Source organism: Mus caroli, unplaced genomic scaffold (genome assembly GCF_978045245.1).
Source record: "Mus caroli unplaced genomic scaffold, Mus_caroli_1 scaffold_9, whole genome shotgun sequence".
Lineage (NCBI taxonomy): Eukaryota > Metazoa > Chordata > Mammalia > Rodentia > Muridae > Mus > Mus caroli.
In genome coordinates this window covers 128,778,082-128,850,170 of record NW_028227264.1, presented here as the reverse complement: position 1 = coordinate 128,850,170, position 72,089 = coordinate 128,778,082, and the positions used below count along the sequence as shown (strand labels likewise).

The following is a 72,089-nucleotide window of genomic DNA, read 5'->3' as shown; positions in this document are numbered from 1 at the left end:
TGGAACCATAGATATGAGCATCAGCAACAGAATACAAGAGATGGAAGAGAGAATCTCACGTGCAGAAGATTCCATAGAGAACATCGGCACAACAATCAAGGAAAATGTAAAATGCAAAAAGATCCTAACTCAAAACATCCAAGAAATACAGGACACAATGAGAAGACCAAACCTACGGATAATAGGAGTGGATGAGAATGAAGATTTTCAACTCAAAGGACCAGCAAACATCTTCAACAAAATTATAGAAGAAAACTTCCCAAATCTAAAGAAAGAGATGCCCATGAACATACAAGAAGCCTACAGAACTCCAAATAGACTGGACCAGAAAAGAAATACCTCCCGACACATAATAATCAGAACAACAAATGCTCTAAATAAAGATAGAATACTAAAAGCAGTAAGAGAAAAAGGCCAAGTAACATATAAAAGCAAGCCTATCAGAATTACACCAGATTTTTCACCAGAGACTATGAAAGCCAGAAGATCCTGGACAGATGTTATACAGACACTAAAAGAACACAAATTCCAGCCCAGGCTACTATACCCAGCCAAACTCTCAATTAACATTGATGGAGAAACCAAAGTATTCCACGACAAAACCAAATTCACACATTATCTCTCCACGAATCCAGCCCTTCAAAGGATAATAAGAGAAAAAAACCAATACAAGGACAGGAACCACGCCCTAGAAACAACAAGAAGGTAATCCCTCAACAAACCTAAAAGAAGACAGCCACAAGAACAGAATGCCAACTTTAACAACAAAAATAACAGGAAACAACAATTACTATTCCTTAATATCTCTTAATATCAATGGACTCAACTCCCCGATAAAAAGACATAGACTAACAAACTGGCTACACAAACAAGACCCAACATTTTGCTGCTTACAGGAAACTCATCTCAGAGAAAAAGATAGACACGATCTCAGAATGAAAGGCTGGAAAACAATTTTCCAAGCAAATGGTATGAAGAAACAAGCTGGAGTAGCCATTCTAATATCTGATAAGATTGACTTCCAACCCAAAGTCATTAAAAAAGACAGGGAGGGACACTTCATATTCATCAAAGGTAAAATCCTCCAAGAGGAACTATGAATCCTGAATATCTATGCTCCAAATACAAAGGCAGCCACATTCATTAAAGAAACTTTAGTAAATCTCAAAGCACACATTGCATCTCATACAATAATAGTGGGAGACTTCAACACACCACTTTCACCAATGGACAGATCATGGAAACAGAAACTAAACAGGGACACAGTGAAACTAACAGAAATTATGAATCAAATGGATCTGGCAGATATCTACAGAACATTCTATCCTAAAACAAAAGGATATACCTTCTTCTCAGCACTTCATGGTACCTTCTCCAAAATTGACCACATAATTGGTCACAAAACAAGCCTCAACAGATACAAAAATATTGAAATTGTCCCATGCATCCTATCAGATCACCATGGACTAAGGCTGATCTTCAATAACAAAATAAAAAATAGAAAGCCAACCTTCACGTGGAAACTGAACAACACTCTTCTCAATGATACCTTGGTCGAGGAAGGAATAAAGAAAGAAATTAAGGACTTTTTAGAGTTCAATGAAAATGAAGCCACAACATACCCAAACTTATGGGACGCAATGAAAGCATTTCTAAGAGGAAAACTCATAGCTCTGAGTGCCTACAAAAGGAAACTAGAGAGAGCACACATTAGCAGCTTGACAACATACCTAAAAGCACTAGAACAAAAGGAAGCAAATTCACCCAAGAGGAGTAGACAGCAGGAAATAATCAAACTCAGGGGCGAAATCAACCAAGTGGAAACAAGAAGAACTATTCAAAGAATCAACCAATCAAGGAGCTGGTTCTTTGAGAAAACCAACAAGATAGATAAACCCTTAGCCAGACTCACTAGAGGGCACAGGGAAAGCATCCTAATTAACAAAATCAGAAATGAAAAAGGAGACATAACAACAGATCCTGAAGACATCCAAAACACCATCAGATCCTTCTACCAAAGGCTATACTCAACAAAACTGGAGAACCTGGATGAAATGGAGGAGTTCCTAGACAGATACCAGGTACCAAAGTTGAATCAAGATCAGGTTAATGATCTAAACAGCCCTATATCCCCCAAAGAAATAGAAGCAGTCATTAATAGTCTCCCAACCAAAAAAAGCCCAGGACCAGATGGGTTTAGTGCAGAGTTCTATCAGACCTTCAAAGAAGATCTAATCCCAGTTCTTCACAAACTATTCCACAAAATAGAAACAGAAGGTACTCTACCCAACTCATTCTATGAAGCCACAATTACTCTGATACCTAAACCACAAAAAGACCCAACAAAGATAGAAAACTTCAGACCAATATCCCTTATGAATATTGATGCAAAAATCCTCAATAAAGTTCTTGCTAACCGAATCCAAGAACACATCAAAACATTCATCCATCCTGACTAAGTAGGTTTCATCCCAGGGATGCAGGGATGGTTCAATATACGGAAATCCATCAACGTCATCCAGTATATAAACAAACTCAAAGACAAAAACCACATGGTCATCTCGTTAGATGCGGAAAAAGCATTTGACAAGATCCAACACCCATTCATGATAAAAGTCTTGGAAAGATCAGGAATTCAAGGCCCATACCTAAACATGATAAAAGCAATCTACAGCAAACCAGTAGCCAACATCAAAGTAAATGGTGAGAAGCTTGAAGCAATCCCTCTAAAATCAGGGACTAGACAAGGCTGTCCACTTTCTCCATACCTATTCAACATTGTACTTGAAGTCCTAGCCAGAGCAATTCGACAACAAAAGGAGATCAAAGGGATACAAATTGGAAAAGATGAAGTCAAAATATCACTTTTTGCAGATGATATGATAGTATATATAGGTGACCCTAAAAATTCCACCAGAGAACACCTAAACCTGATAAACAGCTTCGGTGAAGTAGCTGGATATAAAATTAACTCAAACAAATCAATGGCCTTTCTCTACACAAAGAATAAACAGGCTGAGAAAGAAATTAGGGAAACAACACCCTTCTCAATAGTCACAAATAATATAAAATATCTTGTCGTGACTCTAACTAAGGAAGTGAAAGATCTGTATAATAAAAACTTCAAGTCTCTGAAGAAAGAAATTATAGAAGATCTCAGAAGATGGAAAGATCTCCCATGCTCATGGATTGGCAGGATCAACATTGTAAAAATGGCTATCTTGCCAAAAGCAATCTACAGATTCAATGCAATCCCCATCAAAATTCCAAATCAATTCTTCAACGAATTAGAAAGTGCAATCTGCAAATTCATCTGGAATAACAAAAAACCTAGGATAGCAAAAACTCTTCTCAAGGATAAAAGAACCTCTGGTGGAATCACCATGCCGGACCTAAAGCTTTACTACAGAGCAATTGTGATAAAAACTGCATGGTACTGGTATAGTGACAGACAATAGACCAATGGAATAGAATTGAAGACCCAGAAATGAACCCACACACCTACAGTCACTTGATCTTCGACAAGGGAGCTAAAAACATCCAGTGGAAGAAAGACAGCATTTTCAACAAATGGTGCTGGCACAACTGGTTGTTAACATGTAGAAGAATGCGAACCGATCCATTCCTATCTCCTTGTACTAAGGTCAAGTCTAAGTGGATCAAGGAACTTCACATAAAACCAGAGACACTGAAACTTATAGAGGAGAAAGTGTGGAAAAGCCTTGAAGATATGGGCACAGGGGAAAAATTCTTGAATAGAATAGTAATGGCTTGTGCTGTAAGATCGAGAATTGACAAGTGGGACCTCATGAAACTGCAAAGCTTCTGCAAGGCTAAAGACACCATCAATAAGACAAAAAAACCACCAACAGATTGGGAAAGGATCTTCACCTATCCTAAATCAGATAAGGGACTAATATCCAATATATATAAAGAACTCAAGAAGGTGGACTCCAGAAAGTCAAATAACCCCATTAAAAAATGGGGCTCAGAACTGAACAAAGAATTCTCACCTGAGGAATACCGAATGGCAGAGAAGCACCTGAAAAAATGTTCAACATCCTTAATCATCAGGGAAATGCAGATCAAAACAACCCTGAGATTCCACCTCACACCAGTCAGAATGGCTAAGATCAAAAATTCAGGTGACAGCAGATGCTGGCGAGGATGTGGAGAAAGAGGAACACTCCTCCATTGTTGGTGGGATTGCAAGCTTGTACAACCACTCTGGAAATCAGTCTGGCGGTTCCTCAGAAAATTGGACATAGTACTACCGGAGGATCCAGCAATACCTCTCCTGGGCATATATCCAGAAGATGTCCCAACCGGTAAAAAGGACACATGCTCCACTATGTTCATAGCAGCCCTATTTATAATAGCCAGAAGCTGGAAAGAACCCAGATGTCCCTCAACAGAGGAATGGATACAGAAATTATGGTACATTTACACAATGGAGTACTACTCAGCTATTAAAAAGAATGAATTCATGAAATTCCTAGCCAAATGGATGGACCTGGAGGGCATCATATTGAGTGAAGTAACACAATCACAAAAGAACTCACACAATATGTGTTCACTGATAAGTCGATATTAGCCCAAAACTTAGGATACCCAAGATATAAGATACAATTTGCTAAACACATGAAACTCAAGAAGAATGAAGACCAAAGTGTGGACACTGTGCCCCTTCTTAGAATTGGGAACAAAACACCCAGGGAAGGAGTTACAGAGACAAAGTTCGTAGCTGTGATGAAAGGATGGACCATTTAGAGACTGCCGTATCCAGGGATCCATCCCATAATCAGCTTCTAAATGCTGACACCATTGCATACACTAGCAAGATTTTGCTGAAAGGACCCAAATATAGCTGTCTCTTGTGAGACGATGCCGGGGCCTAGCAAACACAGGAGTGGATGTTCACAGTCAGCTATTGGATGGATCACAGGGCTCCCAATGGAGAAGCTAGAGAAAGTACCCAAGGAGCTAAAGGGATCTGCAACTCTATTGTTGGAACAACATGATGTACTAACCAGAACCCCGGAGCTCTTGTCTCTAGCTGCATATGTATCAAAAGATGACCTAGTCGGCCATCACTGGAAAGAGAGGCCCGTTGGACTTGCAAACTTTATATGCCCCAATATAGGGGAATGCCAGGGCCAAAAGAATGGGAATGGGTGGGTAGGGAAGTGGGGGGCGCTATGGGGGACTTTTGGGATAGCATTGGAAATGTAATTGAGGAAAATATGTAATAAAAATATTAAAAATTTAAAAAAAAACAAAAAAACAATTTTAACCTATCTTTTATTATTTAAAATGATGGTATGCAATAGGTCAATTATTAATATTCTGTAATAACCAAATTAATTGCTGTTTGGAACAAGGAACAGACACTTAGTCAGGTTTTTAAGACACAATTTTTGTTATAGTTATCCCAAACTATATGAATTTATCTTATAATTCTTTGTTAGCACCACAGCGGCCTTAATAGGATGTTGAAACTGTGCTTTGAGGTGAACAACACCTTGGCCTTGCCCACCCTCGGCCTTCCTCTCAGATGGAAGAGGCTGAAGGCTGCCTAATCTGTTGTAGGCCAGAAAGCTCAAGCAAGGGCGGCAGAGCACTCTGAGTCTTAGCAGGGAAAAATACCCCAGCGGGGACAAGTGGAAGCTCATGGGGGCAATGGTGAGTGCTGCCCTCCCCTGAGTTTGCTACAAAGGTGCCTGCTTTCTAGTGGCTCTCATGCCACCACCACTCAGGGAAAGCTGAGTGACCCAAGACCCCGCCCCACAGCAGCCAGCAACCAGCAGCCAGCAGCCAGCAGCCAGCTGGCTCCACCGTGGGCCAACAATAGGCCAGGAGGATAAGAAAAATGACTTTACAATAATGCTTTCTCTTGCCGAAAATACAGAAAATAAAGGTGGTAGGAAGTCACCGCAGGCAAAGTACATTTATGTTACCTGACGTGAAACAAAGGAATGACTTCAAAAGGACTTACAGGAACCAGATAAATGTTTACAGTAAAGATAAAGCAGCTCTGCTTAGGGTCAGCTTAATGACAGCTAAGGATTTCACACCCTAGTCACAATTAGTGCTCCCTCTGTGAGCCTTGTGAAAGCTAGCACCAGGGGGTTTTGCTCTAGCAAACCTTGTGACTAATAATGCAATACCACAATCTCCCTCTTTCCTAGGCCTTGAAAAATTCCTGTATGAGTATAACTTTTAAGTATCTGTGGAGAATCTCCATTGTCAGAAGAATTCACCAACTTGCTTCTGATATGCAATGCAGCCTGCTAAAGAAATGCTGTGGGCACATTTAATAACAATTAACTAAAATGGGCAGCTAATATTTGATTACCATAGATTATAATTGATAACAATTATAAAAGCTTTCTTATTTTCTGCAAAGCCTTTTATAGTATAACTAAAGCCCTAAGTATTAAAAAGATATTGTCTCTGAATCTTTTCTAGAGCAACAGCTACTCCCCAGAACTTAAAAGTTCCTTGTGTGAGAGCAAGGATTTAAAGTAAACTTACCTTGAGAGGCATTATCTAATAAAATAATTTCCACTTAGAAAACCATATACACTGAAAGATTCAAACTCTTAGTTTCTTGTATTGAAGGAGAGACCATCAGAATTTTTCTACATGAGGTAAAGCTATTTAAGCCACACCTAGAAGCAAAATTTTCCAGTGATGACAAGCTCACTAGAAGCAAACCCATTACAATTTATCCAGATGCAAAAGAAAAAACAAACTTTTAAATCTATAATAACTTTATATAAAGTAGGCAAGTCAAATCACAATGTCCTGATAAATTCTACAGCCTTGGGAAAGCAATACCCAATTTCAATGTAATGTATCACCTTAGAATCAACATTAAAATTTCACTACCACATTGCGAGATTTGGCTGCCAATTTATACCCATGAATGCATGACAGTGCAAGCTTTAATGCTTCATTAAAGAGACATTGCTTTAAATCTAATCTTAATTCTACTTTCTAGGATAAAAATCACATTAAATATTATCTCAGCTAGAAGTATCTTAGGAGGCCCAGTTTTTTGGCCTACTTATGCCACATGTTTGAAAAGACTCCTGGGTTGCCAATTTAAGGCTAGCCTTCTGTTATCAATGTTACAATTATTTAATCCTAACCAATAACTTATGAGCTGATTGATACTCTTGTGAAGACACGCAGAGCACATTAGCAGTAAAAAAAAACAAATGAAGCGGCTACACATAGACCAATCAGAGAATTTTAATTTTTCTAGCTATAATTATGAAATACAAAGCACTTTTTCATTAGCTAAACACAATAATCACGATTGGAGAGAATTTTCTTAGGAAAAAAAAATCTATCAGCTTTTTCACCCCAAAACCAAGAGGCTGCAGGCTCCCTTTTTTTTTCAAATTGTTAACTTTATTTAAATTGAAAAATATTTCTTAAAACTGCATTTAGCGTCAAGATCGTTGATGAAAATCACCAGTATTTGTAAGGCAGAAACGTTCATGTTAACAAAACTAGTTTTTACTTTGGAGCTTATTCTTTAAGCAAATTGTGGAGAATGGAGAGAAAAGAAAGTAGGTTATTTACAGCAGATATCTACATATTTTTTCCGGGATTTCCTCTTTTATTTATTTATTTATTTTTGTTTTGTTTTATATATTCTTTTTTTTAATTGGGTATTTATTTCATTTACATTTCCAATGCTATCCCAAAAGTCCCCTACAAGCTCCCCCAACCACTCCCAATTCTTGGTCCTGTGGTTCCCCTGTACTGAGGCATATAAAGTTTGCACTAACAATGGGCCTCTCTTTCAACTGATGGCCGACTAGGCCATCTTCTGAATCACATGAAGCTAGAGACATGAGCTACGGGGTTGGGGGCGTGGGGGGCTACTGGTTAGTTCATATTGTTGTTGCACCTATAGGATTGCAGATCCCTTTAGCTCCTTAGGTACTTTCTCTGGCTCCTACATTGGGGGCCGTGGGATCAATCCAATAGCTGACTGTGAGCATCCACTTCTGTGTTTGCTAGGTCACGGCATAGTCTCACAAGAGACAGCTATATCTGGATCCTTTCAGCAAAATCTTGCTACTGTATGCAATGATGTCAGCGTTGGGAAGCTGATTATGGGATGGATCCCTGGATATGGCAGTCTCTAGATGGTCCATCCTTTTGTCACAGCTACAAACTTTGTCTCTGTAACTCCTTCCATGGGTGTTTGTTCCCAATTCTAAGAAGGGGCACAGTGTCCACACTTTGGACTTCGTTCTTCTTGAGTTTCCTGTGTTTCGCAATTTGTATGTCATATCTTGGGTATTCTAAGTTTCTGGGCTAATATCCACTTATCAGTGAGTAAATATCATGTGAGTTCTTTTGTGATTGGGTTACCTCACTCAGGATGATGCCCTCCACGTACAACCATTTGCCTAGGAATTTCATAAATTCATTCTTTTTAATAACTGAGTAGTACTCCATTGTGTAAATGTACCACATTTTCTGTATCCATTCCTCTGTTGAGGGGCATCTGGGTTCTTTCCAGATTCTGGCTATTATAAATAAGGCTGCAATGAACATAGTGTAGCATGTGTCCTTCTAACCAGTTGGAACATCTTCTGGATATATGCCCAGGAGAGGTAGTGAGGGATCCTCGGGTAGTACTATGATCAATTTTCTGAGGAACTGCCAGACTGATTTCCAGAGTGGTTGCATAAATTTGCAATCCCACCAACAATGGAGGAGTGTTTCTCTTTCTCCACATCCAAGCCAGCATCTGCTGGCACCTGAATTTTTGATCTTAGCCATTCTGACTGGTGTGAGATGGAATCTCAGGGTTGTTTTATTTTGCATTTCCCTGATGATTAAGGATGCTAAACATTTTTTCAGGTGCTTCTCAGCCATTGGTATTCCTCAGATGAGAAGTCTTTGTTTAGCTCTGAGCCCCATTTTTAATGGGGTTATTTGATTTTCTGGAGTCCACCTTCTTGAGTTCTTTATATATATTGAATATTAGTCCCATATCTGATTTAGGATAGGTAAAGATCCTTTCCCAATCTGTTAGTGGTCTTTTTGTCTTATTGAAGGTGTCTTTTGTCTTTCAGAAGTTTTGCAATTTTATGAGGTCCCATTTGTCAATTCTCAGTCTTACAGCACAAGCCATTGGTGTTCTATTCAGGAATTTTTCCCCTGTACCCATATCTTCGAGGCTTATCGCTACTTTCTCCTCTATAAGTTTCAGTGTCTCTGGTTTTATGTGGAGTTCCTTAATCCACTTAGATTTGTCCTTAGTACAAAGAGATAGGAATGAATCAATTCACATTCTTCTACATGATAACCACCAGTTGTGCCAGCACCATTTGTTGAAAATGCTGTCTTTTTTCCACTGGATGGTTTTAGCTCCCTTGTCAAAGATCAAGTGACCATAGGTGTGTGGGTTCATTTCTGGGTCTTCAATTCTATTCCATTGGTCTACTTGTCTGTCGCTATACCAGTACCATGCAGATTTTATCACAATTGCTCTGTAGTACAGCTTTAGGTCAGGCATGGTGATTCCACCAGAGGTTCTTTTATCTTTGAGAAGAGTTTTTGCTATCCTAGGTTTTTTGTTATTCCAGATGAATCTGCTGATTGCCCTTTCTAATTCGTTGAAGAATTGAGTTGGAATTTTGATGGAGATTGCATTGAATCTGTAGATTTCTTTTGGTAAGATAGCCATTTTTACAATGTTGATCCTGCCAATCCATGAGCATGGGAGATCTTTCCATCTCCTGAGATCTTCTTTAATTTCTTTCTTCAGAGACTTGAAGTTCTTATCATACAGACCTTTCACTTACTTAGTTAGAGTCATGCCAAGGTATTTTATATTATTTATGACTATTGAGAAGGGTGTTTTTTCCCTAATTTCTTTCTCAGCCTGTCTATCCTTTGTGTACAGAAAAGCCATTGACTTATTTGAGTTAATTTTATATCCAGCTACTTCATTGAAGCTGATTATCAGGCTTAGGAGTTCTCTGGTGGAATTTTTAGGGTCACTTATATATACTATCATATCATCTGCAAAAAGTGATATTTTGACTTCTTCCTTTCCAATTTGTATCCCCTTGATCTCCTTTTGTTGTTGAATTGCTCTGGCTAGGACTTCAAGTACAATGTTGAATAGGTAGGAAGAAAGTGGGCCGCCTTGTCTAGTCCCTGATTTTAGTGGGATTGCTTCCAGCTTCTCACCATTTACTTTGATGTTGGATATGGGTTTGCTGTAGATTGCTTTTATCATATTTAGGTATGGGCCTTGAATTCCTGATCTTTCCAAGACTTTTATCATGAATGGGTGTTGGATTTTGTCAAAAGTTTTCTCCTTCTCTAAGGAGATGGTCATGTGGTTTTTGTCTTTGAGTTTGTTTATATAATGGAATATGTTGTTGTACTTCCGTATATTCAACCATCCCTGCATCCCTGGAATAAAACCTACTTTCTCAGGATGGATGGTTGCTTTAATGTGTTCTCGGATTCGGTTAGTGAGAATTTTATTGAGTATTTTTGCATCAATATTCATAAGGGAAATTGATCTGAAGTTCTCTATATTTGTTGGATCTCTCTGTGGTTTAGGTATCAGAGTAATTGTGGATTCATAGAATGAGTTGGGTAGAATACCTTCTACTTCTATTTTGTGGAATAGTTTGTGCAGAACTGGAATTAGATATTCTTTGAAGGTCTGATAGAACTCTGCACTAAACCCATCTGGTCCTGGGTTTTTTTTTTTTTTTTTTTTTGGTTGAGAGACTATTAATGACTGCTTCTATTTCTTTAGGGGATATGGGACTGTTTAGATCGTTAACTTGATCCTGATTCAGCTTTGGTACCTGGCATCTGTCTAGAAATTTGTCCATTTCATCCAGGTTCTCCAGTTTTGTTTAGTATAGCCTTTTGTAGAAGGAATTGAAGGTGTTTTGGATTTCTTCAGTATCTGTTGTTATGTCTCCCTTTTCATTTCTAATTTTGGTAATTAGGATGCTGTCCCTGTGCCCGCTAGTGAGTCTGGCTAAGTGTTTATCTATCTTGTTGATTTTCTCAAAGAACCAGCTCCTCCTTTGTTTGATTCTTTGAATAGTTCTTCTTATTTCCACTTGGTTGATTTCAGCCCTGAGTTTGATTATTTCCTGCCTTCTACTCCTCTTGGGTGAATTTGCTTCCTTTTGTTCTAGAGCTTTTAGGTGTGTTGTCAAGCTGCTAATGTGTGCTCTCTCTAGTTTCTTTTTGGAGGCACTCAGAGCTATGAGTTTTCCTCTTAGAAATGCTTTCATTGTGTCCTATAAGTTTGCGTATTTTATGTCTTCATTTTCATTAAACCTTAAAAAGTCTTTAATTTCTTTCTTTATTCCTTCCTTGACCAAGGTATCATTGAGAATAGTTTTGTTCATTTTCCGCGTGAATGTTGGCTTTCCATTATTTATGTTGTTTTGAAGATCAGCCTTAGTCCATGGTGGTCTGATAGGATGCATGGGACAATTTCAATGTTTTTGTATCTGTTGAGGCCTGTTTTGTGACCAATTATATGGTCAATTTTGGAGAAGGTACCATGAGGTGCTGAAGGAAGGTATATCCTTTTGTTTTAGGATAAAATATTCTGTAGATATCTGTTAAGTCCATTTGTTTCATACCTTCTGTTAGTTTCACTATGTCCCTGTTTAATTTCTGTTTCCATGATCTGCCCATTGATGAAAGTGGTGTGTTGAAGTCTCCCACTATTATTGTGTGAGGTGCAATGTGTGCTTTGAGCTTTACTAAAGTTTCTTTAATGAATGTGGCTGCCCTTGCATTTGCAGCATAGATATTCAGAATTGAGAGTTCCTCTTGGAGGATTTTAACTTTGATGAGTATGAAGTGCCCCTCCTTGTCTTTTTTGATACTTTGGGTTGGAAGTCGATTTTATTCGATATTAGACTGGCTACTCCAGCTTGTTTCTTGAGACCATTTGCTTGGAAAATTGTTTTCCAGCCTTTCACTCTGAGGTAGTGCTGTCTTTTTCCCTGAGATGGATTTCCTGTAAGCAGCAAAATGTTGGGTCCTTTTTGTGTAGCCAGTCTGTTAGTCTATGTCTTTTTATTGGGGAATTGAGTCCATTGATATTAAGAGATATTAAGGAAAAGTAATTGTTGCTTCCTATTATTTTTGTTGTTAGATTTGGCATTCTTTTCAGACTCAGGAGATTTGTGTGTTTGTGTGTGTGCGTTTGTGTGTGTACATACATCTATACATATATAAAACTAGTCAAAGAAAAAGAGGCTATCTACTTCAGTGGGACACAGAAGAGGTCCCATTGAAGGTATCTGGGATGGGCTAGAGGAAGAAAGGAAAGGGGAAATTATAGCATTCTATTTCAATTTATATCGTATCAAAATATTTTGCGACAAAAAATTAATTAACAATAAACAGAGTGTAAAATACAATGGAATTACATTAGGTTTTTTTTTTCAATCACATCAATCAATATTTTTCCCCTTTGATGGAATGGGTTTTGAACTTTGTGTGATTTTGAATGTAGAGAACTGCATTAGTGGGGAAGACACAGTTTGCAATTCTAGTTAAAATATGTAAAAGTAAATCTGGAATATGTGTTGTTTCAGTGGTGTTATACCAACCACCTTTGGAAGTGAAATTCCTGCGTAACTGTACAACTGCAGTTCTACTTCCTCTTTAATGATTTATCTGGTTCAGTAGCTCTGTATTAGGGAAATCAGGATGGGATCCTTGCTGTAGTTTCCTCCTGATTTTGGCAGGGAACCTTGAGAGCAAGGCTGTCTCAGCCCTCAGATTCATATTTCAGTCCCCTCACTCTCTCCCCTAATTATATATGGCCATTGGTTCTGCCCAGCTTTGAGCTCTGCAGAACCTCTCTTCCTATGGTATTCAACTGTGCAAGATGTTGTGGGGGCGAGGATGGGGACCCTTCTTGAGCATTACTGCCAACCTCACCCATCATACTAATGAGAGAACTTACCACCACCTCCCAATTTCATACATAAATCCCCTTTGTATCTGTCAATGAAGGTTTACAGAGCTATTGGTCCAGTAGCTCAAGACTCTGCTTTAGCTGTTCTTAGTGTTGGCATGAATGGGGAAGAGAAGGTATAAGCCCATGTCAGACAGTTCCTAATGTTTTGCTTCAGTCTTCAATTCCCAGGTATCCCCACCAACTATGTGTCTAGTCCTTAGTCATCCAGCTAATTATTAAGGCAGGATATTCCTGTAGTTTGGTCTAACCTATTCCAAGCCACTGATGGCAGCTGGACACTGTCCACAGCCTCTCCCATCTGTTTTCACTAAATAAAAAAAAATTTTTAGCTGGTATTGATAAATTCATTTACAACTATTACTTCTTTAAGGAATAAAATTAGCTGTGTTTCAACCATCCTTCCTGTTTTCTTTCATCAAGTCAAATGAATGAGGCTGCTAAATGCTTTTTTACCCAGAAGTCTTTCAGTGTTTTCAAGCAGTACTTAAAAGCATTTTGATATGACTGTAGAACAAGCCACTACAATAAAAGCAGCAATTTAATTATGTGATTTTAGGTATGTTCTACATTTTCCTTAACTCATTAAAATTTCTCAAATATAATAGATGATATTCATATATCAAGCTTTAAATAAGAAATGTGGTTTTTATTAGATCTCCCCCCGGGTTTTGTTTCAGTTTGTGTATTGTGTACTTACATGTTATGTCTAAGCCTGGAGATTAGTGTATAATCAGATGCTTCTGCAGTGTTGATGAACTCTATCTAATGCGCTGTCCTTCTGTCTCCAAAGACACAGTCTCTAAAGAAGCACAAGGCAGCATACTTTTTAAAACCTGAAATTAGGTTACTCAGAAGATTCATTAGTGAGCGTATATCACCAGGGATTATGTTTATTTAGTTAGTTGCATTTTTACCAAATAAGCACATGTTAAGCTAGAAGAAGCAGATACTCATCGCTCTGATAAGTCGGAGTGACAAGTATCATAACTGGACATGATTCTTCACTTCCTGCAGCCTTCATATCAGTGATTTCTTGGTTTGTTTTTACAGGAAGAAGGCTAAAACACCATAATAGTGAAGTCCAAGAAACTGGATAAAGATGGATTCTACCGAGGTATCAATGAATCCTCAAGCAGTTGTGAGCTTGACAGTGGCAAAAGTGACTAGGAGTTGACATGAGAATATTCATCTCAATTATCATTTTATTGGTGGAACTTTAAGACTTCAAATTTCAACAACCAGTAATATCTATCATCAGCACTTACAATGGTAACCATAATCAATTTTCTTGTCTTTAATATGTTTACTTTGATTGACCTCAATTTTTTATACCCTGAAAAAAATTAACTCTTAAAATGGGAAATAAATACAAATGATAAGTTCTGTATTTTATAAAGCATCCTGTTCATTTAAACAACATACTTTCTTTGCATATATAAATGTAATCTGGGGATATTTTGATATCTAACAATATGTTTGCATTTAAGTGTTGAACTCAGCTCATGGCACATGCCTATAATCTCAGCACTTGAAAGGTTCACAGAATAAATAAATAAATGTCACATTCTGATAGCTGTTGAGAAATCTATCACCTTTATTAAGAGCCTCAAATTAAATGATAACAATAATAATGAAAATCTCTGTACATATAACTAGGTAAATACCCTCCACTCAAACAATAACAAATTGGTGAACAGTGAATTACCTCCTTAGAAATCTCTCTTCTTTGAAAATAGAATGAACAAAAGTCAGCTAGTTACATTGATAGCACTGGCTCCTAAGCACTAACAGTAACAATGCTAATCTTTTACTCAGTGGCATGATCTCTGTCACCTCTGAGACTAGAGGTATACTAGGAAGAAGGAATTTTTTAAAGCATCCAAGAAAAAGAAGACAATTCCTATGTTGTGACCTATGCAGATAAACAGAGCAAACTGTTGGTCTCTTTAAGAACCAAAGTAGTCATTTGTGGTGTAGCATGTGTGTAATCCCGACTGGAGACCTTAGACTGGAAGTTTGGGGGTTAGAAACCATCCTGGATTATACATATCAAGATCCTGTCTGAAAACAGTTTTAACTAAAAAATATAACCAAAAGTTATATTCAGCCATCAGTTCAACTTCATACAAAATGTAAATAAAAAAAAAATCAGTATGAAAATGCTTTGTGTTAGAAGCCCAAATAGAAAGGAAAATATCTTTGTAGATATCTGGTTGGAGAACATGCAATAGAGCAATACATTTAGAAGCATTTTTTAGGCAACCAATTGTGTGTGAGATTGTCTGAGAGTTGCCAAGTAGTATAATAAAAAAGGGGGTCCACATTCTAAGACTGGATTCCAGAATGGGTCTCCTTCTCTGTGTATTAATAACAGGTAATATTTCTTAGGGTTGCAGAGGTGGGAGTTTCCAGTACCACAAATGTCAGACTTGCAGGAAACTCTCTGGAAGATTTTAAACTAGAGTTGGAAAAATGAAAATCAATCAGGTAAGTTGAAAATAGAGCACTCTTGCTCTGTTGGAAGCAGTGGCTAAAACCTCTGTCACTGGGGATGTGGTCCATATTGTAGCATATTACATTTATTTAAAAGGGCGTACTACAGGGATGTATTGTATCTGAAATACATTCAAATTAATATGTCAGGATACAATTGCAAATAGAAAGAGCCATGGAAAAATAAAGATATGGGAATAATAGAGAGCACCTGAATAATGATAATTTAGCATATATGAACAGATGAAAATGCCATAATGTTTTTAAGTAAAAAAAGGATTAAAAAACCACAAATTTTGATACTCTTGTCATTGGTCTAAAACAAACAAAAAACTCAAATTGACACTCACAACTTCATAATTTATAGAAAAGCCATTGTTTCTAACTAGATATGCAAATGTCCATTCCAAGTTAATTAATATCATTTACTTAGGCAAATGTCCTCATCTGTGTCATGATATTTTCACTTAAATTGGATCAGTCATTTTCTTTATTCTATTATTCCATGTTTGATCTTGAAGTCAAATCTACTCTGCATAGGCAAAGTAAAATAATCGTGATTTGATGGGGTACAGAGTCATCACAGACAGCAGTTTGAAATTTATTTTCAAAGTATTTTTTGAGACAATGTGTGTTCTCTGCATAATTATATCATGCTTTAAAGCCTTCTCTGCTATGAACCACCCTGAATTGTTAAGTGATCACTAAGGGAGAGAGAAACCCAATAAAGAGTTAGTGTCATGGGAGCAACTACAGAAGTGTGTGTGTGTGTGTGTGTGTGTGTGTGTGTGTGTGTGTGTGTGTGTGGTGTTTTCAGGTATGTGGTACACATAGCTGAGTTCATATATGTGCATACACTGTATATTCATGAATGTTAACTCTGGAAGTCTTCAGGGTAAAAACACAAATTGCAGTAAACAAAATTTAAACGTTTCTGAGTACAGAGTTCCAACAGAGACCAGAAGTAACCTTATTGTGTATAGTTCTGTCACATATTCTGGCCTGTTTCAGCACTTCACAAAGGAACAACACACTTGGAGAATGTATCATAAAATTTTAGGCAATTTTGATAATTCTTGAGCCAAAGGTATTTTTATTTCACATAGAATAATAGAACCACATGAGTTAGAAATCCTTACAAAGTAGACACTTGAAAGGGTAATGTTTTTAAAAGTATAATGCATAAGAAAAACCTGGCAAATTTAAAATTGAAACTATATTAAAAAGCCTCTGAGTGTTCCATGCAGATCTAAAAGAAACCAGAAATCAGTGATGAGGAACCACACTGTCACAACTTTCATCTTACTGGGACTGACTGATGACCAGCAACTGCAGGTTCTTGTCTTTATCATTCTCTTCTTCACCTACTCACTGAGCATTTCTGGAAATCTGGCCATCATCTCCCTCATCTTAGTGGATCCTCACCTTAAAACAGCCATGTACTATTTCCTTAAGAACTTTGCTGTCTTAGAGATCTCCTTCACATCTGCAAGCATCCCCAGATACCTGTATAACATAGCAACAGGTGACAAAATGATTACCTATAATGCCTGTGTCGCCCAAGTATTTTTTACTGACCTCTTTGGCATAACTGAATTCTTCCTTCTAGCTGCCATGTCCTACGACCGCTATGTGGCCATCTGCAGGCCACTGCACTATTTGACTATCATGAGTACCACAGTCTGCAGAAGACTTGTGTTTTGTTCTTGGGTAGCTGGTTTATTTATTTTAATCCCCCCACTTAGCCTTGGCCTAAATCTGCAGTTCTGTGATTCCAATATCATTGATCATTTTGTCTGTGATGCTTCTCCTCTCCTTAAAATCTCTTGTTCAGACACTTGGTTCATGGAGCAGACAGTTCTCATCTGTGCTGTACTGACACTTGTTATAACACTGGTGTGTGTTGTACTCTCCTATGTTAATATCATCAAGACAGTTCTTAGATTCCCTTCTGCCCAACAAAAGAAAAAAGCCTTCTCTACCTGTTCTTCCCACATGATTGTGGTTTCCATCACCTATGGCAGCTGCATCTTCATCTACATCAAGCCTTCAGCAAAGGATGAGGTGGCCATCAACAAAGGTGTGATGATTCTCACTACATCCATTGCCCCTATGCTAAACCCCTTCATCTACACACTCAGGAATAGGCAAGTCAAGCAAGCCTTTTGGGACTCAATAAAAAGAACTATAGCATTTTCTAAGCAATAAGCATGGACAGTAGACATCCCAAACTTCTGGGTCCGGTTGACTTTCCCTGAACACTCTTTCTCATTGTGGTTGACTGTCTTTCCTGCTCCCAAAAACATCTTTTAGAATGACATCCTTCCATGTGTGCTAACAGCTTTCAGAAATTATAACACCTGTTTCTCTTGAAAATTAAGAATAACCCCAAAAAATGACAAAGTAAAATAAAACAACAGAGAAGCGATTTCCAGGAAAAAAGGGATTTACATCTGCAAAATTAATTATTTCTTCTAATCCAAAACTTTCGATTGATTTATTCACTAGTTCATTTATTGTGTGTGTTAGTGTGTATTCTCCTTATGATAGGAACTTTTTAGGGCCTAAAAACAGAAGAGGACACAAACAAAAAATCCAAAAACAAAAAACAAAATTATACCCCCTCCCTACCATGTACTTTCAGAGATACAAAGGAGAAATGGGAACAAGCCAGTGAGTGGATAATCAAAATGTTGCATATGCATAGCAGGGAATAATTTTGACCATAAAATGGGATAAAATTCTACCATTTTTAATACAAGAAAGACACAGACAATTGTGCTAAAGTAAGTTAGATACAAAGAGGCAAGTATGTGGATTATAGAAAGGCTGATCTCAAAGAAGTTGAGAATAGATTGGTGTTATCAGAAGCTAGGGGGGTTGAGGAAGAGAAAACTGAGGAAATTTAATTAAATCACAGGTAGGTAGAAGTCAGAAGTTCCAGTGGGATGTTGTAAATATGGTGACTATGTAAATAACTATAGCTACTCTACAGTTCAGAAATCTTTAAAATGAATTTTGAGGGTTCTTATCATACAGAAATTATTAATTCTTGAAGAAACAAAATTTCTATTCTGGTTTGGCTATTACACAGTGTTCTTTTGTATCAAGACACCATATGATACTTCATGAATATGCATACCTTTATGTTAATGCATTCTTGAATAACTAATGTGTAATTAAATAACTTTAGAAATAAAAACCTTGCTCTGAAATAGATGTTTGCCATGAAAGAAAATAATAAACTTTTTGATATTAAAATATCAAAATAATTACTTTATGCTCATTAAAAATGTATTAAATTTATTTTTCATGTAATTTTTTGTTGGTTTACTTATTGTTTTCAATAAATTTCTACCATAGTTTCCCTCCCTTGACTCCTCCCAATCCTCTGCACTTCCCCTCTCACCTAGATCCTACCCAGGATGTGAGGGTGGTCTGACTGAGATATCTGTTATACTACTGATCACAGGCAAGGTTGATCTGTTGATCTGGATCATTGGGTAGGTATACCCTTACCGCCTCACTCCTCCATGTTAGTTTGTCCCTCATGAAGTTGCTCCATCAAAGAGGACAACCTTCCATGAACAGAGGAGGACCTGTCTTCAGTCAAGAGAATAGGGGTAGATGTGCTCCCTTCCAGAACCTCCAAACAAGGTCTCAAAAATATTCATATTTTAAGGGTATCAAATTTGAAGTTTAAAAGAATAAATTGCAAATTGTTTTTCTGAAAATGAGAGTCTCTATATAGCTCTGTCTGTCCTAAAAACTGGCCTCAAACTTACAATATCTGCCTATCTCTGCATCCTGAGTGCTGAAATATTCTGACACATGTTTCAACTGCAATCTGCCACCTGTATATACATATATTGAATTATACAAAATGCCAGTAGTGTAAACAGACACATGCTAAGAAAGAAGCAAAGTGGACTGAATATATGAATACTGAAAACTTAGGAAAGTGTCTTAAAGGAATCTGCAAAACTACAAATAATATTGCCATTTTAATTCATAGTAAAGACACAGTGTTCACCACAGTTCATCCAAAGTGCCTTTGTTTTCAGTCTCACAGTTCTTAAACTGCAGGTCACTACTATTACAGATTGTCAACCCTAAAGGAAGAAGCTGCCAAGTTCTCACTCCTTTGAGTATGAATAGTGTCTGGGCTTTCAAGTATCATGAATCTCTCAACTATGTGTGTGTGTGTGTGTGTGTGTGTGTGTGTGTGTGTGTGTGTGTGGTGTGTGTGTGTGTGTGTGTGTGTGTGTGTGTGTGTGTGTGTTATAATGTATCTGAGTCACTATTTATAACAGAAAACTAAAGGGATAAATGTTTTCTGTAAACAAAGATGAAACATACCCAAGCATTTGAAACCAATGACGGATGTATTCTGTTCATTCTAATGTAATGCTTTCTGCACTTTACATTGTCTAAGTCTATAAATGAAAATTGAGCTCAATTTAATATCTGTTTACAAGCATCTATTTTTGTGTTATTTCTATTTGTTTTCAAATGTATATTTAAAGTAACAACATGATGTTTGTATATACATGTGGGAATGGGTACAACAGTTAAGCAATCTAACATGCCTGTAATCTCAAATTTTCCCTTTATTTTTCTATCTAGTAAAATCTTCTAGGATCTCATTGATGTTTCCATATAAAATCCAATAATATAAACCAGGCATGGTGGTACATCCCTGAAGTCCCAGCATTCTTGGAACACTAAAATAGCAAGATCAGGAGTTTGAGGTCACTTCAGGCTACCTTGTAAGAACCAGTCTCAAAACACTGAATAAAACTTTTTTAAAAATCAATATTATTAACTATAGTCTTTTGGGAGGTAGGACATAACACTTTTCCATTTTCTTCCTGCAACCTTACTGTTTCCCTTAAGTTTTATATTCTTTTCCTTTTATTGAAAATATATTTTTTCTCATATTCTGTATTCTGATTACAGTGTTCCTTCTTATTACTCCTCCCAGTTCCCTCCCTGTTCCCTCCCCATTCCCTCCCCTCCAGATCCACTCCCTTTTGGTCTTTCATTAGAAAAATATATATAGGGCCACAGGCCTCATCCGGCCGGATCAGCGCCGGGGTAGCGGGAGCGCAGGGTTGCCTGACACCCGCCAGCTACCCACGACCCCCGCCACAGGATTTTGGGACTGCTGGTGAGTGGAACACAGCTTCTGCTCCAATCCAATTGCGCGGGACCTGAGACTGCATTAGTTAGGGAAGCAGAAACCGGCCTGAGTAGGGCCACAGGCCTCATCCAGCTGGATCAGCGCCGGGGTAGTGGGAGCGCAGGGTTGCCTGACACCCGCCAGCTACCCACGACCCCCGCCGCAGGATTTTGGGACTGCTGGTGAGTGGAACACAGCTTCTGTTCCAGTCCAATCACGCGGGACCTGAGACTGCTCTGGTTGGGGAGAGAGAAATCGGGCCTACATAGGGCCACAACCCTCTTCCAGTCAGAAAAGCACCGGGGCAGCTGGGGCGCAGGGTCGGCTGACACTCACCAGCTACCCACAACACCCACCACAGGATCTTAAGACTTCTGGAGAGTGGAACACAGCTTCTGCTCCAATCCAATTGCACGCGGGACCAGAGACTGCATTAGTTAGGGAAGCAGAAAAACGGCCTGTGTAGGACCACAGGCCTCTTCCGGCTGGACCAGCACCGGGGTACCGTCAGCTACCCACGACCCCCACCTCAGGATTTTGAGACTGCTGGTGAGTGGAACACAGCTTCTGCTCCAATCTTTAAACAGTGACAACGATAACAACTAACCCCAGAGATTACCAGATGGCGAAAGGTAAACGTAATAATCTTACTAACAGAAACCAAGACCACTCACCATCATCAGAACCCAGCACCCCCACTTCGCCCAGTCCAGGGCACCCCAACACACCGGAAAAGCTAGACACGGATTTAAAAGCATATCTCCTGATGATGATAGAGAACTTCAAGAAGGACTTTAATAACACACTTAAAGAAATGCAGGAGAACACTGCTAAACAGGCAGAAGACAATAAAGAGAAAGCACAAAAATCCCTTAAAGAATTGCAGGAGAACACTGCTAAAGAGTTACAAATCCTTAAAGAAAAACACGATAACATAATCAAACAGGTAGAAGTCCTTACAGAAAAACAGGAAAACACATCCAAACAGATGGTGGAAATGAACAAAACCATACTAGACCTAAAAAGGGAAGTAGACACAATAAAGAAAACCCAAAATGAGGCAACACTGGAGATAGAAACCCTAGGAAAGAAATCTGGAACCATAGATACGAGCATCAGCAACAGAATACAAGAGATGAAAGAGAGAATCTCAGGTGCAGAAGATTCCATAGAGAACATCGGCACAACAATCAAGGAAAATGTAAAATGCAAAAAGATCCTAACTCAAAACATCCAAGAAATACAGGACGCAATGAGAAGACCAAACCTACGGATAATAGGAGTGGATGAGAATGAAGATTTTCAACTCAAAGGACCAGCAAACATCTTCAACAAAATTATAGAAGAAAACTTCCCAAATCTAAAGAAAGAGATGCCCATGAACATACAAGAAGCCTAAAGAACTCCAAATAGACTGGACCAGAAAAGAAATACCTCCCGACACATAATAATCAGAGCAACAAATGCTCTAAATAAAGATAGAATACTAAAAGCAGTAAGAGAAAAAGGCCAAGTAACATATAAAGGCAAGCCTATCAGAATTACACCAGATTTTTCACCAGAGACTATGAAAGCCAGAAGATCCTGGACAGATGTTATACAGACACTAAAAGAACACAAATTCCAGCCCAGGCTACTATACCCAGCCAAACTCTCAATTAACATAGATGGAGAAACCAAAGTATTCCACGACAAAACCAAATTCACACATTATCTCTCCACGAATCCAGCCCTTCAAAGGATAATAACAGAAAAAAACCAATACATGGACAGGAACCACGCCCTAGAAACAACAAGAAGGTAATCCCTCAACAAACCTAAAAGAAGACAGCCACAAGAACAAAATGCCAACTTTAACAACAAAAATAACAGGAAACAACAATTACTTTTCCTTAATATCTCTTAATATCAATGGACTCAACTCCCCGATAAAAAGACATAGACTAACAAACTGGCTACACAAACAAGACCCAACATTTTGCTGCTTACAGGAAACTCATCTCAGAGAAAAGGATAGACACTACCTCAGAATGAAAGGCTGGAAAACAATTTTCCAAGCAAATGGCATGAAGAAACAAGCTGGAGTAGCCATTCTAATATCTGATAAGATTGACTTCCAACCCAAAGTCATTAAAAAAGACAGGGAGGGACACTTCATACTCATCAAAGGTAAAATCCTCCAAGAGGAACTATCAATCCTGAATATCTATGCTCCAAATACAAAGGCAGCCACATTCATTAAAGAAACTTTAGTAAATCTCAAAGGACACATTGCACCTCATACAATAATAGTGGGAGACTTCAACACACAACTTTCACCAATGGACAGATCATGGAAACAGAAATTAAACAGGGACACAGAGAAACTAAGAGAAATTATGAATCAAATGCATCTGGCAGATATCTACAGAACATTCTATCCTAAAACAAAAGGATATACCTTCTTCTCAGCACCTCATGGTACCTTCTCCAAAATTGACCACATAATTGGTCACAAAGCAGGCCTCAACAGATATAAAAATATTGAAATTGTCCCATGCATCCTATCAGATCACCATGGACTAAGGCTGATCTTCAATAACAAAATAAATAATAGAAAGCCAACCTTCACGTGGAAACTGAACAACACTCTTCTCAATGATACCTTGGTCAAGGAAGGAATAAAGAAAGAAATTAAGGACTTTTTAGAGTTCAATGAAAATGAAGCCACAACATACCCAAACTTATGGGACGCAATGAAAGCATTTCTAAGAGGAAAACTCATAGCTATGAGTGCCTCCAAAAGGAAACTAGAGAGAGCACACATTAGCAGCTTGACAACACACCTAAAAGCACTAGAACAAAAGGAAGCAAATTCACCCAAGAGGAGTAGACGGCATGAAATAATCAAACTCAGGGGTGAAATCAACCAAGTGGAAACAAGAAAAACTATTCAAAGAATCAACCAATCAAGGAGCTGGTTCTTTGAGAAAATCAACAAGATAGATAAACCCTTAGCCAGACTCACTAGAGGGCACAGGGAAAGCATCCTAATTAACAAAATCAGAAATGAAAAAGGAGACATAACAACAGATCCTGAAGACATCCAAAACACCATCAGATCCTTCTACCAAAGGCTATACTCAACAAAACTGGAGAACCTGGATGAAATGGAGAAGTTCCTAGACAGATACCAGGTACCAAAGTTGAATCAAGATCAGGTTAATGATCTAAACAGCCCTATATCCCCCAAAGAAATAGAAGCAGTCATTAATAGTCTCCCAACTAAAAAAAGCCCAGGACCAGATGGGTTTAGTGCAGAGTTCTATCAGACCTTCAAAGAAGATCTAATCCCAGTTCTTCACAAACTATTCCACAAAATAGAAACAGAAGGTACTCTACCCAACTCATTCTATGAAGCCACAATTACTCTGATACCTAAACCACAAAAAGACCCAATAAAGATAGAAAACTTCAGACCAATATCCCTTATGAATATTGATGCAAAAATCCTCAATAAAGTTCTTGCTAACCGAATCCAAGAACACATCAAAACAATCATCCATCCTGACCAAGTAGGTTTCATCCCAGGGATGCAGGGATGGTTCAATATACGGAAATCCATCAACGTCATCCAGTATATAAACAAACTCAAAGACAAAAACCACATGGTCATCTCGTTAGATGCGGAAAAAGCATTTGACAAGATCCAACACCCATTCATGATAAAAGTCTTGGAAAGATCAGGAATTCAAGGCCCATACCTAAACATGATAAAAGCAATCTACAGCAAACCAGTAGCCAACATCAAAGTAAATGGTGAGAAGCTTGAAGCAATCCCTCTAAAATCAGGGACTAGACAAGGCTGTCCACTTTCTCCATACCTATTCAACATTGTACTTGAAGTCCTAGCCAGAGCAATTCGACAACAAAAGGAGATCAAAGGGATACAAATTGGAAAAGATGAAGTCAAAATATCACTTTTTGCAGATGATATGATAGTATATATAAGTGACCCTAAAAATTCCACCAGAGAACTCCTAAGCCTGATAAACAGCTTCGGTGAAGTAGCTGGATATAAAATTAACTCAAACAAATCAATGGCCTTTCTCTACACAAAGAATAAACAGGCTGAGAAAGAAATTAGGGAAACAACACCCTTCTCAATAGTCACAAATAATATAAAATATCTTGGCGTGACTCTAACTAAGGAAGTGAAAGATCTGTATAATAAAAACTTCAAGTCTCTGAAGAAAGAAATTATAGAAGATCTCAGAAGATGGAAAGATCTCCCATGCTCATGGATTGGCAGGATCAACATTGTAAAAATGGCTATCTTGCCAAAAGCAATCTACAGATTCAATGCAATCCCCATCAAAATTCCAAATCAATTCTTCAACGAATTAGAAAGTGCAATCTGCAAATTCATCTGGAATAACAAAAAACCTAGGATAGCAAAAACTCTTCTCAAGGATAAAAGAACCTCTGGTGGAATCACCATGCCGGACCTAAAGCTCTACTACAGAGCAATTGTGATAAAAACTGCATGGTACTGGTATAGTGACAGACAAATAGACCAATGGAATAGAATTGAAGACCCAGAAATGAACCCACACACCTATGGTCACTTGATCTTCGACAAGGGAGCTAAAAACATCCAGTGGAAGAAAGACAGCATTTTCAACAAATGGTGCTGGCACAACTGGTTGTTAACATGTAGAAGAATGCGAATTGATCCATTCCTATCTCCTTGTACTAAGGTCAAGTCTAAGTGGATCAAGGAACTTCACATAAAACCAGAGACACTGAAACTTATAGAGGAGAAAGTGGGGAAAAGCCTTGAAGATATGGGCACAGGGGAAAAATTCCTGAATAGAACAGTAATGGCTTGTGCTGTAAGATCGAGAATTGACAAGTGGGACCTCATGAAACTACAAAGCTTCTGCAAGGCTAAAGACACCATCAATAAGACAAAAAAACCACCAACAGATTGGCAAAGGATCTTCACCTATCCTAAATCAGATAAGGGACTAATATCCAATATATATAAAGAACTCAAGAAGGTGGACTCCAGAAAGTCAAATAACCCCATTAAAAATGGGGCTCAGAACTGAACAAAGAATTCTCACCTGAGGAATACCGAATGGCAGAGAAGCACCTGAAAAAATGTTCAACATCCTTAATCATCAGGGAAATGCAAATCAAAACAACCCTGAGATTCCACCTCACACCAGTCAGAATGGCTAAGATCAAAAATTCAGGTGACAGCAGATGCTGGCGAGGATGTGGAGAAAGAGGAACACTCCTCCATTGTTGGTGGGATTGCAAGCTTGTACAACCACTCTGGAAATCAGTCTGGCGGTTCCTCAGAAAATTGGACATAGTACTACCGGAGGATCCAGCAATACCTCTCCTGGGCATATATCCAGAAGATGTCCCAACCGGTAAAAAGGACACATGCTCCACTATGTTCATAGCAGCCCTATTTATAATAGCCAGAAGCTGGAAAGAACCCAGATGTCCCTCAACAGAGGAATGGATACAGAAATTATGGTACATTTACACAATGGAGTACTACTCAGCTATTAAAAAGAATGAATTTATGAAATTCCTAGCCAAATGGATGGACCTGGAGGGCATCATCTTGAGTGAAGTAACACAATCACAAAAGAACTCACACAATATGTATTCATTGATAAGTGGATATTAGCCCAAAACTTAGGATACCCAAGATATAAGATACAATTTGATAAACGCATGAAACTCAAGAAGAATGAAGACCAAAGTGTGGACACTGTGCACCTTCTTAGAATTGGGAACAAAACACCCAGGGAAGGAGTTACAGAGACAAAGTTCGTAGCTGTGATGAAAGGATGGACCATTTAGAGACTGCTGTATCCAGGGATCCGTCCCATAATCAGCTTCTAAACGCTGACACCATTGCATACACTAGCAAGATTTTGCTGAAAGGACCCAAATATAGCTGTCTCTTGTGAGACGATGCCGGGGCCTAGCAAACACAGGAGTGGATGTTCACAGTCAGCTATTGGATGTATCACAGGGCTCCCAATGGAGAAGCTAGAGAAAGTACCCAAGGAGCTAAAGGGATCTGCAACCCTATTGTTGGAACAACATGATGTACTAACCAGAACCCTGGAGCTCTTGTCTCTAGCTGCATATGTATCGAAAGATGGCCTAGTTGGCCATCAATGGAAAGAGAGGCCCATTGGACTTGCAAACTTTATATGCCCCAATATAGGGGAATGCCAGGGCCAAAAGAATGGGAATGGGTGGGTAGGGAAGTGGGGGGCGCTATGGGGGACTTTTGGGATAGTATTGGAAATGTAATTGAGGAAAATATGTAATAAAAATATAAAAAAAAAACAAAAAAAAAACAAAAACAAAAAAAAAAACAAAAAAAAAAAGAAAAATATATATATACTTCTAAGAGATAACAACAAAACATGACAAAATAAAGTATAGTAAGACAAAGCAAAAACCATCACTGAAGTAGAACAAGACAACTCAAAAGAAGGAAGAGTCCCAAGATCAGCCACAAGAATCATTCTCACACTCCAGAGTGCCATAAAAAAATACTAAAGTCGTTTAGAAAAAGCCATAGGGAAACTACTACTGTAGAAGCTTCACAAATCATATACACACACATATAAAAAGGTCTTATGTGTATTTATCCTACAATGGGGGGAAAATGCCATTACCAGATACCACAGGATAACAAATTAAAAGTCCAGTGTCAAGAAAGGGTTATTCTTTGGAGTCTGTTAACAAGTGACATCCCACAGATTGCCAAATGCCAGGGACCCACCCCAGCATTCAGACATGTCCTATCAGAGGAGATAAGGAACAGGCAGAAGGAATTAATGGATGAATGAGTCAGAGACTGTGGCTGGAGAATCTTGTATCTCGGACTGACTAGCAAACAGGATGTTTCTTTATTTATGCAGATTCCATAATAGAGACAAACTTATGATTTCAAAAGAAATACAGAGCACATCATGTTATCCCTGGACTTGTGTTACAAGTACAGAGAGAATAGGTATTATCAATCTCAAATAACTTTAGACTACATAAGCATTTATGACATATAACATTTTATTCTTCAGGAAAGTGACACATTAAACAGAGAGAAATATATCTGGCCTCCCAAGTCTTGAGGACAACTTGTAAGTTAGCCTAGCTTAAAAGTTTAAAAGTGGGAGTGTGAGCGGGAGGCAGAGCCAGGGGAGCTGCTCCTGTAGCCCTGGCAGCTCCCCCTGGCCTCAGGCACAGCTGCTTGAGGAGGGAGGAGTTACTGCAGCTGCTTGGTACATTGCCTTCACCCCTGGTACCCAGTCAGTGGGTTCTCCTGTGATCTTTTGCAGGGGCACCTCGAAGCTCCGCCCTCAGCTTTTCCTCTAGCCCTGCACTGTCCCCACCCTTTTCTGACAGATTGCGGCCTCCCTCTTTCAGGCAGTCTTTCTTTTTTCCTAAGAGTAACCCCCCCAACCCCCGCCGCCCCGACCACACCCTTTGAGGCACCCCTCCTCATTTCTCAGATTGAAGATTGTTAGCTTCTTGGAGGAAGAATAAAAAAAAATTAAGATTTCGGGAGTAAGGGGGTTTCTGAGGTCCGGGTTGCTACAAGCAGGCAGTGATGGCAGTGACCTAAAATCCTCAAGAAGCCCCGGGGTCTTGCCCCAGAAGCACCCGGGAGAAAGAAGGTTGTGTGGAGCCCACCGCAGTGGTGGTTCCTCCCTCAGTACATCAGGATCCTCTGTGGACCCCGAAATACTTTCATTCTCAGGACTCAGGGACTCAGCAGAGACCGCTCCTAATGGTACAGGATGCCTCAAAGAGCACTCCGGCCCTAAGTACACACAGCCTCCAAATCCAGCCCACTGGTCGGATCCAAGCCATGGTCCTCCAAGGGGTCCAGGACCACCTAGAGGAGGAGGCTACCCTGATGAGAGTGAGACAGGTTCAGAAGAGTCAGGAGTGGACCAGGAACTCTCAAGAGAGAATGAGACTGGGTACCAGGGGGATGGGAGTCCTTTTCTTTCCATTCCATCTGCTTGTAACTGCCAGGGAAGTTCTGGGGTCCCCGAAGGGACTTACTCCGAGGAAGGAGATGGCTCTTCTAGCAGCCTTTGCCACCATTGCACCTCTCTAGCCTTGGGGGAAGATGAAGAGTTGGAAGACGAATATGATGATGAGGAACCTATTAAATTTCCCAGTGATTATTCACGTGTGTCCAGTGGAAAGAAACCCCCGTCCCGGAGACAGAAGAACAGTTTTCTGATCAAGGAGGATGTTCGTGATAGTGGACGCAGAGAACCCAAGGCCCCAGGTCGTCATCGGCTGGCCCGAAAAAGAAGTCAGACAGATAAGCGCAGAGGCCTGGGACTGTGGGGAGTAGAGGAACTATGTCAGCTTGGACAAGCAGGCTTCTGGTGGCTGATTGAACTTCTGGTATTGGTGGGAGAGTATATGGAAACCTATAGCCATCTCATTTACGCACGCAGGAAGCTGAAAGGCAGTGACCTGGACCTTTTTCGAGTCTGGGTGGGGGTCTGGGCCAGGAGACTGGGGGGCTGGACCCGCGTGACGTTCCAGTTTCTAAGCCAGAGCTTCTTCTGTGTGGCGGGGCTGCTCATCTGTATTCTTAGGGTAGTGGGTGCTTTCCTCCTCCTGGCTCTCGCCCTCTTCTGGGGATGTCTACAGTTGGGCTGGAGGTTTTCGGTGGGACTGGGCAACCGGTTAGGCTGGAGGGATAAGACCACTCGGCTGTTCTCTTGGCTGGGTTCTCCAGCCTTGCATCATTGCTTGACTCTGCTGAAAGATAACAAACCATGGTAGCAGCTGGTAAGGTTAATACAGTGGGGCTGGCAGGAGCTGCCCTGGGTCAAGCAGAGGACTAAGAAACAGGACAATGTACCTGTAGCTAGCGGGTGATACTGCCAAGCCTGAAGAGGAAGTGGCCCGACTCTTGACCATGGCTGGGGTTCCTGAAGATGAACTAAACACTTTTCATGTGCTGGGGGTTGAAGCTACAGCATCCGACACTGAACTAAAGAAGGCCTGTAGGCAGCTAGCAGTAATGGTCCATCCTGATAAAAAATCACCATCCCCGGGCTGAGGAGGCCTTCAAAATTTTGCGGGCAGCTTGGGACATTGTCAGCAACCCAGAGAGGTGGAAGGAATATGAGATGAAATGAATGGCAGAGAATGAGCTCAGCCGGTCAGTGAATGAATTTCTGTCGAAGCTACAAGATGACCTCAAGGAAGCAATAAACACTATGATGTGCAGCAAATGCCAAGGAAAGCATAGGAGGTTTGAAATGGACCGGGAACCCAAGAGTGCCAGATACTGTGCTGAGTGTAACAGGTTGCATCCTGCTGAGGAAGGAGACTTCTGGGCAGAGTGGAGCATGCTGGGCCTCAAGATCACCTACTTTGCACTGATGGATGGAAAGGTGTATGACATCACAGAGTGGGTTGGATGCCAGCGTGTGGGTATCTCCCCAGATACCCACAGAGTTCCTTACCACATCTCATTTGGTTCTCGGGTACCAGGCACCAGTGGCCGGCAGAGGGCCACTCCAGAGTCCCCTCCTGCTGACCTGCAGGATTTCTTGAGCCGGATCTTTCAAGTTCCTCCGGGGCCGATGTCCAATGGGAACTTCTTTGACGCACCTCACCCTGGCCCTGGGAACACTTCGACCTCTAGGCCCAACAGTTCAGTACCCAAGGGAGAAGCCAAACCTAAACAGCGGAAGAAAGTGAGGCGGCCCTTTCAACGATGACACCCCTTCTCTTCCTTTCTCAAATCAATGTCAGGGAGTCAAAAGGGCTGTGTACAGCACAGGATGGAATTTGATTTATTTTTAAATACTTTACAAAGAGAAACATTTTAAATTGTTCACTCACTACTTAGAGGAAGCCCATGATCTCTTCTCCCTTTCCCCCAACACCCAGGAACTGAATCTTGCTTTCTGACAATACCAAAGAAATAGGAGGTGGTTAGAGCAAAGAACTTAGGGGCTGGACCTAGTCCAGACAGTACGCTTCTGAGGTATGGGAACTGGGGATTTCTCTGGGGTCTGTATGCCTTTATCTTATCATCTGCTCTTAAGAACAGATGAAACACACCGTGCCCTTTTCAATGAGTGTATCTTATTTCTTAAACCCATATCAGGGGTTCCCCTCCCCCCTTTACCCTGATATACTAGCTAAAAGAAAAAGCATGTAGCCCTAATTTTGGAGACACAGAACTCAAGAGTGGAAACTGATTTTTTCCTTTGACTTTCACTTTATGGGTAAGACACCTAACCTCAGGCTTGTTGTTGCAAGGATGGCCAAAATTAATTAATTTTTTAAAAATCAGATTTATGCCCTGTGCCCTTGGGTGAGAGGGAAGGATAGAGGGGATCCCAGAGGCCCCCTTGTTAGCCAAGGGTTTGTATTTTTTTAAGTTTGTTCATATTTGTATGTACATATCTATTTAAAGCCAGGGGATTATCTTTCTATAAATATATAACTGGCAACTTACATCTTCCTTCTCTTCTTTACCTATGTAGCTGGGAGTCCTTTTCTATTTTCTTCTGGAAGATAGGGTCTTACTGTGTAGACCAGGCTGGACTCCAGATTGCAGTGATTCTCCTGCCTCTGCCTCCACCTCCTGAGGGCTGACTAGTATTATAGGCATGTGCCTCCACTCCTCACGTGCGAGCTCTTTTTTCTTATTTGAGAATTCTTTCCTTGCTGTTAGCTGTGAGTGAAAGGTATTGGACCAAAAGAGTAGAGACAAAATTTTGCTTAAAAGTTTTATAGTAAGTCAGCATTTTGCATTTTCTCCCCAGCATTATGAGAACATCTCTCTGTCCTTCCTTATCAAATTTCAGCCATAACTGAAAAACTCTATTTTAAGAAAAATATACAGCAAAACAGTACTTGGAGTTGGTAGGTTTAGAAGATATGGAAAAACATAATCACCAGAAAAGCTGCCCAAACAATGATGGCTTCTAGCTGGATAGAGGAGAGTGAGTGGTAGCGCCGTTAACCTCATCCACCTTTCCTGATTCAGAGAATCTTGACCCTATGAAGGCTGGACCCAGGAACCCCATTTTCCAGTTTCTTCCTTCTTGGAGTTTAGAAAGGTTTATCTTATCTCTCAGGCTTCCAAGATACAGAAGATAGTGTGGAGAAGGGAAAACATTATATATTAGTTCCAGTGCCTTCCCTCAATGCCTGCAGAACTAGCAACCCATCTTTTAGTATTTGTTGATTCCAAAGAGACGAACCCCATGGAACTGGGGTAGCTTAGGCAGCAGCACGCTGAGCAGTGAGGCAGTGTTGATGAGGAAGTGAGCAGCATCATACTTGGTGTAGAAGCTGGCCAGGAGGTAGCTAGAAAAAAAAATTAGGATGATGGAGGTTGGCCTCCCAAATCACATTCATACCTTACCAGTGACTTTCTTTTCTATTTTGAACTACTAGTTTTATTGCATGTAGTTCAACAACTATTTCAGCTAATCAATGGTATTTAATGAGGTTCAGGATATAATCAGAAGGCATCTTTAACTAGAGATGATAAATCAGTTTGTTTGTTAATGGTTAATGATTAACTGAAAGTGACAGCCAAAGCTGTTTCAGCGTATATGACTTTTGGAGCACTTTTTGCTTCCTTTCTCCAAGTCAGTTTTACTTTTTAACCATCAATATACATTCTGCCTTTACCTTCTTGCTTTCTTTTGGGACTGTAAAATCACTTGACTTTAGTTAGGAGTTTGGTTTATTCTCAGTCCTGTCTCCCTTTCCTTAATACCATGGAACCAGCAAGGAATGCTTGACTATGTCTTGTACTTTATAATGTAGGCTTAGGACTAGTGTGTGTGTGTGTGTGTGTGTGTGTGTGTGTGTGTGTGTGTGTGTGTGTGTGTGTGTAAACATAAGTACATGTTCAAGGGTTAGTACACATGGAGACCAGAGGTCAACATGAGTTGTCATGAATTGCTCTCCACTTTCTTTACTTTTTTTTTTCTTTTTGGAGCCAGGGTTGCTTTCTGACTCTGAAGTGCAGCAATTTGGCTAAACTGTCTGGCCAGTGAGCCCTAGGGATCTTCCTGCCTCTGACTCTTCAGTGCTGGGATTATAGGCACCCATGGTTGTAAATGGCCACATCTGGCTTTTACATATGTGCAAGGGATTGAACTCAAGTTCTTAATCTTTACGGCAAGCACTTGACTAAACCATTTCCCCAACCCCTAGTACCTTTTCCCTGGTTAGTAGAGCCATTTCCAACTCAGCATCTCCTGCACACCCAAACTCACAGTACAATAGGAGAGATGCTGAGAAACTTTTGTGAGGAGGTAAACTGTAGTCCATAGTCCATCTGCTCCCAATGTGTCAAAAGCCGAGCCTTTCCTTGGTCAGGGGTCTCAAAGGGCGTCCCTTTGACTGTATGTAGGAAGATATACATTGCCTGGGAAGAGGGAAAGGGACAGTATAAGGGACAGAAAGTAGTCAAGATCCCAAAAGGAAGACATAAATTCCCGAACAGCTGGTGACTTTATTTTGTTTTGGATGGGATAGACCGGGGTTGGGTACAGGGTTTGAACAGCGGGTGACTTTATTTTGTTTTGGTTGGGATAGACCGGGGTTGGGTACAGGGTTTGGTTTACTGCTCACCAAGTTATGGATGACGTTGGTCAGGGTCCAGACAACAGGAATGCTGAAGAAAGGGATGCTGAGGAGAACCACGTGCAGCAGTCCTACCAAGATGATGTAACCAGCCAGATGCCCCGACTGTTCATCACTCGAGTGTTGGGGTTTACTTCGCTGTGTGCCACCCCCACATTCATCCTACCACAGTGAGGGATCAGGCAGGAGTCCAATTCAGTCTCCTCATTAGCCCTGATTGAGCTTGTTCCCCAGCTGTCTCCTGAAAAGCCAAAGTCCCCTGAAGTCTTGGGAATGAAAGGATTTCCCTACCATGCAAAAAAAGAAAAAACTGAACACTTTGTTAAAACTTGAGAAGACATGAAGCAGCTGGGTGTGGTGGCTCATGCTTGTAATCCCTGAATTTAGGAGGATGAGGCATGAGAACTATTTGACCTTTCTCCAAAACAAACAAAAATGCAAGAGGGTTTTCTAAATGGCTAAGCTGGAAAAGGTATTTGTCACCATGCCTAAAGACCTGAGTTGGATCCCCAGGACCCATCAAGAAGGAGGTGATAACCAACTCCGGAAAGCTGTCTTCTGACTTGCGTACCTTCAGTTGTTAGTGTGTACACTCACACAACTGGGGTTTTTACTCAGATCTTTACATTTCAACTAAATATAAAGCAATAAGTTTAAAATAAAAAGTTTAAAAGATCTTGCAGGCTGCAGGCTGCTGTATTCTATTAATTTCTTTTCTATTGGTTTCTTAGTTAAAAGACTAACTGTAACTTTTTTATTCACTTTCCATCCTGATCACAGCCCCCTTCCTCCTCTTCTCCCAGTCCCACCCTTATAAATCCCTCCTCTCATTGTCCCCTCCCCTACTCCTCAAAGAAGTAGAGCCTCCCTTGGGTGCCACCCACCCTGAGTTATCTAGCCCAGCAGGACTAGGCACATCCTCTCCCAGTGAGGCCCAACGAGGCAGTCCAGGTAGAGGAAGGGGATCCAATGGCAGGCAAAAGAATCAGAGACAGACCCCCTCTTGCTCCACTTGTTAGGGGACCCACATGAGTATCAAGCCACATATTTACTACAAATGTATAGGGGGTCTAGGTCCAGCTCCTGTATACTCTTTAATGGGTGACCCACCTCTGTGAGCCCCCATGGTCCCAGGTTAGTAGACTGTGTGGGTCTTCTTACAGTGCCCTTGACCCCTCCCACTTTCTCACTTCTACCTCCTAGGGCTCTACCTGATGTTTGGCTATGGGTCTCTGCATCTGCCTCAGCTGCTAGATGAAGCTGCTCAGGAGACAGTTATGCTAGGTTCCTGTCTGCAAACATAGCAGTGTCATTAATAGTATCAGGAGTTGGCTCTCTCACATGGGATGGGTCTCAAGTTAGGGCAGTCATTGGATGGCTGTTCCCTCATTCTCTTCTCTATCTTTATCTCTGTCCATCTTTTAGGCAAGACAAAATTTGGGTTGGAGGTTTTGTGGGCAGATTGATGTCCCACTCCCTCCTCTGGAAGTCCTGCCTGGCTACAGGAGATGGCCACTTCAGTCTCTATGTCCTCCTCTGGTAGGAATCTTAGCTAGAATCATCCCTGTATCCTCTCCCATCCCAGGCCTCCAGCTAGTCAACATCTCATCAGAGGTACACAAACCCCCTCCCCCATAGCTGATTTCCATTCTCACTCCCAGTCCTTTCTCGCCTCCTCTCTCCCCATGCCTGATTGCCATCCCCATTCCCTTCCTCACCTCCACTCCTATCCAGTTCCCTCCATTCACCTCTGATGACCACTTATTCCCACTTCTGACTGAGATTTGAGAATAGTCCCTTGGTACCTCCATACTACCCAGTTTCTTTGGGTCTGTGGATTGTAACATGGTTATCCTACACTTTATGGCTAATGTCCACTTATAAGTGAATACATACTATAAGTATCTTTCTGACTCTGGTTACTTTGCTCAGGGTGATAGTCTCAAGTTTCATCCATTTACCTGCAAAATTTATGATGTCTTTGTTTTAAATAGCTGGATAGCATTCTATTGTGTAGATGTACACCATTTTCTTTATCCATTCTGAAGCTGAGGGACATCTAGATTGTTTCCAGTTTGGAGCTATTACAAATCTTGAATGTCTGAGAAGCACTTCTGACTGCCCAGTAGTGGGGGTGGGGACCAGGGCCAGAGCTCCACGTGTACCCCAGCACCTGCCCAAGGGACACTACTCCCTCATACCCATACATCTGTGAGCCAGACTGTCCACGGAACCAGCCCCTCTTTTCTATATACTCAGCCACAAGGCTACCCATCTCCCCCACTGTGCCCAACTCTCCCTTTTGTAAGTATGTGAAAAGGAAAGAATGCAAGTGTCAGAATTGACTGGAGCCCTTCTCTCCAGTAGAGACTTTTAACCATGTAATAATGTAAAGAGAAGTTGTTGGTGTTCAAAGACTCCATGTGGCTGTGCAATTTCTGTACATTTGCAATTAGAAATATTAAAGATTTATTTAGCTATTTAAAAAAATAAATGTTCAACATCAGGGAAATGCAAATCAAAACGACTATGAGATTCCATCTTACATCAATGATAATGGGTAAGATCAAAAACTAAAATGATAGCACATGCTGGTGAGGATGTAGAGCAAGGGGAACACTTCTTCATTGCTGGTGAGACTGCACACTCATAGAACCACTTTGGAAATCTGGCAATTTCTCAGAAACTGAGACTAGTTCTGCCTCAAGACCCAGCTGTACCATATACCCTGAGTATATCCTGGGCATATACCCAAAAGATGCTCACTATACCATAGGGACACTTGAGTCCTATCAACTATGTTTGTAGCAGCTTTATTCATAACAGACCTCACTGTAACTTAATGTGAACCAGGTTCTGCTAGAGACCAGCCCCAGCTCTCAGCTCAGGTTCTGAGAGGAGGAAAGGGACCTCTGTGAAAATGAAGACAATGACCACCTGTTGACATTCAAGTAAGCTATTCAACCAAATAGCTTGAGCCATCTTTATCCATACAATCACAATCCTGCTCACCCAAGTGAAGTGGAAAGTTCTAGTTCTTTGGAAAGTTAGTTATGCCAAATCCTGTTTTGCTGGGGCACACAGGTAAAAGGATGTCCTGCTAGAGCAAACACATGAAAGACTGTTTTCCTGAAGCAGACACAGATGAAAGAAAGCTTTCTTAGGCTTTCATTTTATACCAAAGATCTAGCATGTTGTATTTTTATTTTCATTTCATTTTAGAGGGTTTTTTTACTTTTCTTAAATCCTATGATGGATATTTTATTGTTAAATAGTGTGCTGTACATTATTCATAAGTCTGTGTATGTTCCATGGACTGATAAGAAGATTGTATATTCTGAAGTGTTTGGATGAAATGTTCTATAAATGTCTCTTAGGTTCATTTGATGTTATGTCATTTAACTCAGATGTCTCTCTGTTTATTTGCCTTGAAATGATATTTCTATCATTATACCAGTGTTTGATGCATTTATATTTAGAATTACATTTTCTCTTCATACATTTATGCTTTAATCAGCATGAGATAACCTTTTTATTTCTTCTGAATAATTTTGGCTTAAATTTATTTGTCAGTTCTTATCACTCTAATGCCTGTTTAGTTTCTTATTCTATATACTTGAAATACCTTTTTCTATATTTTTACCCTAATATTAAATTTGTGTTTAAGGGTGAGGTGTGTCATGGGAGCAAGAAATAAATTAATCATTTTTAATCCATCTGCTTAGTATTTATTTTTATTGGATAATTTAGTCAAGTAAAATTAAAGTTACAATACAAAGGTATTAATCATTTTGCAGATTTTGGGGTGTTTTGTGCCTATAACTGCTATTTCAGTGTGGTTTATTCTTTTCTGGAGGATCCTGAATGTGTTCTGTTTCTTTCCAGTCTCAAGGATTCCGTCAGGTATCCTCTTTAACACTAGTTTGGTGGTGATGAATTTCTTCTGCTTATTTTTAAAAAGGGAAGTTTTTGTTTCTCTTTTCATTATAACAGGTAGTTTTGCTAGATGTAGTCATCTCAGTTGGCATTATAGAATACATTGCTCTGTGTTCTGGCTTTTGTAGTTTCTGTTGAGAAATTTGCTGTTGATTCTGATGTGATTGCCTTCATGTGTGAATTGTTATTCTCTCTTACAGCTTTCATTATTTTTTTTGTTTATTCTCTGCAACTAAGGTTTTGACTGTGATATGATATGAGGTTATCATCTGATCTTGTCTATTTGGTGTTTAAATGCTTCCTGAACCTATACGATTGCTTTTTTACATTTAGAGAAGTTTCTGCTATGATTTTTATTAAGTACATTGTTTAACATGTTCTTCTCTTTTTATTCCAATAATTGATGATGTTGATCATTTAATGGTATACTATAAAAGTCATATATATAGATATATATAGATAGTTAGTTTTTACTCCTTTTTTCTTTTTTTCCTCAGATATTTTCTTTATTTACATTTCTTTTTTTAAATATTTTTTATTACATATTTTCCTCAATTACATTTCCAATGCTATCCCAAAAGTCCCCCATAACCTCCCCCCGACTTCCCTACCCACCCATTCCCATTTTTTTGGCCCTGGCATTCCCCTGTACTGGGGCATATAAAGTTTGCGTGTCCAATGGGCCTCTCTTTCCAGTGATGGCTGACTAGGCCATCTTTTGATACATATGCAGCTAGAGTCAAGAGCTCCGGGGTACTGGTTAGTTCATAATGTTGTTGCACCTACAGGGTTGCAGATCTCTTTACCTCCTTGGATACGTTCTCTAGCTCCTCCATTGGGGGCCCTGTGATCCATCCAATAGCTGACTGTGAGCATCCACTTCTGTGTTTGCTAGGCCCCGGCATAGTCTCACAAGAGACAGCTATATCAGGGTCCTTTCCGCAAACGCTTGCTAGTGTATGCAATGGTGTCATCGTTTGGAGGCTAATTATGGGATGGATCCCTGGATATGGCAGTCTCTAGATGGTCCATCCTTTTGTCTCAGCTCCAAAATTTGTCTCTGTAACTCCTTCCATGGGTGATTGTTTCCAATTCTAAGAAGGGGCAAAGTGTCCACACTTTGGTCTTCGTTCTTCTTCAGTTTCATGTGTTTTGCAAATTGTATCTTATATCTTGGTATACTAAGTTTCTGGGCTAATATCCACTTATCAGTGAGTACATATCATTTGAGTTCTTTTGTGATTGTGTTACCTCACTCAGGATGATGCCCTCCAGGTCCAACCATTTGCCTAGGAATTTCATAAATTCATTCTTTTTAATAGCTGAGTAGTACTCCATTGTGTAAATGTACCACATTTTTTGTATCCATTCCTCTGTTGAGGGGCATCTGGGTTCTTTCCAGCTTCTGGCTATTATAAATAAGGCTGCTATGAACATAGTGGAGCATGTGTCCTTACCAGTTGGGACATTTCAAATGTTATCCCCTTTCCTTGTTTCCCCTCCAAAAACCCCCCTATTCCATCCTCCCTTCTCCTGCTCAACAACCCACCCCACGCCCACTTCCCTATCCTGTCATTCCCCTACACTAGGGCATCAAGCCATCACAAGACCAAGGGCCTCTCCTCCCATTGATGTTCAACAAGGCCATCCTCTGCTACATATGCAGCTAGAGCCATGAGTCAAACCAGGTGTTTTCTTTGATTGGTGGTTTAATCCCTCTCTGGAAGCTCTGTAAGTACTGGCTGTTTCATATTGTTGTTCTTCCTGTGGAATTGCAAACCCTTCAGCTCCTTTGTACTTTTCTCTAGCTCCTCCATTGGGGACCCTGTGCTTAGACCAATGGTTGGCTGAGAGCATCCAACTATGGTATTTGTCAGGCACTGGCAGAGCTTCTCAGGAGACAGCTATATCAGGCTCCAGACATGTTGGAATTTTCTTATTATTGTATCTTTTTAATACTGGTGGAGATTTTTAGGATCTCTTGGATATAAAGTTATATTTAGATGGGCCCAATCTTATTCATGAGTAATATATGTACCTTGCAGGGATAAATTAGATATGCTATTTAGGGCTAGGAGTTCCATAACCACTCAATCTCAGTACTGAGCCAGCTACAAGTCTGTATTAACTACCTTCCATGACCCCACCACCCCTTATTAAAAAGTTGCTCTCTTTACAGCAAATGGAGACCATCACAGAAAACTGCAACAGGACACAATACAATGGTAACAGGGAGCCTAGGCCCAGTGGAAACATCTACATCACAGTTCTCTAATCTCTAGAACATCATGGAAAGATGATAGAGCAAGAAGACTGTAAGAGTCAGAATACCAGGATGTCTGCTCTGCAATAGTCTCTTCTAAAAAATGTCGGCATACACAAGTTTGAAGAATAGCAATATCAGTGGACATGCTCATGTGGAAGGGGGGAAATTTCATGGAGCCCCACCCACTAACAAAGAACTGCAGGCCACTAATGACCACTCAGAGAAGAATTAACCTCCTTAAGGCATGAGCTTGCTTACTGGTTGTCCATTGCAGAGTCATCAGCTCTTAAACCACATACATGCAAACAACAAGAACAGACTCAGAAGATTTGTGTGTGTCTGTGTGTGTGTGTGTGTGTGTGTGTGTGTACATACATCTATACATATATAAAACTAATCAAAGAAAAAGAGACTATCTACTTGAGTGGGACACAGAAGAGGTTCCAATGAAGGTATCTGGGATGGGCTAGAGGAAGAAAGAAAAGGGGAAATTATACCATTCTATTTCAGTTTATATCTTATCAAAATAGTTTGTGACAAAAAAATTAATTAACAATAAACAGAGTGTAAAATATAATGGAATTACATTAGGTTTTTTTTTTTCAATCACATCAATCAATATTTTTCCCCTTTGATGGAATGGGTTTTGAACTTTGTGTGATTTTTCATGTAGAGAACTGCATTAGTGGGGAAGACACAGTTTGCAATTCTAGTTAAAATATGTAAAAGTAAATCTGGAATATGTGTTGTTTCTGTGGTGTTATACCAACCACCTTTAGAAGTGAAATTCCTGCATAACTGTACAACTGCAGTTCTACTTCCTCTTTAATAGTCTATCTGGTTCAGTAGCTCTGTATTAGGGAAATCAGGATGGGATCCTTGCTGTAGTTTCCTCCTGATTTTGGCAGGGAACCTTGAGAGCAAGGCTGTCTCAGCCCTCAGATTCATATTTCAGTTCCCTCACTCTCTCCCCTAATTATATATGGCCATTGGTTCTGCCCAGCTTTGAGCTCTGCAGAACCTCTCTCCCTATGGTATTCAACTGTGCAAGATGTTGTGGGGGCGAGGATGGGGACCCTTCTTGAGCATTACTGCCAACCTCACCCATCATCCTAATGAGAGAACTTACCACCACCTCCCAGTTTCATACATAAATCCCCTTTCTATCTGTCAGTGAAGGTTTACAGAGCCATTGGTCCAGTAGCTCAAGACTCTGCTTTAGCTGTTCTTAGTGTTGGCATGAATGGGGAAGAGAAGGTATAAGCCCATGTCAGACAGTTCCTAATGTTTTGCTTCAGTCTTCAATTCCCAGGTGTCCCCACCAACTATGTGTCTAGTCCTTAGTCATCCAGCTAATTATTAAGGCAGGATATTCCTGTAGTTTGGTCTAACCTATTCCAAGCCACTGATGGCAGCTGGGCACTGTCCACAGCCTCTCCCATCTGTTTTCACTAAATAAAAAAAAAATCACAGCTGGTATTGATAAATTCATTTACAACTATCACTTCTTTAAGGAATAAAAATAGCTGTGTTTCAACCCTCCTGCCTGTTTTCTTTCATCAAGTCAAATGGATGAGGCTGCTAAATGCTTTTTTACCCAGAAGTCTTTCAGTGTTTTCAAGCAGTACTTAAAAGCATTTTGATATGACTGTAGAACAAGCCACTACAATAAAAGCAGCAATTTAATTATGTGATTTTAGGTATGTTCTACATTTTCCTTAACTCATTAAAATTTCTCAAATATAATAGATGATTCATATATCAAGCTTTAAATAAGAAATGTGGTTTTTATTAGATCTCCCCCCGGGTTTTGTTTCAGTTTGTGTATTGTGTAGTTACATGTTATGTTTAAGCCTGGAGATTAGTGTATAATCAGATGCTTCTGCAGTGTTGATGAACTCTATCTAATGCGCTGTCCTTCTGTCTCCAAAGACACAGTCTCTAAAGAAGCACAAGGCAGCATACTTTTTAAAACCTGAAATTAGGTTACTCAGAAGATTCATTAGTGAGCGTATATCACCAGGGATTATGTTTATTTAGTTAGTTGCATTTTTACCAAATAAGCACATGTTAAGCTAGAAGAAGCAGATACTCATCGCTCTGATAAGTTGGAGTGACAAGTATCATAACTGGACATGATTCTTCACTTCCTGCAGCCTTCATATCAGTGATTTCTTGGTTTGTTTTTACAGGAAGAAGGCTAAAACACCATAATAGTGAAGTCCAAGAAACTGGATAAAGATGGACTCTACCGAGGTATCAATGAATCCTCAAGCAGTTGTGAGCTTGACAGTGGCAAAAGTGACTAGGAGTTGACATGAGAATATTCATCTCAATTATCATTTTATTGGTGGAACTTTAAGACTTCAAATTTCAACAACCAGTAATATCTATCATCAGCACTTACAATGGTAACCATAATCAATTTTCTTGTCTTTAATATGTTTACTTTGATTGACCTCAATTTTTTATACCCTGAAAAAAATTAACTCTTAAAATGGGAAATAAATACAAATGATAAGTTCTGTATTTTATAAAGCATCCTGTTCATTTAAACAACATACTTTCTTTGCATATATAAATGTAATCTGGGAAATTTTGATATCTAAGTATAATGCATAAGAAAAACCTGGCAAATTTAAAATTGAAACTATATTAAAAAGCCTCTGAGTGTTCCATGCAGATCTAAAAGAAACCAGAAATCAGTGATGAGGAACCACACTGTCACAACTTTCATCTTACTGGGACTGACTGATGACCAGCAACTGCAGGTTCTTGTCTTTATCATTCTCTTCTTCACCTACTCACTGAGCATTTCTGGAAATCTGGCCATCATCTCCCTCATCTTAGTGGATCCTCACCTTAAAACAGCCATGTACTATTTCCTTAAGAACTTTGCTGTCTTAGAGATCTCCTTCACATCTGCAAGCATCCCCAGATACCTGTATAACATAGCAACAGGTGACAAAATGATTACCTATAATGCCTGTGTCGCCCAAGTATTTTTTACTGACCTCTTTGGCATAACTGAATTCTTCCTTCTAGCTGCCATGTCCTACGACCGCTATGTGGCCATCTGCAGGCCACTGCACTATTTGACTATCATGAGTACCACAGTCTGCAGAAGACTTGTGTTTTGTTCTTGGGTAGCTGGTTTATTTATTTTAATCCCCCCACTTAGCCTTGGCCTAAATCTGCAGTTCTGTGATTCCAATATCATTGATCATTTTGTCTGTGATGCTTCTCCTCTCCTTAAAATCTCTTGTTCAGACACTTGGTTCATGGAGCAGACAGTTCTCATCTGTGCTGTACTGACACTTGTTATAACGCTGGTATGTGTTGTACTCTCCTATGTTAATATCATCAAGACAGTTCTTAGATTCCCTTCTGCCCAACAAAAGAAAAAAGCCTTCTCTACCTGTTCTTCCCACATGATTGTGGTTTCCATCACCTATGGCAGCTGCATCTTCATCTACATCAAGCCTTCAGCAAAGGATGAGGTGGCCATCAACAAAGGTGTGATGATTCTCACTACATCCATTGCCCCTATGCTAAACCCCTTCATCTACACACTCAGGAATAGGCAAGTCAAGCAAGCCTTTTGGGACTCAATAAAAAGAATTATAGCATTTTCTAAGCAATAAGCATGGACAGTAGACATCCCAAACTTCTGGGTCCGGTTGACTTTCCCTGAACACTCTTTCTCATTGTGGTTGACTGTCTTTCCTGCTCCCAAAAACATCTTTTAGAATGACATCCTTCCATGTGTGCTAACAGCTTTCAGAAATTATAACACCTGTTTCTCTTGAAAATTAAGAATAACCCCAAAAAATGACAAAGTAAAATAAAACAACAGAGAAGCGATTTCCAGGAAAAAAGGGATTTACATCTGCAAAATTAATTATTTCTTCTAATCCAAAACTTTCGATTGATTTATTCACTAGTTCATTTATTGTGTGTGTTAGTGTGTATTCTCCTTAAGATAGGAACTTTTTAGGGCCTAAAAACAGAAGAGGACACAAACAAAAAATCCAAAAACAAAAAACAAAATTATACCCCCTCCCTACCATGTACTTTCAGAGATACAAAGGAGAAATGGGAACAAGCCAGTGAGTGGATAATCAAAATGTTGCATATGCATAGCAGGGAATAATTTTGACCATAAAATGGGATAAAATTCTACCATTTTTAATACAAGAAAGACACAGACAATTGTGCTAAAGTAAGTTAGATACAAAGAGGCAAGTATGTGGATTATAGAAAGGCTGATCTCAAAGAAGTTGAGAATAGATTGGTGTTATCAGAAGCTAGGGGGGTTGAGGAAGAGAAAACTGAGGAAATTTAATTAAATCACAGGTAGGTAGAAGTCAGAAGTTCCAGTGGGATGTTGTAAATATGGTGACTATGTAAATAACTATAGCTACTCTACAGTTCAGAAATCTTTAAAATGAATTTTGAGGGTTCTTATCATACAGAAATTATTAATTCTTGAAGAAACAAAATTTCTATTCTGGTTTGGCTATTACACAGTGTTCTTTTGTATCAAGACACCATATGATACTTCATGAATATGCATACCTTTATGTTAATGCATTCTTGAATAACTAATGTGTAATTAAATAACTTTAGAAATAAAAACCTTGCTCTGAAATAGATGTTTGCCATGAAAGAAAATAATAAACTTTTTGATATTAAAATATCAAAATAATTACTTTATGCTCATTAAAAATGTATTAAATTTATTTTTCATGTAATTTTTTGTTGGTTTACTTATTGTTTTCAATAAATTTCTACCATAGTTTCCCTCCCTTGACTCCTCCCAATCCTCTGCACTTCCCCTCTCACCTAGATCCTACCCAGGATGTGAGGGAGGTCTGACTGAGATATCTGTTATACTACTGATCACAGGCAAGGTTGATCTGTTGATCTGGATCATTGGGTAGGTATACCCTTACCGCCTCACTCCTCCATGTTAGTTTGTCCCTCATGAAGTTGCTCCATCAAAGAGGACAACCTTCCATGAACAGAGGAGGACCTGTCTTCAGTCAAGAGAATAGGGGTAGATGTGCTCCCTTCCAGAACCTCCAAACAAGGTCTCAAAAATATTCATATTTTAAGGGTATCAAATTTGAAGTTTAAAAGAATAAATTGCAAATTGTTTTTCTGAAAATGATAGTCTCTATATAGCTCTGTCTGTCCTAAAAACTGGCCTCAAACTTACAATATCTGCCTATCTCTGCATCCTGAGTGCTGAAATATTCTGACACATGTTTCAACTGCAATCTGCCACCTGTATATACATATATTGAGTTATACAAAATGCCAGTAGTGTAAACAGACACATGCTAAGAAAGAAGCAAAGTGGACTGAATATATGAATACTGAAAACTTAGGAAAGTGTCTTAAAGGAATCTGCAAAACTACAAATAATATTGCCATTTTAATTCATAGTAAAGACACAGTGTTCACCACAGTTCATCCAAAGTGCCTTTGTTTTCAGTCTCACAGTTCTTAAACTGCAGGTCACTACTATTACAGATTGTCAACCCTAAAGGAAGAAGCTGCCAAGTTCTCACTCCTTTGAGTATGAATAGTGTCTGGGCTTTCAAGTATCATGAATCTCTCAACTATGTGTGTGTGTGTGTGTGTGTGTGTGTGTGTGTGTGTGTGGTGTGTGTGTGTGTGTGTGTGTGTGTGTTATAATGTATCTGAGTCACTATTTATAACAGAAAACTAAAGGGATAAATGTTTTCTGTAAACAAAGATGAAACATACCCAAGCATTTGAAACCAATGACGGATGTATTCTGTTCATTCTAATGTAATGCTTTCTGCACTTTACATTGTCTAAGTCTATAAATGAAAATTGAGCTCAATTTAATATCTGTTTACAAGCATCTATTTTTGTGTTATTTCTATTTGTTTTCAAATGTATATTTAAAGTAACAACATGATGTTTGTATATACATGTGGGAATGGGTACAACAGTTAAGCAATCTAACATGCCTGTAATCTCAAATTTTCCCTTTATTTTTCTATCTAGTAAAATCTTCTAGGATCTCATTGATGTTTCCATATAAAATCCAATAATATAAACCAGGCATGGTGGTACATCCCTGAAGTCCCAGCATTCTTGGAACACTAAAATAGCAAGATCAGGAGTTTGAGGTCACTTCAGGCTACCTTGTAAGAACCAGTCTCAAAACACTGAATAAAACTTTTTTAAAAATCAATATTATTAACTATAGTCTTTTGGGAGGTAGGACATAACACTTTTCCATTTTCTTCCTGCAACCTTACTGTTTCCCTTAAGTTTTATATTCTTTTCCTTTTATTGAAAATATATTTTTTCTCATATTCTGTATTCTGATTACAGTGTTCCTTCTTATTACTCCTCCCAGTTCCCTCCCTGTTCCCTCCCCATTCCCTCCCCTCCAGATCCACTCCCTTTTGGTCTTTCATTAGAAAAATATATATAGGGCCACAGGCCTCATCTGGCTGGATCAGCACCGGGGTAGCGGGAGCGCAGGGTTGCCTGACACCCGCCAGCTACCCACGACCCCCGCCGCAGGATTTTGGGACTGCTGGTGAGTGGAACACAGCTTCTGTTCCAGTCCAATCACGCAGGACCTGAGACTGCTCTGGTTGGGGAGAGAGAAATCCGGCCTACATAGGGCCACAACCCTCTTCCGGTCAGAAAAGCACCAGGGCAGCTGGGGCGCAGGGTCGGCTGACACTCACCAGCTACCCACAACACCCACCACAGGATCTTAAGACTTCTGGAGAGTGGAACACAGCTTCTGCTCCAATCCAATTGCACGCGGGACCAGAGACTGCATTAGTTAGGGAAGCAGAAAAACGGCCTGTGTAGGACCACAGGCCTCTTCCGGCTGGACCAGCACCGGGGTACCGTCAGCTACCCACGACCCCCACCTCAGGATTTTGAGACTGCTGGTGAGTGGAACACAGCTTCTGCTCCAATCTTTAAACAGTGACAACGATAACAACTAACCCCAGAGATTACCAGATGGCGAAAGGTAAACGTAATAATCTTACTAACAGAAACCAAGACCACTCACCATCATCAGAACCCAGCACCCCCACTTCGCCCAGTCCAGGGCACCCCAACACACCGGAAAAGCTAGACACGGATTTAAAAGCATATCTCCTGATGATGATAGAGAACTTCAAGAAGGACTTTAATAACACACTTAAAGAAATGCAGGAGAACACTGCTAAAGAGGCAGAAGACAATAAAGAGAAAGCACAAAAATCCCTTAAAGAATTGCAGGAGAACACTGCTAAAGAGTTACAAATCCTTAAAGAAAAACACAATAACATAATCAAACAGGTAGAAGTCCTTACAGAAAAACAGGAAAACACATCCAAACAGATGATGGAAATGAACAAAACCATACTAGACCTAAAAAGGGAAGTAGACACAATAAAGAAAACCCAAAATGAGGCAACACTGGAGATAGAAACCCTAGGAAAGAAATCTGGAACCATAGATACGAGCATCAGCAACAGAATACAAGAGATGGAAGAGAGAATCTCAGGTGCAGAAGATTCCATAGAGAACATCGGCACAACAATCAAGGAAAATGTAAAATGCAAAAAGATCCTAACTCAAAACATCCAAGAAATACAGGACGCAATGAGAAGACCAAACCTACGGATAATAGGAGTGGATGAGAATGAAGATTTTCAACTCAAAGGACCAGCAAACATCTTCAACAAAATTATAGAAGAAAACTTCCCAAATCTAAAGAAAGAGATGCCCATGAACATACAAGAAGCCTACAGAACTCCAAATAGACTGGACCAGAAAAGAAATACCTCCCGACACATAATAATCAGAGCAACAAATGCTCTAAATAAAGATAGAATACTAAAAGCAGTAAGAGAAAAAGGCCAAGTAACATATAAAGGCAAGCCTATCAGAATTACACCAGATTTTTCACCAGAGACTATGAAAGCCAGAAGATCCTGGACAGATGTTATACAGACACTAAAAGAACACAAATTCCAGCCCAGGCTACTATACCCAGCCAAACTCTCAATTAACATAGATGGAGAAACCAAAGTATTCCACGACAAAACCAAATTCACACATTATCTCTCCACGAATCCAGCCCTTCAAAGGATAATAACAGAAAAAAAACAATACAAGGACAGGAACCACGCCCTAGAAACAACAAGAAGGTAATCCCTCAACAAACCGAAAAGAAGACAGCCACAAGAACAAAATGCCAACTTTAACAACAAAAATAACAGGAAACAACAATTACTTTTCCTTAATATCTCTTAATATCAATGGACTCAACTCCCCGATAAAAAGACATAGACTAACAAACTGGCTACACAAACAAGACCCAACATTTTGCTGCTTACAGGAAACTCATCTCAGAGAAAAGGATAGACACTACCTCAGAATGAAAGGCTGGAAAACAATTTTCCAAGCAAATGGCATGAAGAAACAAGCTGGAGTAGCCATTCTAATATCTGATAAGATTGACTTCCAACCCAAAGTCATTAAAAAAGACAGGGAGGGACACTTCATACTCATCAAAGGTAAAATCCTCCAAGAGGAACTATCAATCCTGAATATCTATGCTCCAAATACAAAGGCAGCCACATTCATTAAAGAAACTTTAGTAAATCTCAAAGGACACATTGCACCTCATACAATAATAGTGGGAGACTTCAACACACCACTTTCACCAATGGACAGATCATGGAAACAGAAACTAAACAGAGACACAGAGAAACTAAGAGAAATTATGAATCAAATGGATCTGGCAGATATCTACAGAACATTCTATCCTAAAACAAAAGGATATACCTTCTTCTCAGCACCTCATGGTACCTTCTCCAAAATTGACCACATAATTGGTCACAAAGCAGGCCTCAACAGATATAAAAATATTGAAATTGTCCCATGCATCCTATCAGATCACCATGGACTAAGGCTGATCTTCAATAACAAAATAAATAATAGAAAGCCAACCTTCACGTGGAAACTGAACAACACTCTTCTCAATGATACCTTGGTCAAGGAAGGAATAAAGAAAGAAATTAAGGACTTTTTAGAGTTCAATGAAAATGAAGCCACAACATACCCAAACTTATGGGACGCAATGAAAGCATTTCTAAGAGGAAAACTCATAGCTCTGAGTGCCTCCAAAAGGAAACTAGAGAGAGCACACATTAGCAGCTTGACAACACACCTAAAAGCACTAGAACAAAAGGAAGCAAATTCACCCAAGAGGAGTAGACAGCAGGAAATAATCAAACTCAGGGGTGAAATCAACCAAGTGGAAACAAGAAAAACTATTCAAAGAATCAACCAATCAAGGAGCTGGTTCTTTGAGAAAATCAACAAGATAGATAAACCCTTAGCCAGACTCACTAGAGGGCACAGGGAAAGCATCCTAATTAACAAAATCAGAAATGAAAAAGGAGACATAACAACAGATCCTGAAGACATCCAAAACACCATCAGATCCTTCTACCAAAGGCTATACTCAACAAAACTGGAGAACCTGGATGAAATGGAGAAGTTCCTAGACAGATACCAGGTACCAAAGTTGAATCAAGATCAGGTTAATGATCTAAACAGCCCTATATCCCCCAAAGAAATAGAAGCAGTCATTAATAGTCTCCCAACTAAAAAAAGCCCAGGACCAGATGGGTTTAGTGCAGAGTTCTATCAGACCTTCAAAGAAGATCTAATCCCAGTTCTTCACAAACTATTCCACAAAATAGAAACAGAAGGTACTCTACCCAACTCATTCTATGAAGCCACAATTACTCTGATACCTAAACCACAAAAAGACCCAACAAAGATAGAAAACTTCAGACCAATATCCCTTATGAATATTGATGCAAAAATCCTCAATAAAGTTCTTGCTAACCGAATCCAAGAACACATCAAAACAATCATCCATCCTGACCAAGTAGGTTTCATCCCAGGGATGCAGGGATGGTTCAATATACGGAAATCCATCAACGTCATCCAGTATATAAACAAACTCAAAGACAAAAACCACATGGTCATCTCGTTAGATGCGGAAAAAGCATTTGACAAGATCCAACACCCATTCATGATAAAAGTCTTGGAAAGATCAGGAATTCAAGGCCCATACCTAAACATGATAAAAGCAATCTACAGCAAACCAGTAGCCAACATCAAAGTAAATGGTGAGAAGCTTGAAGCAATCCCTCTAAAATCAGGGACTAGACAAGGCTGTCCACTTTCTCCATACCTATTCAACATTGTACTTGAAGTCCTAGCCAGAGCAATTCAACAACAAAAGGAGATCAAAGGGATACAAATTGGAAAAAATGAAGTCAAAATATCACTCTTTGCAGATGATATGATAGTATATATAAGTGACCCTAAAAATTCCACCAGAGAACTCCTAAGCCTGATAAACAGCTTCGGTGAAGTAGCTGGATATAAAATTAACTCAAACAAATCAATGGCCTTTCTCTACACAAAGAATAAACAGGCTGAGAAAGAAATTAGGGAAACAACACCCTTCTCAATAGTCACAAATAATATAAAATATCTTGGCGTGACTCTAACTAAGGAAGTGAAAGATCTGTATAATAAAAACTTCAAGTCTCTGAAGAAAGAAATTATAGAAGATCTCAGAAGATGGAAAGATCTCCCATGCTCATGGATTGGCAGGATCAACATTGTAAAAATGGCTATCTTGCCAAAAGCAATCTACAGATTCAATGCAATCCCCATCAAAATTCCAAATCAATTCTTCAACGAATTAGAAAGTGCAATCTGCAAATTCATCTGGAATAACAAAAAACCTAGGATAGCAAAAACTCTTCTCAAGGATAAAAGAACCTCTGGTGGAATCACCATGCCGGACCTAAAGCTCTACTACAGAGCAATTGTGATAAAAACTGCATGGTACTGGTATAGTGACAGACAAATAGACCAATGGAATAGAATTGAAGACCCAGAAATGAACCCACACACCTACGGTCACTTGATCTTCGGCAAGGGAGCTAAAAACATCCAGTGGAAGAAAGACAGCATTTTCAACAAATGGTGCTGGCACAACTGGTTGTTAACATGTAGAAGAATGCGAATTGATCCATTCCTATCTCCTTGTACTAAGGTCAAGTCTAAGTGGATCAAGGAACTTCACATAAAACCAGAGACACTGAAACTTATAGAGGAGAAAGTGGGGAAAAGCCTTGAAGATATGGGCACAGGGGAAAAATTCCTGAATAGAACAGTAATGGCTTGTGCTGTAAGATCGAGAATTGACAAGTGGGACCTCATGAAACTACAAAGCTTCTGCAAGGCTAAAGACACCATCAATAAGACAAAAAAACCACCAACAGATTGGGAAAGGATCTTCACCTATCCTAAATCAGATAAGGGACTAATATCCAATATATATAAAGAACTCAAGAAGGTGGACTCCAGAAAGTCAAATAACCCCATTAAAAAATGGGGCTCAGAACTGAACAAAGAATTCTCACCTGAGGAATACCGAATGGCAGAGAAACACCTGAAAAAATGTTCAACATCCTTAATCATCAGGGAAATGCAAATCAAAACAACCCTGAGATTCCACCTCACACCAGTCAGAATGGCTAAGATCAAAAATTCAGGTGACAGCAGATGCTGGCGAGGATGTGGAGAAAGAGGAACACTCCTCCATTGTTGGTGGGATTGCAAGCTTGTACAACCACTCTGGAAATCAGTCTGGCGGTTCCTCAGAAAATTGGACATAGTACTACCAGAGGATCCAGCAATACCTCTCCTGGGCATATATCCAGAAGATGTCCCAACCGGTAAAAAGGACACATGCTCCACTATGTTCATAGCAGCCCTATTTATAATAGCCAGAAGCTGGAAAGAACCCAGATGTCCCTCAACAGAGGAATGGATACAGAAATTATGGTACATTTACACAATGGAGTACTACTCAGCTATTAAAAAGAATGAATTTATGAAATTCCTAGCCAAATGGATGGACCTGGAGGGCATCATCTTGAGTGAAGTAACACAATCACAAAAGAACTCACACAATATGTATTCACTGATAAGTGGATATTAGCCCAAAACTTAGGATACCCAAGATATAAGATTCAATTTGCTAAACCCATGAAACTCAAGAAGAATGAAGACCAAAGTGTGGACACTGTGCACCTTCTTAGAATTGGGAACAAAACACCCAGGGAAGGAGTTACAGAGACAAATTTCGTAGCTGTGATGAAAGGATGGACCATATAGAGACTGCCGTATCCAGGGATCCATCCCATAATCAGCTTCTAAACGCTGACACCATTGCATACACTAGCAAGATTTTGCTGAAAGGACCCAAATATAGCTGTCTCTTGTGAGATGATGCCGGGGCCTAGCAAACACAGGAGTGGATGTTCACAGTCAGCTATTGGATGTATCACAGGGCTCCCAATGGAGAAGCTAGAGAAAGTACCCAAGGAGCTAAAGGGATCTGCAACCCTATTGTTGGAACAACATGATGTACTAACCAGAACCCCGGAGCTCTTGTCTCTAGCTGCATATGTATCGAAAGATGGCCTAGTCGGCCATCAATGGAAAGAGAGGCCCATTGGACTTGCAAACTTTATATGCCCCAATATAGGGGAATGCCAGGGCCAAAAGAATGGGAATGGGTGGGTAGGGAAGTGGGGGGCGCTATGGGGGAATTTTGGGATAGCATTGGAAATGTAATTGAGGAAAATATGTAATAAAAATATTTAAAAAAAAAACAAAAACAAACAAACAAAAAAAGAAATGTAAAATGTAAATAATGTAAGAGATGCAAATAAAATGTATGTACTGGTTGGTTCTGTGTGTCAACTTGACACAAGCTGGAGTTAGCGCAGAGAAAGAAGCTTCAGGTGAGGAAATGCTCCATGAGATCCACCTGTAAGGCAGTTTCTCAATTAGTGATCAAGGGGTGGGGGGGGGAGGGCCCATTGTGGGTGGTGCCATCCCTGGACTGATAGTCTTGGGTTCTATTAGAAAGCAAGCTGAGCAAGCCAGGGTAAGCAAGCCAGTAAGAAACATCCCTCTATGGTCTCTGCATCAACTCCTGCTTCCTGACCTGCTTGAGTTCCAGTCCTGACTTCCATTGGTGATGAACAGCAGTGTGGAAATGTAAGCTGAATAAATCCTTTCCTCCCCCCCCCCAAAAAAAAAAGAGTCAGAATACCAGGATGTCTGCTCTGCAATATTCTCTCCTAAAAAATGTCGGCATACACAAGTTTGAAGAATACCAATATCAGTGGACACGCTCATGTGGAAGGGGGGAAATTTCATGGAGCCCCACCCACTAACAAAGAACTGCAGGCCACTAATGACCGCTCAGAGAAGAATTAACCTCTTTAAGGCACGAGCTTGCTTACTGGTTGTCCATTGCAGAGTCATCAGCTCTTAAACCATATACATGCAAACAACAAGAACAGACTCAGAAGATTTGTGTGTGTCTGTGTGTGTGTGTGTGTGTGTGTGTGTGTGTGTGTGTACATACATCTATACATATATAAAACTAATCAAAGAAAAAGAGGCTATCTACTTGAGTGGAACACAGAAGAGGTTCCAATGAAGGTATCTGGGATGGGCTAGAGGAAGAAAGAAAAGGGGAAATTATACCATTCTATTTCAGTTTACATCTTATCAAAATAGTTTGTGACAAAAAAATTAATTAACAATAAACAGAGTGTAAAATATAATGGAATTACATTAAGTTTTTTTTCAATCACATCAATCAATATTTTTCCCCTTTGATGGAATGGGTTTTGAACTTTGTGTGATTTTTCATGTAGAGAACTACATTAGTGGGGAAGACACAGGTTGAAATTCTAGTTAAAATCTGTAAAAGTAAATCTGGATTATGTGCTGTTACAGTGGTGTTATACCAATAACCTTTGGAAGTGAAATTCCTGCATATCTGCACAACTGCAGTTCTACTTCCTCTTTAATGGTCTATCTGGTTCAGTAGCTCTGTATTAGGGAAAACAGGATGGGATCCTTGCTGTAGTTTCCTCCTGACTTTGGCAGGGAACCGAGAGCAAGGCTGTCTCAGCCCTCAGATTCATATTTCAGTCCCCTCACTCTCTCCCCTAAGTATATATGGCCATTGGTTCTGCCCAGCTTTGAGCTCTGCAGAACCTCTCTCCCTATGGTATTCAACTGTGCAAGATGTTGTGGGGGTGAGGATGGGGACCCTTCCTGTGCATTACTGCCAACTTCACCCATCATTCTAATGAGAGAACTTACCACCACCTCCCAATTTCATACATAAATCCCCTTTGTATCTGTCAGTGAAGGTTTACAGAGCCATTGGTTCAGTAGCTCTGCTTTAGCTGTTCTTAGTGTTGGCATGAATGGGGAAGAGAAGGTATAAGCCCATGTCAGACAGTTCCTAATGTTTTGCTTCAGTCTTCAATTCCCAGGTGTCCCCACCAACTATGTGTCTAGTCCTTAGTCATCCAGCTAATTATTAAGGCAAGATATTCCTGTAGTTTGGTCTAACCTATTCCAAGCCACTGATGGCAGCTGGACACTGTCCACAGCCTCTCCCATCTGTTTTCACTAAATAAAAAAAAATCTCAGCTGGTATTGATAAATTTATTTGCAACTATCACTTCTTTAAGTAATAAAAATAGCTGTGTTTCAACCATCCTTCCTGTTTTCTTTCATCAAGTCAAATGGATGAGGCTGCTAAATGCTTTTTTACCCAGAAGTCTTTCAGTGTTTTCAAGCAGTACTTAAAAGCATTTTGATATGAATGTAGAACAAGCCACTACAATAAAAGCAGCAATTTAATTATGTGATTTTAGGTATGTTCTACATTTTCCTTAACTCATTAAAATTTCTCAAATATAATAGATGATATTCATATATCAAGCTTTAAATAAGAAATGTGGTTTTTATTAGATCTCCCCCCCTCCAGGGTTTGTTTCAGTTTGTGTATTGTGTATTTATGTGTCATGTCTAAGCCTGGAGATTAGTGTATAATCAGATGCTTCTGCAGTGTTGATGAACTCTATCTAATGCGCTGTCCTTCTGTCTCCAAAGACACAGTCTCTAAAGAAGCACAAGGCAGCATACTTTTTAAAACCTGAAATTAGGTTACTCAGAAGATTCATTAGTGAGCGTATATCACCAGGGATTATGTTTATTTAGTTAGTTGCATTTTTACCAAATAAGCACATGTTAAGCTAGAAGAAGCAGATACTCATCGCTCTGATAAGTCGGAGTGACAAGTATCATAACTGGACATGATTCTTCACTTCCTGCAGCCTTCATATCAGTGATTTCTTGGTTTGTTTTTACAGGAAGAAGGCTAAAACACCATAATAGTGAAGTCCAAGAAACTGGATAAAGATGGATTCTACCAAGGTATCAATGAATCCTCAAGCAGTTGTGAGCTTGACAGTGGCAAAAGTGACTAGGAGTTGACATGAGAATATTCATCTCAATTATCATTTTATTGGTGGAACTTTAAGACTTCAAATTTCAACAACCAGTAATATCTATCATCAGCACTTACAATGGTAACCATAATCAATTTTCTTGTCTTTAATATGTTTACTTTGATTAACCTCAGTTTTTTATACCCTGAAAAAAATTAACTCTTAAAATGGGAAATAAGTACAAATGATAAGTTCTGTATTTTATAAAGCATCCTTTCATTTAAACAACATGCTTTCTTTACATATATAAATGTAATCTGGGGATATTTTGATATATAACAATATGTTTGCATTTAAGTGTTGAACTCAGCTCATGGCACATGCCTATAGTCTCACCACTTGAAAGGTTCACAGAATAAATAAATAAATGTTACATTCTGATGGCTGTTGAGAAATTTATCACTTTTATTTAGAACCTCAAATTAAATAATAATTATAATAATTATTATTATTATAACTAATGATAATATTTCTGTGCATATATTTAGGTAAATGCCTTTCTCTGAAAGAATGAAAAATTAGTCAACAATGAATTACCTCCTTAGAAATCTCATTTCACTTTGAAAATAGAATGAAGAAAAGTCAACTAGTTACATTGATAGCACTGGCTACTAAGGAATAACAGTGACAATGCTAATCTTTTACTCAGTGGCATGGTCTCTGTCACCTCTGAAACTAGAGGTAGAGTAGGAAGAAGGAATTTTTTAAAGCATCCAAGAAAAAGAAGACAATTCCCATGTTGTGACCTATGCAGATAAACAGAGCAAACTGTTGGTCTCTTTAAGAACCAAAGTTGTCATTTGTGGTGAAGCATGTGTGTAATCCCGACAGGAGACCTGAGACTGGAGGATTGGAAGTTAGAAACCATCCTGGATTATCCATATCAAGATCCTATCTGAAAACAGTTTTAACTAAAAATTATAACCAAAAGTTATATTCAACCATCAGTTTGACTTCATACAAAATATAAATAAACAAAATCAGTATGAAAATGCTTTATGTTAGAAGCCCAAATAGAAAGGAAAATATTTTTGTAGATATCTGGTTGGAGAACATGGAATAGATCAATACATTTAGAAGCATTTTTTAGACAACCAATTGTGTGTGGTTGAGAGTTGCCAAGTAGTATAATAAAAAAGGGGGTCCACATTCTAAGACTGGATTCCAGAATGGGTCTCCTTCTCTGTGTATTAATAACAGGTAATGTTTCTTAGGGTTGCAGAGGTGGGAGTTTCCAGTACCACAATTGTCAGACTTGCAGGAAGCTCTCTGGAAGATTTTAAACTAGAGTTGGAAAAATGAAAATCAGCCAGGTAAGTTGAGAATAGAGCACTCTTGTTCTGTAGGAAGCAGTGGCTAAAACCTCTGTCACTGGGGATGTGGTCCATATTGTAGCATGATACATTTATTAAAAAGAGCATGCTACTGAGAAGTATTGTATCTGAAATACATTCAAATTAATATGACAGGATACGATTGCAAATTGAAAGGGCCATGGAAAAATAAATATATGGGTGTAATAGAGATCACCTGAGTGAACTGATGAAAATAACAATGTTTTTAGTAAAAAGGGATTAAAAAAACAACAATTTTAATACTTTTGTCAATGTCTAAAACAAACAAAAAAATCAAATTGACTCTCACAACCTCATAATTTATAGAAAAGCCATTGTTTCTAACTAGAAATGCAAATGTCCATCCCAGTTAATTAATACCATTTACTTAGGCAAATGTCCTCAACTGTGTCACCATATTTTCACTTAAATTGGATCAGTCATTTTCCTTGTTCTATTATTCCATATTTGATCTTGAAGTCAAATCTACTCTGCATAGGCAAAGTAAAATAATCGTGATTTGATGGGGTACAGAGTCATCACAGACAGCACTTTGAAATTTATTTTCAAAGTATTTTTTGAGACAATGTGTGTTCTCTGCATAATTATATCATGCTTTAAAGCCTTCTCTGCTATGAGCCACCCTGAATTGTTAAGTGATCACTAAGGGAGAGAGAAACCCAATAAAGAGTTAGTATCATGGGAGCAACTACAGAAGTGTGTGTGTGTGTGTGTGTGTGTGTGTGTGTGTGTGTGTGTGTGTGGTGCTTTCAGGTATGTGGTACACATAGCTGAGTTCATATATGTGCATACACTGTATATTCATGAATGTTAACTCTGGAAATCTTCAGGTTAAAAACACAAATTGCAGTAAACAAAATTTAAACGTTTCTGAGTACAGAGTTCCAACAGAGACCAGAAGTGACCTTATTGTGTATAGTTCTGTCACATATTCTGGCCTGTTTCAGCACTTCAAAAAGGAACAACACACTTGGAGAATGTATCATAAAATTTTAGGCAATTTTGATAATTCTTGAGCCAAAGGTATTTTTATTTCACATAGGATAATAGAACCACATGAGTTAGAAATCCTTACAAAGTAGACACTTGAAAGGGTAATGTTTTTAAAAGTATAATGCATAAGAAAAACCTGGCAAATTTAAAATTGAAACTATATTAAAAAGTCTCTGAGTGTTCCATGCAGATCTAAAAGAAACCAGAAATCAGTGATGAGGAACCACACTGTCACAACTTTCATCTTACTGGGACTGACCGATGACCAGCAACTGCAGGTTCTTGTCTTTATCATTCTCTTCTTCACCTACTCACTGAGCATTTCTGGAAATCTGGCCATCATCTCCCTCATCTTAGTGGATCCTCACCTTAAAACAGCCATGTACTATTTCCTTAAGAACTTTGCTGTCTTAGAGATCTCCTTCACATCTGCAAGCATCCCCAGATACCTGTATAGCATAGCAACAGGTGACAAAATGATTACCTATAATGCCTGTGTCGCCCAAGTATTTTTTACTGACCTCTTTGGCATAACTGAATTCTTCCTTCTAGCTGCCATGTCCTACGACCGCTATGTGGCCATCTGCAGGCCACTGCACTATTTGACTATCATGAGTACCACAGTCTGCAGAAGACTTGTGTTTTGTTCTTGGGTAGCTGGTTTATTTATTTTAATCCCCCCACTTAGCCTTGGCCTAAATCTGCAGTTCTGTGATTCCAATATCATTGATCATTTTATCTGTGATGCTTCTCCTCTCCTTAAAATCTCTTGTTCAGACACTTGGTTCATGGAGCAGACAGTTCTCATCTGTGCTGTACTGACACTCATTATAACGCTGGTGTGTGTTGTACTCTCCTATGTTAATATCATCAAGACAGTTCTTAGATTCCCTTCTGCCCAACAAAAGAAAAAAGCCTTCTCTACCTGTTCTTCCCACATGATTGTGGTTTCCATCACCTATGGCAGCTGCATCTTCATCTACATCAAGCCTTCAGCAAAGATGAGGTGGCCATCAACAAGGGTGTGACAGTTCTCACTACATCCATTGCCCCTATGCTAAACCCCTTCATCTACACACTTAGGAATAGGCAAGTCAAGCAAGCCTTCTGGGACTCAATAAAAAGAATTATAGCATTTTCTAAGCAATAAACATGGACTAAACTTCCCAAATTTCTGTGTCCGTTTGACTTTCCCCGAACACTCTTTCTCCTTGTGGATGACACAATTTTCCTGCTCCCAAAAACATCTTTTAGGATCACATCCTTCCATGTGTAGGAAATTTCAGAAATTATAACCCCTGTTTCACTTGAAAATTAATACCAAAAAAATGACAAAATAAAATAAAACAACAGAGAAGCAATTTCCAGGATATTTTACATCTTAAAAAAATTATTTCTTCTAATCCAAAACTTTCGATTGATTTATTCACTAGTTCATTTAATGGATGTTAGTGTGTATCTCCTTAAGGTAGGAACTATTTAGGGCCTAAAAACAGAAGAGGACACAAACAAAAAATCAAAAACAAAAAACAAAATTATACCCCCTCCCTACCATGTACTTTCAGAGATACAAAGGAGAAATGGGAACAAGCCAGTGAGTGGATAATCAAAATGTTGCACATGCATAGCAGGGAATAATTTTGCCCATAAAAGAGGATAAAATTCTACCATTTTTAATATAAGAAAAACACAGACAATTGTGATAAAGTAAGTTAGACACAAAGAGGCAAGTATGTGGATTATAGAAAGGCTGATCTGTGTTATCAGAAGCTAGGGGGGTTGAGGAAGAGAAAACTGAGGAAATTTAATTAAATCACAGGTAGGTAGAAGTCAGAAGTTCCAGTGGGATGTTGTAAATATGGTGATTATGTAAATAACTATAGCATACTCTACAGTTCAGAAATCTTTAAAATGAATTTTGAGGGTTCTTTTAATACAGAAATTATTAATTTTTGAAGATAAAAATTTATATTCTGGTTTGGCTATTACACAGTGTTCTCTTGTATCTAGACACCATGTGATACTTCATGAAGATGCACACCTTTATGTTAATGCATTCTTGAATAACTAATGTAATTAAATAACTTTAGAAATAAAAAGCTTACACTGAAATAGATGTTTGCCATGAAAGAAAATAATAAACTTTTTGATATCATAAAAAACATCAAAAATACTTTATGCTCTTTAAAAATGTATTAAATTCATTTTTCATGGTTTTTTTGCATTACTTATTGTTTTCAATAAATTTCCACCACAGTTTCCCCTCCCTTGACTCCTCCCAATCCTCTGCACTTCCCCTCTCACCTAGATCTTACCCAGGATGTGAGGGTGGTCTGACTGAGATATCTGTTATACTACTGATCACAGGCAAGGTTGATCTGTTGATCTGGATCATTGGGTGGGTATACCCTTACCACCTCACTCCTCCATGTTAGTTTATCCCTCCTGAAGTTACTCCATCAAAGAGGACAACCTTCCATGAACAGAGGAGGACCTATCTTCAGTCAAGAGTATAGGAGTAGATATGTTCCCTGCTAGAACCTCCATACAAGGTTACAAAAATATTCATATTTCAAAGGGTATCAAATTTGAAGTTTAAATTGCAAATTGTTTTTCTGAAAATGAGTCTCTAGATAGCTCTGTCTGTCCTAAAACTGGCCTCAAACTTACAAAATCTGCCTATCTCTGCCTCCTGAGTGCTGAACTATTCTGACACACGTTTCAATTGCAATCTGCCACCTGTAGATACATATATTGAATTACACAAAATGCCAGTACTGTAAACAATCACATGCTAAGAAAGAAGCAAAATAGTAAAGTGAACTGAATATATGAACACTGAAAACTTAGGAAAGTGTCTTAAAGGAATCTGCAAAACTACAAATAATATTTCCATTTCAATACATGATAAAGACACAGTGTTTGCCACAGTTCGTCCAAAGTGCCTTTGTTTTCAGTCTCACAGTTCTTAAGCTGCAGGTCACTACGATTACAGATTGTCAACCCTGAAGGAAGAAGCTGCCAAGTTCTCACTCCTTTGAGTATGAATAGTGTCTGGGCTTTCAAGTATCATGAATCTCTCAACTGTGTGTGTGTGTGTGTGTGTGTGTGTGTGTGTGTGTGTGTGTGTGTGTGTTATAATGTATCTGAATAACTATTTATAACAGGAAAACTAAAGAGATAAATGCTTTTTGCAAACAAAGATGAAATGTACCCAAGCATTTGAAACCAATGACGGATGTATTCTGTTCATTCTAATGTAATGCTTTCTGCACTTTACATTGTCTAAGGCTATAAATGAAAATTGAGCTCAATTTAATACCTGTTTACAAGCATCTATTTTTCTGTTATTTCTATTTGTTTTCAAATGTATATTTAAAGTAACAACATGATGTTTTTATATACATGTGGGAATGGGTACAACAGTTAAGCAATCTAACATGCCTGTAATCTCAAATTTTCCCTTTATTTTTCTATCTAGTAAAATCTTCTAGGATCTCATTAATGTTTCCATATAAAATCCAATAATATAAACCAGGCATGGTGGTACATCCCTGAAGTCCCAGCATTCTTGGAACACTAAAATAGCAAGATCAGGAGTTTGAGGTCATTTCAGTTTACATTGTAAGATCCAGTCTCAAAATTCTGAATAAAAAAAAAAAGTTTAAATCAATATTATTAACTATAGTCTTTTGAGAGGTAGGACAAAACACTTTTTCATTTTCTTTCTGCAACCTCATTGTTTCCTTCATTTTTGCATTTTTTCTTTTATTGAAAATAGAATTTTTTTCTCATACTGTGTATCCTGATTACAGTGTTCCTTCTTTCTACTCCTCCCAGTTCCTTCTCCTTTCCTTCCCCTCCAGATCCACACCCTTTTGGTCTTTCATTAGAAAAATATGTATATACTTCTAAGAGATAACAACAAAACATGACAAAATAAAGTATAGTAAGACAAAGCAAAAACCATCACTGAAGTTGAACAAGACAACTCAAAAGAAGGAAGAGTCCCAAGATCAGCCACAAGAATCAGAGACCCACTCATTCTCACACTCCAGAGTCCCATAAAAAATACTAAAGTCGTTTAGAAAAAGCCATAGGGAAACTACTACTGTAGAAGCTTCACAAATCATATACACACACATATAAAAAGGTCTTAAGTGTATTTATCCTACAATGGGGGGAAAAATGCCCTAACCAGATACTACAGGATAAAAAATTAAAAGTCCAATGTCAAGAAAGGTTACCCTTTTGGGGTCTGTAAACAAGTGACATCCCACAGATTGCCAAATGCCAGGGACCCACCCCAGCATTCACACATGTCCTATCAGAGGAGATAAGGAACAGGCAGAAGGAATTAATGGGTTAATGAGTCAGAAACTGTGGCTGGAGAATCTTGCATCTTAGACTGACTAGCAAGTAGAATGTTTCTTTATTTATACAGATTCCATAAAAAAGGCAAAATTGTGATTTGAAAAGAAATACAGAGCACATCATGTTATCCCTGGGCATGACTTACAAGTACAGAGAGAATAGGTATTATCAATCTCAAATAATTTTAGACTATATAAGCATTTATGACATATAACTTATTGTTCTTAAGGAAAGTGAAACATTAAACAGAGAGAAATATATCTAAGTTCCCAAGCCTTGAACAATGCATAGTGATTGAAGGACAACTTGTAAGTTAGCCTAATTTAAAAGTTTAAAAGCTCTCCAGGCTGCAGGCTGCTGTATTCTATTCATTTCTTTTCTCCTGGTTTCTTAGTTAAAAGACTCACTGTAACTTTTTTTATTCACTTTCCATCCTGATCACAGACCCCTACCTCCCCTTCTCCCAGTCCCAACCTTATAAATCCCTCCTCTCATTGTCCCCTCTCCTACTCCTCAGAGAAGGGGAGCCTCCCTTGGGTACCACCCACCCTGATTCATCTAGCCCAGTAGGACTAGGCACATCCTCTCCCAGTGAGGTCCAACCAGGCAGTCCAGGTAGAGGAAGGGGATCCAATGGCAGGCAAAAGAGTCAGAGACAACCCCCCCCCTTGTTCCACTTTTTAGGGGACCCACACGAGTATCAAGCCACATATTTGCTACAAATGTGTAAGGGGTCTAGGTCCAGCTTCCGTATACACCTTGGTGGGTGATCCCGGCTCTGTGAGCCCCCATGGTCCCAGGTTAGTAGACCTTGTGGGTCTTCTTACAGTGTCCTTGACCCCTCCCACTTTCTCACTTCTACCTCCTAGGGCTCTACCTGATGTTTGGCTATGGGTCTCTGCATCTGCCTCAGCTGCTGGATGAAGCTGCTCAGGAGACAGTTATGCTAGGTTCCTGTCTGCAAACATAGCAGTGTCATTAATAGTATCAGGAGTTGGCTCTCTCACATGGGATGGGTCTCAAGTTAGGGCAGTCATTGGATGGCTGTTCCCTCAGTCTCTTCTCTATCTTTATCTCTGTCCATCTTTTAGGCAAGACAAAATTTGGGTTGGAGGTTTTGTGGGCAGATTGATGTCCCACTCCCTCCTCTGGAAGTCCTGCCTGGCTACAGGAGATGGCCACTTCAGTCTCTATGTCCTCCTCTGGTAGGAATCTTAGCTAGAATCATCCGTGTATCCTCTTCCATCCCAGGCCTTCAGCTAGTCAACATCTCATCAGAGATACACAAACCCCCTCCCCCATAGCTGATTTCCATTCTCACTCCCAGTCCTTTCTCACCTCCCCTCTCCCCATACCTGATTGCTATCCCCATTCCCCTCCTCACCTCCACTCCTATCCAGTTCCCTCCCTCCATTCACCTCTGATGACCACTTAGTTTCCCACTTCTGACTGAGATTTGAGAATACTCCCTTGGGACCTCCATACTACCCAGTTTCTTTGGGTCTGTGGATTGTAACATGGTTATCCTACACTTTATGGCTAATGTCCACTTATAAGTGAGTACATACTATAAGTATCTTTCTGACTCTGGTTACTTCACTCAGGGTGATAGTCTCAAGTTTCATCCATTTACCTGCAAAACTTATGATGTCTTTGTTTTAAATAGCTGGATAGCATTCTATTGTGTAGATGTACACCATTTTCTTTATCCATTCTGCAGCTGAGGGACATCTAGGTTGTTTCCAGTTTGGGGCTATTACAAATCTTGAATGTCTGAGAAGCACTTCTGACTGCCCAGTAGTGGGGGTGGGGACCAGGGCCAGAGCTCCACGTGTACCCCAGCACCTGCCCAAGGGACACTACTCCCTCATACCCATACATCTGTGAGCCAGACTGTCCAGGGTACCAGCCCCTCTTTTCTATATACTCAGCCACAAGGCTACCCATCTCCCCCACTGTGCCCAACTCTCCCTTTTGTAAGTATGTGATAAGGAAAAAATGCAAATGTCAGAATTGACTGGAGCCCTTCCCTCCAGAAGAGCCTTTTTTTTTTCCTAATTTTTTATTAGGTAGTTTTTTTCACAGAAGAGACTTTTAGCCATGTAATAATGTAGAGAGAAGTTGTTGGTGTTCGAAGACTCCATGTGGCTGTGCAACTTCTGTACATTTGCAATTAGAAATATTAAAGATTTATTTATCTATTTAAAAAGATAAATGTTCAACATCAGGGAAATGCAAATCAAAACGACTATGAGATTCCATCTTACACCAATGATAATGGGTAAGATCAAAAATTAAAATGATAGCACATGCTGGTGAGGATGTGGAGCAAGGGGAACACTTCTTCATTGCTGGTGAGACTGCACACTCATAGAACCACTTTGGAAATCAATCTAGCAGTTTCTCAGAAAACTGAGACTAGTTCTGCCTCAAGGCCCAGCTGTACTGCTCCTGGGCATATACCCAAAATATGCTCACTATACCATAGGGACACTTGAGTCCTACCAACTATGTTTGTAGCAACTTTATTCATAACAGACCTCACTGTAACTTAATGTGAACCAGGTTCTGCTAGAGACCAGCTCTAGCTGCAAGGTACAGATTCTGAGAAGGAGAAGGGGCCTCTGTGAAAATGAAGACAATGACCACCTGTTGATATTCAAGCTATTCAACCAAATAGCTTGAGCTATCTTTATCAATACAATCACAATCCTGCTCACCCGAGTGGAGCAGAAACTTCTAGTTCTTTGGAAAATTAGCTATGCCAAATCCTGTTTTGCTGGGGCACACAGGTGAAAGGATGTTTTGCTAAAGCAAAGACATGAAACACTGTTTTCCTGAAAGGTTGTTGAAAGGAGTATAAATATGACCCAACAGACAGTGGAGAGGAACACTGAGCTTGGGTTTGGTTTGTTCCAACTTGCTATTCTTCACTAACGATACTGGTTTGCTTTATGTCGTGTTGTTGAGCTCAACTTGTGATAACATGAGATTTGAGAGAAACTCAGCCAAGAGCTGATCTGAGGTTCCTGTGGGGAAGCTTGCAGCTCCTGTGGCCTTGCCTCAGGCCACTTGGTGAACCTTTGTGGTTTCTTCAGAATTGGACTACAGCTGCCTGTTGTCTGCTTGCTGAAAGACTGGACTATGGCTGCTCGGTCATATTTGGTGTTTGCTACGGGACTGAGCTGCTACTCAAGAAAATCAAGCTCACCGCCCACCCCCCAACAACTATTGTTGAACAGATCCACTTCCCTTATTCTAATAACTTTTCCACTATCTATACTGGGTGGTGGGCTAGAGGAGAGGGTGAACCCTTATTAAAAGTAGATTGCAAAAGAAATTATGCCTACACTTGACAAGTGATATCATTGGTTATTCTATTTAAAGAAATCATAACATCAGCATTAAAAAATCCCCAATAGTTTCCCTTCCTCTTTCCCCACTCCTCTGAGTCAATCACTCCCCAACATTAATTTGAACTACAAAGCACAATTTCACCAAGCCAAAAATAAATAAAGACAAGACAGGCATGTCTTGTGGACATGAGCATATACCCAGATGGTAGCAAATGTGTTTACATGGTTATGCAAAATGAGAGACAGATTAAACATTTGTGGGCATAAGTCCAATCATCAAGTAGCATTCCTCTGTCATAATACTATTTTTTTTAAATTTCAGAGACATGTTCATTGTACCAAGCAACCTTTACTGATAAGCACCTATCAGTTTCTGATAGTTTCCCCATCCTTTAAGTCTCTGTTGATCAGACATAATTTTCCCATTTTACATCTCTGTTAATCAGGCATAGCCTTCCAATTTTAGTCTCTGTTGATCAGGCATAGCTTCCTCAGAACAGTCATACAAGCTCTTTACAACTGCCACAGGCTTACTCTGTGTGACAGTAGCTGTTTCTCTAGGGACATGATTACATGCTCCAAAATACTCAGGATTAATGGCCAAATCTAGAGGATCGATACATGAAGAGAGAAGAAAGGAGTGTTTTACCCCTTAAAAGAGTATTGAGAAAAGCACAGAATCATCCACAGGACTTTCAGCCTGCATTATACAAGCTTTACCCATGACAGACAAAGTGAAACTTAAGGTGATATATTGCTATGAGTATAGACAGCATAGTGAAAGCAAGAAGGGTTTGTAGCCATCAAAACAATCATCCATCCTGACCAAGTAGGTTTCATCCCAGGGATGCAGGGATGGTTCAATATACGGAAATCCATCAACGTAATCCAGTATATAAACAAACTCAAAGACAAAAACCACATGGTCATCTCGTTAGATGCGGAAAAAGCATTTGACAAGATCCAACACCCATTCATGATAAAAGTCTTGGAAAGATCAGGAATTCAAGGCCCATACCTAAACATGATAAAAGCAATCTACAGCAAACCAGTAGCCAACATCAAAGTAAATGGTGAGAAGCTTGAAGCAATCCCTCTAAAATCAGGGACTAGACAAGGCTGTCCACTTTCTCCATACCTATTCAACATTGTACTTGAAGTCCTAGCCAGAGCAATTCGACAACAAAAGGAGATCAAAGGGATACAAATTGGAAAAGATGAAGTCAAAATATCACTCTTTGCAGATGATATGATAGTATATATAAGTGACCCTAAAAATTCCACCAGAGAACTCCTAAGCCTGATAAACAGCTTTGGTGAAGTAGCTGGATATAAAATTAACTCAAACAAATCAATGGCCTTTCTCTACACAAAGAATAAACAGGCTGAGAAAGAAATTAGGGAAACAACACCCTTCTCAATAGTCACAAATAATATAAAATATCTTGGCGTGACTCTAACTAAGGAAGTGAAAGATCTGTATAAGAAAAACTTCAAGTCTCTGAAGAAAGAAATTATAGAAGATCTCAGAAGATGGAAAGATCTCCCATGCTCATGGATTGGCAGGATCAACATTGTAAAAATGGCTATCTTGCCAAAAGCAATCTACAGATTCAATGCAATCCCCATCAAAATTCCAAATCAATTCTTCAACGAATTAGAAAGTGCAATCTGCAAATTCATCTGGAATAACAAAAAAACCTAGGATAGCAAAAACTCTTCTCAAGGATAAAAGAACCTCTGGTGGAATCACCATGCTGGACCTAAAGCTCTACTACAGAGCAATTGTGATAAAAACTGCATGGTACTGGTATAGTGACAGACAAATAGACCAATGGAATAGAATTGAAGACCCAGAAATGAACCCACACACATACGGTCACTTGATCTTCGACAAGGGAGCTAAAAACATCCAGTGGAAGAAAGACAGCATTTTCAACAAATGGTGCTGGCACAACTGGTTGTTAACATGTAGAAGAATGCGAATCGATCCATTCCTATCTCCTTGTACTAAGGTCAAGTCTAAGTGGATCAAGGAACTTCACATAAAACCAGAGACACTGAAACTTATAGAGGAGAAAGTGGGGAAAAGCCTTGAAGATATGGGCACAGGGGAAAAATTCCTGAACAGAACAGTAATGGCTTGTGCTGTAAGATCGAGAATTGACAAGTGGGACCTCATGAAACTACAAAGCTTCTGCAAGGCTAAAGACACCATCAATAAGACAAAAAAACCACCAACAGATTGGGAAAGGATCTTCACCTATCCTAAATCAGACAAGGGACTAATATCCAATATATATAAAGAACTCAAGAAGGTGGACTCCAGAAAGTCAAATAACCCCATTAAAAAATGGGGCTCAGAACTGAACAAAGAATTCTCACCTGAGGAATACCGAATGGCAGAGAAGCACCTAAAAAAATGTTCAACATCCTTAATCATCAGGGAAATGCAAATCAAAACAACCCTGAGATTCCACCTCACACCAGTCAGAATGGCTAAGATCAAAAATTCAGGTGACAGCAGATGCTGGCGAGGATGTGGAGAAAGAGGAACACTTCTCCATTGTTGGTGGGATTGCAAGCTTGTACAACCACTCTGGAAATCAGTCTGGCGGTTCCTCAGAAAATTGGACATAGTACTACCAGAGGATCCCACAATACCTCTCCTGGGCATATATCCAGAAGATGTCCCAACCGGTAAGAAGGACACATGCTCCACTATGTTCATAGCAGCCCTATTTATAATAGCCAGAAGCTGGAAAGAACCCAGATGTCCCTCAACAGAGGAATGGATACAGAAATTATGGTACATTTACACAATGGAGTACTACTCAGCTATTAAAAAGAATGAATTTATGAAATTCCTAGCCAAATGGATGGACCTGGAGGGCATCATCTTGAGTGAGGTAACACAATCACAAAGGAACTCACACAATATGTATTCACTGATAAGTGGATATTAGCCCAAAACTTAGGATACCCAAGATATAAGATACAATTTGCTAAACGCATGAAACTCAAGAAGAATGAAGACCAAAATGTGGACACTGTGCCCCTTCTTAGAATTGGGAACAAAACACCCAGGGAAGGAGTTACAGAGACAAAGTTCGGAGCTGTGATGAAAGGATGGACCATCTAGAGACTGCCGTATCCAAGGATCTATCCCATAATCAGCTTCTAAACGCTGACACCATTGCATACACTAGCAAGATTTTGCTGAAAGGACCCAAAGATAGCTGTCTCTTGTGAGACGATGCAGGGGCCTAGCAAACACAGGAGTGGATGCTCACAGTCAGCTATTGGATGGATCACAGGGCTCCCAATGGAGAAGCTAGAGAAAGTACCCAAGGAGCTAAAGGGATCTGCAACCCTATAGTTGGAACAACATGATGAACTAACCAGTACCCCGGAGCTCTTGTCTCTAGCTGCATATGTATCGAAAGATGGCCTAGTCGGCCATCATTGGAAAGAGAGGCCCATTGGACTTGCAAACTTTATATGCCCCAATATAGGGGAATGCCAGGGCCAAAAGAATGGGAATGGGAGGGTAGGGAAGTGGGGGGCGATATGGGGGACTTTTGGGATAGCATTGGAAATGTAATTGAGGAAAATATGTAATAAAAAAAAACAGTGGAAAAAAAAAAAAAAAGAAAGATGGCCTAGTCGGCCATCACTGGAAAAAGACGCCCATTGGACTTGCAAACTTTATATGCCCCAATATAGGGGAATGCCAGGGCCAAAAGAATGGGAATGGGTGGGTAGGGAAGTGGGGGGCGCTATGGGGGACTTTTGGGATAGCATTGGAAATGTAACTGAGGAAAATATGTAATAAAAATATTAAAAATTAAAAAAAACCAAGTTGACAATGAAGATTCATAGTAAATAAAAGAATGCCTTTGTTTTTGAGGGAAAAAAATAAAAAATAAAAATATTAAAAAAAAAAAAAAGGGTTTGTAGCACACACTATCTAGGTAATAAGCATAGAGGCCACCAAATTCACCACATGTCCTTGCCAAGTGGGATGGGGTTTCCATGGACCTTGCCACAGTAGAATTCCATCAGCGAAGCACTCGTGTGCTGTTCTCTGCAGATGCTACATGGCCACCACCACGTCTCCTTATGATTAACAAATTCTTGTATTTCTTTTATATTAATTTTATAGCATATATATTATAAAAGGTTGTTTTAGGCAAACTAATTTTGTTATTAAGTTGTTATTATCTGGAGGCAATGTCCTGTGGACTGCATATAAAAGAAGCCTGTACTTTGATCTGTTGCCAAATCTATTGTTTTCTGTGTATGCTGAGGGGCAGATGTGCCAACAGAACTCTGGGGATAGTCAACTTTTTGTGCTTTTCACAATCTCCATGGCAAAGAAGACTCCCAAGTAGGGCCAGATAAGTTTACTTCTTTGAGAGCAGAAATAATTTTCTGGGGAAAAGACATAAATGAACATAATGTTAAAAGTTCCCCACAACACATGCTCCACTATGTTCATAGCAGCCCTATTTATAATAGCCAGAAGCTGGAAAGAACCCAGATGTCCCTCAACAGAGGAATGGATACAGAAATTATGGTACATTTACACAATGGAGTACTACTCAGCTATTAAAAAGAATGAATTTATGAAATTCCTAGCCAAATGGATGGACCTGGAGGGCATCATCTTGAGTGAAATAACACAATCACAAAAGAACTCACACAATATGTATTCACTGATAAGTGGATATTAGCCCAAAACTTAGGATACCCAAGATATAAGATACAATTTGCTAAACGCATGAAACTCAAGAAGAATGAAGACCAAAGTGTGGACACTGTGCCCCTTCTTAGAATTGGGAACAAAACACCCAGGGAAGGAGTTACAGAGACAAAGTTCGTAGCTGTGATGAAAGGATGGACCATTTAGAGACTGCCGTATCCAGGGATCCATCCCATAATCAGCTTCTAAACGCTGACACCATTGCATACACTAGCAAGATTTTGCTGAAAGGACCCAAATATAGCTGTCTCTTGTGAGATGATGCCGGGGCCTAGCAAACACAGGAGTGGATGTTCACAGTCAGCTATTGGATGTATCACAGGGCTCCCAATGGAGAAGCTAGAGAAAGTACCCAAGGAGCTAAAGGGATCTGCAACCCTATTGTTGGAACAACATGATGTACTAACCAGAACCCCGGAGCTCTTGTCTCTAGCTGCATATGTATCGAAAGATGGCCTAGTCGGCCATCAATGGAAAGAGAGGCCCATTGGACTTGCAAACTTTATATGCCCCAATATAGGGGAATGCCAGGGCCAAAAGAATGGGAATGGGTGGGTAGGGAAGTGGGGGGCGCTATGGGGGAATTTTGGGATAGCATTGGAAATGTAATTGAGGAAAATATGTTATAAAAATATTAAAAATTAAAAAAAAAAAAGTTCCCCACAAATGCAACATGGAGAGATCAAAACCCCAAAGTGAAAAACAGCCCAGATGTGAAAACAGCATTCAGCTTGGCTTTGCGGGGCTGTGTCAAAAAGCTGTGCTGGCTTCGTGGCTTTCACCATTTTTCAGTAGTCATGGCTGTGTCGCCCAAATATTACAGCTATTTACAATGTGAGCTATTGCCCAGGCTCTTGGTAACCCTCAAAATGTGATTGTGAGACTCTATTGCTGAAGACAGCACCAATTTGAGTTAGAGAAATCAACATGGTATACAACTGGAAGCTTCATCTCTACTGGTTAGATTCCATACTGTTGGAAGGAGCTGTGTACTCTCCTAGAGAAGAAATGGAATCACCAATATGACCAAGCTATGAACTCAACACACTATGACAATGACCATCTTGTCAACACATACCCATTGGTACAATGGTGGCACAAATGTCAATCAAGGTAGTAACCAACCATTTTCTCATTGGATTTAAGGCACACAAGTCAAACCTATACTTAGCACTATTATCAAGACCACAATTCTGTCGGTAGACAGGTCATAGGCCATAAGGGTCAAATTAATACTCTACTAAATTGTTTTTCTAGTTGTAACTCTGTCATGGCTTGTTATTTTGGGGGTTGTGGATAATTACATAAAAATATATTTGGGGATGAAGTGAAATGTCCAATGTGAAGCCTTACAGCTTCAGAATGGCTATTCTGAATGTATAGATATTCACTGAGATGTATAGACTTTAGGTCTGGTTAATTTGATGTATGACTTTCTTATTTGAAAGTTCTTTTAAATAAGCTTTTAATAAATAAGTAATATAATATTATACTGACTCTTAATGACTTCTTGCTATACCTATAGATTAGTGCATCCATCAATCCTCATTGCAAATGGATGGAAGTTAACACTGAAACCCACAACTGACCAAAGTGTCCATGAGAATAGGCTATGGAGTGTTCAGCCCCAAGCAAGACACCTGAATCATATCTCCTTTTTCCCAAGGCTCAGGGATCATTTGAAAGTCTGGGTGGATGACTATAAAGAAATGGTATTTCCTGGACTCATCATGACAGTTGCATATATGAATTCAAAGCAATAGATACAGCATGTACAATATTTATGCAGGTCTAAGTGAATAGAAATCCAACATGGAAATTTATTTATTTTCCATTAAGGGTTCAGCCTTTTCGGGTTTACTACCCTCCAATGGAGGCAACACATCCAAGAGTATATGGGCAGATTGTACTTGATGAGTTTCAAAAAAAAAAAAAGACATAAAGTGGGGTGGTTATGGAAGGAGAAGGAAGGGGAGCAAATGTAAATGAAATACATTGAAAATGGATGATGAAAAGCACATAACATGTACTATACATCTCTATGGTCATTGTGTAGATAACAGTTTATGTAATTAGGTGAAAAAAAGCAAGTTATAGCTGTAAATAATAAAATAATATTTCTACCTTTAAATATTCATGTTGTCATTTATTTCCAAATATTAATAGAAAACTTGCTTTAAGTTTTCCAGTGATT

The 72,089-nt window shown here is 39.4% G+C and overlaps 2 protein-coding genes and 3 pseudogenes across 2 annotated transcripts; 4 read left to right on the top strand and 1 right to left on the bottom strand.

The window, feature by feature from the left end:
- The first annotated feature begins 16,780 nt into the window (after nucleotides 1–16,780).
- Nucleotides 16,781–17,716, top strand: LOC110303694 (olfactory receptor 6C2-like). The gene has a single exon (XM_085843447.1). The coding sequence runs from the start codon at nucleotides 16,781–16,783 to the stop codon at nucleotides 17,714–17,716; it is 936 nt and encodes a 311-aa protein (XP_085699573.1).
- Nucleotides 17,717–19,856: 2,140 nt separating this feature from the next.
- LOC110302915 (dnaJ homolog subfamily C member 14 pseudogene) lies at nucleotides 19,857–30,472 on the top strand (annotated as a pseudogene).
- A 1,320-nt stretch (nucleotides 30,473–31,792) lies between these two features.
- On the bottom strand, nucleotides 31,793–33,647 carry LOC110303392 (ORM1-like protein 2; annotated as a pseudogene).
- Nucleotides 33,648–42,278: 8,631 nt separating this feature from the next.
- LOC147002789 (olfactory receptor 6C2-like) lies at nucleotides 42,279–43,214 on the top strand. Its single transcript, XM_021173721.2, has one exon. It carries the CDS (start codon nucleotides 42,279–42,281, stop codon nucleotides 43,212–43,214), a length of 936 nt encoding a protein of 311 aa, XP_021029380.2.
- A 14,401-nt stretch (nucleotides 43,215–57,615) lies between these two features.
- LOC147002788 (olfactory receptor 6C2-like) lies at nucleotides 57,616–58,550 on the top strand (annotated as a pseudogene).
- The last annotated feature ends 13,539 nt before the right edge of the window (nucleotides 58,551–72,089 follow it).

Bases quoted from the DNA above. Each gene is read 5' to 3' on its own strand.
- LOC110303694 (XM_085843447.1), top strand. From the start codon at position 16,781: ATGAGGAACCACACTGTCACAACTTTCATCTTACTGGGACTGACTGAT.
- LOC147002789 (XM_021173721.2), top strand. From the start codon at position 42,279: ATGAGGAACCACACTGTCACAACTTTCATCTTACTGGGACTGACTGAT.